Here is a 72,089-nt window from a genome sequence, read left to right on the forward strand (position 1 = left end):
GGTACATACTGAATTTCTGTTTATGAACAACAATACCCGCCCACACAGGACTGATGAGGTGTCGGACACACCAGAAAGTGAAGACGTTGAAAGTATGGAATCGTTTGTGTACTATTCGGATCTAAACCCTATAGAGCACGTCTGGGATGCTCTTGGCAGACGTATTTCCCAACGAACACCCACTTCCCGAACGGTGCGAGAACTAAAAACCATCTTGAGAGAGGAGTGGGAAACTATCCACTCTATGCACTCCTCGACAATTTGGTAGCCATGAAGAACAATGGGTGCCAAATGCGCATTAGTGCCCTAGGAAGAAATATTCGTTACTGAGAGTCCGATATCGACCTCCATGTTGGGAGTCTGACCTGTGTCAAACACGAACGTTATTCATGTCAGTTATCCTGCTGTCCTATTGGTAAAACATCTACGTTTTTCGTTGCAAATATACCACTCCTTCTCTATTACCTATGTTCCTGGCCAACAATGTCCTTGTTCTTTACAAATTGTCAATCACTGTACACTATTCTTGTGAAGAACACTGTTTCCTCGTTATCTATAGACTCTGATCTGCTCAAATCCTTCTCCTCAGTTGATTTCGTACTCGCTCTTTCATTTCCTGTCCTACGAGAATGTGATGCATCAGCTCTGCGTCCAGTCTGGTTCTAACTACTAGTTAAACTCTGTCGCAACCAAACTACAATGACTGTTCTTACTTTGGTTTGCCTTTTCGGGGTTTACATATACCACTGAACCACGTCAAATGGATATAGAAATTAACATAATTACTCCCTTCTTATTGTTGTACAAAACAAGCATAAAGAGAACTAGTTGCTCTGCAGACACCTTATGTACGTATCAAACAAATGCATACTTGAAATTGTGACTGCAGTTGGGATAGACGACTTTGGTGGCTGGGGTGTCAGTTAATTGCTGATCCGTAAGCCAAAATGATAGAATTTTGCTTCAGCTCTTAAAAGTTCATCCTACTGCTGTTCATAAACGTTAGGAACAATTTTTAATCGATTTCGCTGTCAATGAAATAGGGACTCAAATACTTGTTGTAATCACTGGGACTAAATTCTCCGCATAACCGACTTCGTCTAGGTGCTACCCGAGACGCCCAGTTAAGAATACAGCATTTCATCAGGTTACCCTCCATTCAGAGGCTGTCGCATGCAGCGACTGCCCCATAGTGCTCAGAGCCATTTGACTTGTTCGATTTGTGAAGCTCTCTCATTCTTCTGAGACTGTAATCGCCTGTTTGTCGGTACATATACCTCACATCTACCCATTACCGTCCCATTTAGGTAATTCCTTCGTAGAGCCTGTTTCTTTTCTTTTTTTTTGTTTCGTTTTCTTACAGTGTAATTATGACCGTTTTTGCAGTTGTCATTATTGATATGTTTTGCATTGACATATAAACCGCAGGGCACAGTCACGCATTGTGTAACACGGGCTTAGGATCTTTCGGAAGTTTGTTTCTGATGATATCTCTAGCCACATTGCATACTGGACAGCAGCAGCCCTGGAGGTTGTGGGCCCTTTTCTTTGTTCCCCAGGAGACGGCAGCGGCCCCTGCTCTCGTGAAGGTGCGGCGCGGCGCGGCGTGGCGGTGTGTCCCACAGGATCAGCCGCGGAGCAGCCACCAGCCGCTAATTAGCCCGCAGCCCACGCCGTGACCCGCATACGCCAGCTCGCCTGATTCGGTTTCCGTAGCGCTGCTCTTCTCCATCACCCACTTATCACCATCTCTCTCTTTCTTCTTCTCCTGCCCAACTTCCTCCTTCTACCTTCCCAGCACTTTCTTTCCTGTCTGCTCTATCGAGCTACAGCCCAACCACTACAGTAATTCACTTCCGTCTCGTAATGTGAACCCTTCGTGCCAGAGAAGAAAAGCATCTCGACTTGCAGACCAGAATCACTTTCTTACGCAGGGTGTCCCACAAAAAACCGGTATGCCTCACGCTCTAAATTCAAATATCAATGTGAAGTGTTGGCAGGAGAGCCAACACTGTGTTTCTAGAGGAGGCCGAAATGCACGCGTTTAATTACACGCTGACTGGGGTGAGGTCTGGAACAGGACAATATCTTGAGAATTGCAAATAAAGTACGTAGGTGATGTAATACTTAACTTTAATCCACAATTGTAGAACATCTCTCTTGATGATACATGCTTCACATAATAAATATCAATTGAATACGGCGTCTTGCTAGGTCGTAGCAAATGACGTAGCTGAAGGCTATGCTAACTATCGTCTCGGCAAATGAGAGCGTATTTGTCAGTGAACCTTTCCTAGCAAAGTCGGCTGTACAACTGGGGCGAGTGCTAGGACGTCTCTCTAGACCTGCCGTGTGGCGGCGCTCGGTCTGCTGTCACTGACAGTGGCGACACGCGGGTCCGACGTATACTAACGGACCGCGGCCGATTTAAAGGCTACCACCTAGCAAGTGTGGTGTCTGGCGGTGACACCACACAATGAACTAACGAAAAAAGAATAGATAATAGTAACGTTTAGAAACACACAATTACCTGCTAATAAGAGTTGCTCGAAGTGGTGGCTACGAGCATCCAGGCATGGTTGACTTCGTGTGATGAGTTACCAGAACATGCTGTAATTCTGCAGACGTGGTGTCAGCGTGCACTTTGCTTTTTAGTGTGCTCTATATGTAAAACTCCCACGATGTTATGTTCGGGGATCTCTACTGACAAGTCTGTCTTCAGGGAAGACGTTGGTGAAGTGGGCCATACGTCTCTTGGATGTTTCAGCGGTTGCTCCATCTTGTTGCAATACTCCGTACAGCTTCTCTGCATCTGTTATTTGTGCATAGGAAGAGTCAAAGATCTCTAGATGTCATGCACTGTTTAAAGCGTAACTGAATAAAAATGGGGCCAATAGTGCGGATACCGGACTAGCCACACCGAACAACTGCCTTCCCAGAGCTCAAAGGTTCTTCGTGTACAATATGTCGGCTGTCCTGCGATCAGTATCTACAGTTCTGGGATCTTACATAATCTGACAAAAGAAATCAGGCCTCATCTGACATGAAGTAAAGCAAGGTGGCCCAAGTAACTGTAAGCAATTGATGTTAACAGGAAGTTTCGAGAATGAACCCTTTTTTTCCTGATCCTCAAATTTACACTCTTTAACCACGCTCATAGTCCTTTAATTTCGTATCTTTTAGCACACGATGACACTATGTACGAGGTACACCAACATGTTGCGATAACCTCCTTATTGACTTGTGGGGACTTGTCGTAATGTTCGTGCAAACTCTGCGTGTAGCTTCAGTGGCACTCACTGTCGGTCGCCTATTCCTCTGCACATTCTGAACGGATCCTGAGTAGTGCTGGTCGTGGAGGATTTTCCTACCAGAATACTACATTCCCTGATGGCGCTTTACTCTATGGAACACTCCACAACATGAATTAGCTGTTCAAATGCAGACTGCCCCATTTCTGTGACAACGCGACAATACGAGCTTCTCATAACAACTAACGCATGAACACCCAGCTGCACTCAACTTTCCGATAAAGTGCAATGTAACCAACTTTCGACACAGTGTTATCTTTTCACAAACAGCTCGACTAGAGATGAATTGTCTAGTAGTGAGAAATTGAAGACCTTCACTCTGACTAGCACATTCAGAAAACGCTCAGTGGACAAACAAATCGACCTCAACACACTTACTGTTTCCCTACCCACTGAAGTGCACATGGAACCTGTTGAAGAACAGACAACAGTGTAGTGCTTGATCTGCTTGCTTGGGTTCTGGCCGCTTGATCTGCTTGCTTGGGTTCTGGCCGCTGTGCAGATGACACATATGGAGCACCTGCAATTATATGCCTACACCGTGAGCACAATATTACCTCACTAGCAGGAGCAGAAATTCCGCTCAAGTATTCTCCCATAAGGAAGCACTTCAGTGTGAGACTCCATTAAGATCTATATAAGTCTGCAGGCTTTCTTGGCCGTTGTCACTGAAGCTAAAATCTTCTGGGTTATTAGGCCGCGTCATGTTACTTCTAAAATGATCGACGTTTCGACCCCTCTGCTGGGATCTTGCTCAGGTTCTTCTGGTGTCCACTACTGCTAGAACAGGTAAATGGCCACCCCTGCAGAGCACGACAAGTCTTTTCCCAGGTCCTCCCTAACTGATAGCGGCTTCTGAGGAACGAGTGGCCTACTTTGCCTTTCCTGTCACGGGTCAGCCCTAATTATTTATTTATTTATTTTTATTTATTTATGCATTTATTTTACCTGGTAAGATTAGGGCCTTCAGGCCCTCTCTTACACCTAACCAGGCATACTCAGATTCAACAAATTTCAGTTTCTACAGAACATTAAGGACATATAACATGTTATACAGTGTTAATGTTAAAGAAAAAAATAGAGATTATAAAAGTAGTACAATGATAATTATAACAATCAAAAAATAATTATAACAATCAAGAGTAATAATAATAATAATAGTAATGACTATGTATATGAAAGTAAACATATTTTTCTTTTATGAATGTCAGTCCTATTGCTATTTGGGAATTTTCTCGTTATATTCTTGCTGCTTGTGAGTTGTTCTCATCAAGCTGAGACATAAGACGATAGAATGGGGTGAAAGAGATATAGAAGAGGTAGATAGGTTAGAGGAAGAGAAATAGAATGGTAAAATTCGAAGCTATGATGGAGGAGAGAAAGAAAGAGATGAGAGGGGGACAACAATGGTGGCTATACCGTCCCTAATATGTAAGTCTTGAGTTTCCTCTTGAATGTTGAGTGGTTCTGGATAAGACGCAGATCACAGGGGAGCGCGTTCCATAGTCGTATGGCTGAGATGGAGAATGGCACAGGGAAAGATTTTGTGTTACGTAAAGGTACAGCCAGACGTATCCGATCTGGTATTGCGGTTGTGGAATGATGATAGGTGTTTAATGTGAGAAGATAAGTATTGGGGACACCAGTGGCTAAGAAATCGATGAAGTAAGCACATCGTGTGGAGATCGCGTGCCGTATGTGGGCGTATCCAACCTAGCTGGACTGATGTGATTATACAACCGTATATTGCATACGTATCTAACGCAAGCATTCATCACTAGCTCGAGGCATCTCGAATTTTCACTATTTGTGCCGTGTTGAACTACATCACAGTAGTAAAGATTAGGCAAGACTAGTGTTTGGACTAATTTTTGTTTAACGTGGGCTGGAAATATTTCTCTAAATTTTTGAATTGCATATAGGGAGGAGAGCGATTTCCGGCAAGCTGTGACTGTTTGTTCTTCCCAGTTTAGGTGTTCATCCAAGATTATTCCAAGGTCTTTTACTGTTTTTTGGTATGGTAGTTGGGTACCATTGATGAGTATTTGAGGGACTGTTTCGCGAAAGTACCCGCTGATTAACTTTGGATGAGATATAAGTATGACCTGGGATTTCTTGGGGTTTAGTTGCAGACCTAGGTTCTGTGCCCATCGAGAAACAGAGCAAAGATGTGCGTTCATAGTCGCTAATGCGTCAGCAATGTTCTTTGGGCTTGCACTTATGTACAGTTGAATGTCGTCGGGATATAGATGGTAGTTGCAGGAGGCGAGGCTTGCGTGCCTCAGCGATACAAATGCCCGTACCGTAGCTACAACCACAACGGAGGGGTATCTGTTGAGTGGCCAGACAAACGTGTGGTTCCTGAAGAGGGGCAGCAGCCTTCTCAGTAGTTGCAGGGGCAACAGTCTGGATGATTTACTGATCTGGCCTTGTAACACTAACAAAACGGCCTTGCTGTGCTAATACTGCGAACGGCTGAAAGCAATGGGAAACTACAGCCGTAATTTTTCCCGAGGGCATGCAGCGTTACTGTATGGTTAAATGATGATGGCGTCCTCTTGGGTAAAATATTCCGGAGGTAAAATAGTCCCCATTCTGATCTCCGGGCGGGGACTACTCAGGAGGACGTCGTTATCAGGAGAAAGAAAACTGGCGTTCTACGGATCGGCGCGTGGAATGTCAGATCCCTTAATCGGACAGGTAGGTCAGAAAATTTAAAAATGAAATGGATAGGTTAAAGTCAGATATAGTGGTAATTAGTGACGTTCGGTGGCAGGAGGAACAAGACCTCTGGTCAGGTGAATACAAGGTTATAAGTACAAAATCAGATAGGGGTAATGCAAGAGTAGGTTTAATGATGAATAAAAATAGGAGTGCGGGTAAGCTACTATAAACAGCATGGTGAACGCATTACTGTAGACAACATAGACACGAAGCCCACGCCTAGTACAGTAGTACAAATTTATATGCCAACTAGCTCTGCAGATGATGAAGAAATTGATGAAATATATGATGAGATAAAAGAAATTATTCAGGTAGTGAAGGGAGACGAAGATATAATACTCATGGGTGACTGGAATTCGAGAGTAGGAAAAGGAAGAGAAGGAAACATAGTAGGTGAATATGGATTGGGGGTAAGAAATGAAAGAGGAAGCCGCCCGGCAGAATTTTGCACAGAGCATAACTTAATCATAGCTAACACTTGGTTCAAGAACCATAAAAGAAGGCTGCATACATGGAAGAATCCTGGGGATACTAGAAGGTATCAGACAGATTATATAATGGTAAGACAGAGATTCAGGAACCAGGTTTTAAATTGTAAGACATTTCCAGGGACACATGTGGACTCAGCCACAATCTATTGGTTATGAACTGTAGATTAAAACTGACGAAACTGCAAAAAGGTGGGAATTTAAGGAAACGGGACCTGCATAAACTGACTAAACCAGAGGTTGTACAGAGTTTCAGGAAGAGCATAAGGGAACAATTGACAGGAATGGGGGAAAGAAGTACAGTAGAAGAACAATGGGTAGCTCTGAGGGATGAAGTAGTGAAGGCAGCAGAGGTTCAAGTAGGTAAAAAAAGACGAGGGCTAGTAGAAATCCTTGGGTAACAGAAGAAATACTGAATTTGATGGATCAAAGGAGAAAATATACAAATGCAGTAAATGTAGCATTCAAAGAAATACAAACGCCTCAAAAATGAGATCGACAGGAACTGCAAAACGGCTAAGCAGGGTTGGCTAGAGGACAAATGTAAGAATGTAGACGCTTATCTCACTAGGGGTAAGATAGATACTGCCTACAAGAAAATTAAAGAGACCTTTGGAGAAAAGAGAACCACTTGTATGAATATCAAGAGGTCAGATTGAAAGCCAGTTCTAAGCAAAGAAGGGAAAACGGAAAGGTGGAAAGAGTATATAGAGGGTCTTTACAAGCTCGATGTACTTGAGGATAATATTATGGAAATGGAAGAGGATGTAGATGAAGATGAAATGGGAGATACGATACTGCGTGAAGAGTTTGACAGAGCACTGAAAGACGGGGTAAGATAGATACTGCTTACAAGAAAATTAAAGAGACCTTTGGAGAAAAGAGAACCACTTGTATGAATATCAAGAGGTCAGATTGAAAGCCAGTTCTAAGCAAAGAAGGGAAAACGGAAAGGTGGAAAGAGTATATAGAGGGTCTTTACAAGCTCGATGTACTTGAGGATAATATTATGGAAATGGAAGAGGATGTAGATGAAGATGAAATGGGAGATACGATACTGCGTGAAGAGTTTGACAGAGCACTGAAAGACCTGAATCGAAACAAGGCCCCGGGAGTAGACAACATTCCATTAGAACTACTGACGGCCTTGGGAGAGCCAGTCCTGACAAAACTCTACCATATGGTAAGAAAGATGTATGAGACAGGCGAGATACCATCAGACTTCAGGAAGAATATAATAATTCCAATTCCAAAGAAAGAAGGTGTTGACAGATGTGAAAATTACCGAACTATCAGTTTAATAAGCCGTGGCTGCAAAATACTAACACGAATTCTTTACAGACGAATGGAAAAACTGGTAGAAGCCGACCTCTGGGAAGATGAGCTTGGATTCCGTAGAAATATTCGAACACGTGAGGCAATACTGACCTTACGACTTATCTTAGAAGAAAGATTAAGGAAAGGAAAACCTACGTTTCTAGCATTTGTAGACTTAATGAAAGCTTTTGAGTATGTTGACTGGAATACTCTCTTTCAAATTCTGAAGGCGGTAGGGGTAAAATACAGGGAGCGAAAGGCTATTTACAATTTGTACAGAAACCAGATGGCAGTTGTAAGAGTCGAAGGGCATGAAATGGAAGCACTGGTTGGGAAGGGAGTGAGACAAGGTTGTAGCCTATCCTCGATATTATTCAATCTGTACATTGAACAAGAAGTAAAGGAAAGAAAAGAAAAATTCGGAGTAGGTATTAAAATCCATGGAGATGAAATGAAAACTTTGAGGTTCGGCGATGACATTGTAATTCAGTCAGAGACAGCAAAGGACTTAGGAGACCAGTTGAACGCAATGGACAGCGTCTTGAAAGGAGGATATAAGATAAACATCAACAAAAGCAAAACGAGGGTAATGGAATGTTGTCGAATTAAGTCGGGTGATGCTGAGGGAATTAGATTAGGAAATGAGACACTTAAAGGAGTAAGGGAATTTTGCTATTTGGGGAGCGAAATAACTGATGATGGTCGAAGTAGAGAAGATATAAAATGTAGACTGGCAATGGGAAGGAAAGCGTTTCTGAAGAAGAGAAATTTGTTAACATTGAGTATAGATTTATGTGTCAGGAAGCCGTTTCTGAAAGTATTAGTATGGAGTGTAGCCATGTATGGAAGTGAAACATGGACGATAAATAGTTTAGACAAGAAGAGAATAGAAGCTTTCGAAATGTGGTGCTACAGAAGAATGCTGAAGATTAGATGGGTGAATCACACAACTAATGAGGAGATATTGAATAGAATTGGGGAGAAGAGGAGTTTGTGGCACAACTTGACAAGAAGAAGGGACCGGTTGGTAGTACTTGTTCTGAGGCATCAAGGGATCACAAATTTAGCATTGGAGGGCAGCGTGGAGGGTAAAAACCTTAGAGAGAGACCAAGAGATGAATACACTAAGCAGATTCAGAAGGATGTAGGTTGCAGTAAGTACTGGAAGATGAAGAAGCTTGCACAGTATAGGGTGGCATGGAGAGCTCCATCAAACCAGTCTCTGGATTGAAGACCACAAGAACAACAATGTCTATTGTATCTACGAGCACAGTAATGGAGATTTCTGTGAGAAATCCACAAATATCAGGACTGTGTAACTCATCTACATTAAATATTCAACTGCTGTTATTATGCATTAGCAATTGTGTATGTGTCAGGTGTAATATTTCTATCTTGCAGCTCATACTTTTGCGTCCCTACATAAACATGAATTTGTACCGAGTTGGTGATTGCTGAAAGTATTGACCAGGAACTGTTGCAAGTCCACATTCTATCTACTCAGATCACATATCATGTGAAAACACCACCTATGCCACTATCCAGCTATTATGTTAAAGAAGCAGGAGAAACATACTTTTCACCACAATACCGCCAAGAAATGTTATTTCGTAAACCTTAACAAAAAAAGAAGCAGAGTACCACCTCCAACTATCGTTTAGGCGTCTATAGTTTTAATAATTTAACGCGAAAATTGGAACACTGTTGTAGCACGTCTTGCAGCATGTGACTAACCTGTTTCCTGTGTTGAGCTTCGATTTATTACCATAATAATTACCCAACACATATGATAACAACATAAAAACTGAAACTTCCTGGCAGATTAAAACTGTGTGTCCGACCGAGACCAGAACTCGGGACCTTTGTCTTTCGCGGGCAAGTGTTCTACCATCTGAGCTACCGAAGCACGACACACGCCCGGTACTCACAGCTTTACTTCTGCCAGTACCTCGTCTCCTACCTTCCAAACTTTACAGAAGCTCTCCTGCGTGAGTCGTGCTTCGGTAGCTCAGATGGTAGAGCACTTGCCCGCGAAGGGCAAAGGTCCCGAATTCGAGTCTCGGTCGGGCACACAGTTTTAATCTGCTAGGAACTTTCATATCAGCGCACACTCCGCTGCAGAGAGAAAATCTCATTCTGGAAACATCCCCCAGACTGTGGCTAAGCCATGTCTCCGCAATATTCTTTCTTTCAGGAGTGCTAGTTCTGCAAGGTTCGCAGGAGAGCTTCTGTAAAGTTTGGAAGGTGGGAGACGAGGTACTGGCAGAAGCAAAGCTGTGAGTACAGGGCCTGAGTCGTGCTTCGGTAGCTCAGATGGTAGAGCACTTGCCCGCGAAAGGCAAAGGTCCCGAGGTCGAGTCTCGGTCGGGCACACAGTTTTAATATGCCAGGAAGTTTCATATCAGCGCACACTCCACTGCAGAGTGAAAATCTCATTCTGGAAACATAAAAACTGCTTTGGCAGAGTTTAAAATGAATGGGATAACAGCATGAACGGTGATTCGTTGCATACGTTGTTAACTTAAACCTTTACATGGAAATTCTGTAAGAATGTGAAAAATAAGAGGTAGTGGCGTGCATACAGGATGATGTGGAGTGTTTTTCACAATAGCCTTAGGCAGGAGATAAGGGATAAAATGACGTAACTTCTTTGTATTTGTCAAATTACTGGCTGAAAAACTGAAATCGATAATATACAGAAATTTTTCGTTCGAATTCTTTTCACTAATGATGGAATCAATATAGTTTACTGCAGTAAGTGACACGCGTAACATTCTATTTACAAAGCTCATGGACAAGATATTGTATATCCAGACACATAACAACGATTTTTGCGCAGTTTAAAACCTATCGAATAAAAGTTCTTTAACGATACTTCGTTTGCGAAAACTGTTAACTTAAAGCTCTACACGGGAGTTCTGCAAGGATGTGGAAAATAAGAGCCAGTGGCGCACACCCAGACATATGTACAGTACTTTAACAGTGGCTTTATACAAGAGATCCTCTGCGCAACGTGTTAAGTATGGACTGCGCTGCATTCACCAGCCCTCTCGCAAGAACTTACGTACCGTTGCCAGAACGTAGCTGTAAGCACCTTGGCGTGATCGAGTTCTCGATATTGCGCATACGCAGAGCGCTGCCAGTCTGGTTGCTTCGGTACAGCAAAATACCGCCACGTAGTGTTACTTTTCGCACTAGCATGCCAGTGGTGTGGATGCGCAGAATTTCGTGAACTCAATCACGCCGCAGCACTCACAGCTGATTTCTTGCAACAGCAAGCACGTTTTTTCACAGGAGCTGCCGGTTATGGCCCAGTCCTGCCAACAACCCTAAACTGAATTCTATTTATGATGATCTGCATGTATGGGAAGTGGATAGCAGGATGCCTTGAAAAGTAGTCGAAACTAGATAACAGAAAATATAGCACCCTCGTTTCTTATGGATATTACGACACACGGTTTAAAATCAGTTTTTGGCTAATCAATTTCCACTGTGCTACTCTGGCATGCCGACTCTATTCTCTTTTATTTTATTTACTTACACGTCAAGTTCCGTAGGACGAAATTGAGGAGCAAGTCTCCAAGGTCATGGAACTTGTCAGTACATGAAATTACAACATAAGAGTAATAACAGACAAAAATAAAATGTTTATGAACCTGAAAAAAGTCACGTCATACGTTTAAGTAAACACAATCAACAATACAACAAGAATCAGCTTAATGCTTCAAAGAACTCCTTGACAGAATAGAAGGAGTGAAGCATGAGGAAACTCTTCAGTTTCGATTTGAAAGCGTGGAGATTACTGCTAAGATTTTTGAAATCTTGGGGTAGCTTACTGAAAATGGATGCAGCAGTATACTGCACACCTTTCTGCACAAGAGTTAAAAAAATCATAACCAAATGCAGTTTGGCTTTCTGTCGAGTATTAACTGAGTGAAAGCTGCTTATTCTTGGGAACAAGCAAATACTGTTAACAAGAAATGACAATAGGGAATATACATATTGAGAGGCTAGTGTCAAAATACTCAGACTCGTGAACAGGTATCGACAAGAGATTCGTGAACTTAGACCACTTATTGCCCAAACAGCCTGTTTCTGATACAAAAATATCGCTTTAGAATGGGAAGAGTTACCCCAAAATATAATACCATACGACATAAGCGAATGAAGATCAGCAGAGTAGATTAATTTTCGTGTCCAACTATCACTCACTTCAGATACCGTTCGAATGGTAAAAATGGAAGCATTAAGTCTTTGGACAAGATCCTGAACGTGGGCTTTCCACGAATGTTTACTATCTACCTAAACACCTAGAAACTTGAACTGTTCAGTTTCACTGATAATATGCCCATTCTGTGAAATTAAAAGTCCAGGTTTTGTTGAATAGTGCGTCAGAAATTGTAAAAACTGAGTCTTACTGTGATTTAGCGTTAGTTTATTTTCTACAAGCCATGAATTTATGTCATGAACTGCGCTATTTGAAACCGAGCCAATGTTGCACACAATATCCTTTACTACCAAGCTAATGTCATCAGCAAATAGAAACATATTAGAATTATCCCTAATACCAGGTCGCATATCATTTATATAAATAAGGAACAGGAGTGGTCCCAACACTGATCCCTGGGACATCCCCCCCCCCCCCCCCCCCCCCCCAATTTGCCCTTACCTCACTCAGACCCCATATCACAGTCATCTTAACACCTTTTGCTGTCTGTTGCTAAAGTAAGAGGTGAACCAATTGTGAGCTGCTCCCTGTATTCCGTAATGGTCCAAATTCTGGAGCGATATTTGGTGATCAATACAATCAAACGCCTTATTTAAATTAAAAAAAAAAATACGCCTAGCGTTCCGAACCATTTTAAACCCATTCAGCACCTCACAGAGAAAAGAGAATACAGCATTTTCAATTGTTAAACGACTTCTAAAGCCGAACTGTACATTTATAGCGAATCGTGTGATATAAAATGACCAATTATCCTTACATAAACAGCCTTTTCAATAATTTTAGCAAAAATGATGGGATAGAAATAGGTTTATAATTGTCTACATTATCCATTTCTCCTTTTTTATAAAGCGGCTTTACTACTGAGTTCTTCAATCGTTCAGGAAACTGACCAATCTTAAAGGAAAAATTACAAATATGACTAAAACAGGGCTAACATTTTGCAGCACACTACTTTAATATTCTGCTAGGCACTCCATCATATCCATGGGAGTCCTTCAGCGATTTAATTATTGACTCAGTCTCCGCCTTGTCTGTATCACAGAGGAATATTTCAGACATCAGTCTCGGAAAGGCGTTTGCCAAGTGAGTTATATGATTCTTATTTAATTCACCAGCAATGCTCTGAAAATGATTGTTAAATACTGTACATATGTCTGATTTGTCAGTAACAGAAATATTTTTACTACAAACTGACTTTATATCGTTGACTTTGTGCTGCTGACCAGACACTTCCTTCACAACTGACCATATGGTTTTAATTTTATCCTGTTAATTAGCTATTCTGTTTGCGTACCACATACTCTTTGCTTCCTAATAACATTTTTAAGCACCTTACAGTACTGTTTGTAATGTGTTACTGTAGCTTATTTGTTATTACTTCTAACATTTCGATATAATTCCCACTTCGTTCTACATGATTTCTTATCCCTCCACCTCATCCACCCAGGCTGCCTTTTGCTGCTACAGCCTCTTAGTGTTAAAAGTTGTGCATCATGGCCTGAAAGGCCATTCACTCTTTTACTAAGAGAATACCCATCTAGTAAAGTAGAATGTATAAAAATATTGTCTATGGCTGTGTTACTGTTCCCCTGCACCCTTGCTCGAAAATACGCAGTCTGTATTAGATCATATGAATTTAGGAGATCTACCAACATCCATTTTCTTGCACCGTCATATACAAAATTAATATTGAAGTCACCAAATGTAACTAATTTCTGGTCCTTCCTATAAAGTAAATCGAGAATCCTCTCTAGCTTGAGCAGAAATGCTTCAATGACAGAATTAGGGGCCTCATAAACAACAACAATTAGAATGTAGTTTCACTAAATTCAACTGCCCCTGCACAACATTCAAATATCTGTTCAGTACAGTGCCGTGATACGTGTACTGACTCAAATGGAATACTGTTTTTTACCTACATGGCCACTCCCCACTCTGCAAGGAACGCCTTGAAAAACAACCAGCTAATCTGTATCCTGGTAAAGGAAGCCTCCGAATTTTCAACTCATTTATGTGGTACTCCCACATACCGATAAATTCAGAGTCCATATCTATAAGCAGTTCACTGACTTTATCACTAATACTTCTTATATTTTGATGAAATATGCTAATTCCTTCTCTGCTTGAAAACATGATGTCCTTTGAAGATAAGCCCTTAGTTAGATGGACTTCCTTTAAGCAGGTATACCTATTAGCTGACTTCAAACCAAAAAAGGTGCAGCTCTAACACCAACTACCACAGGAATTTTTCCATGTGTGATCCCACCACCAGCCACTACACTGTCACCTGTTAGCTTTGCCTGCCTCCCCATACCTATTGAGGTGCAGACGATGCCTAGTGAAACCCGATCTACTGATAGACTCAACTGGCACCACTGCAATGTGACCCATGCCCTCTGCCTTCAGTGCCTTCTCCACACTCATATTAACATGCCTAACAGCCGCATTAGGATGAGGCCAATGATGACGCTGAAACATTGGCACGAAATGCACATTAGTGCCACCAGTTTGAGTAGTTATTCTTACCAGGTCACCACCTACATCATATTCCCCGTCCCTAACAAGACTATTCCCTGCTCCACCCACTATCACTACCTGATCCTCCTTCGTAAAATTCCTTCTAAGCTGTCAGCCATTTGAGCCAACCCTGCACTAGGTTTCACAGTGCTGGGGGTCTGGTACTCACTCCCCAACACTTCCTGCAACTGCTGGCTCTCTACTGTGTGAACTACCAAGTAGCAGAACCTTCTTCTTACCGTTAGACTTTGCAACTGACCTATGCCTCCTAGCTGCTGAGGACTGTTGCATGTTCCCTACGCCTACAACTACAATACAACTACAAGAGACTCCTCTCAACCCTGACAGTTGGTCAAATCTATTGCATATACACGAAGTATAACTGTCTGAATACCACCTCCACCTAGCTGCCTTCTTGCCAGCTGCCAGTTAACCATTCCCCAGCTCCCTTTACCCTCCTCAGCCTATCTAGTTCTTCCTGTGCGTGTTGCAATTGTAGATGAAGAGCACAGATATTACGCTCCTGCTGTTCTATCACCTTATTTCTACTACAGATTCCGCATTTTGGGGAGAGGATCTCGCTAGAATGCCCACTGGCTGCCCCACTGCTTCCCCCCCCCCCCCCCTCCCCATGAAAATAATTTGAACAGATCACACACACACCACTACTCACAAACCTACGACAGAGCCAACACTTCTCAGTCATGGTAAAATTTTACAGTTACTGAAAAAAAAACTATATGTCTACATTACCAATGTTTAGCTACACCAGTAGCACTACTAATGGAACTAACAATAGCGGTCTAAAAATTCTCATTCTACTAAGAAGGTAACTACTTTTATTAATATGACTGAACCAGAACTAATACCAATATCAACAAAACTTCACAAAATTGTTATCTAAAACGAAAAATTCAAGTGGGCACTGGAATACTCAACGAAGTTAAAACAATGAATGGAAACTTTTCTGAATTATTTCACTAGAAACAGTAAGAAACATCAGCTGAAAACTAAAGCATGAAATTTACTAAACGACTTCAACGCTCAGAAAACTCTAAAAAACACGGCGAGCGAACGTTTCCAAAAGTTTATTATATCGTTATTTCGCCACAAACAGCACGGAACACAGCTGAAAACTATTAAATTTAATAACTGTATAACAATGCACAAATAACTTTGTCACTGCTTAGCTGTATAACCGCTACAGCTGCAACCGCACACCATAAAATATAAACAGACTACTGAGGCGTGAGGCTTGGACAAACAACGCAAGCACACTCACGAATAACAGACCACTCGAGTCAATTACACAGGAAGAAAGACTGAGATTAATGAAAATCCACTAATGAGCTACTTTTATAGCAAATATTAACACAAATAAACTTTAAAATAAGTAATTGAAGACTAAAACTTTATAAGCTACTGACGAGCTATTTCAACAGCAGTCCAGCACAGGATTCCCCAACACACTAGACACTGTTGTCTCTACTGGTTAAAATTATCTTCATCTTACAACACTTGCAGTTCATCAATGTTTATCCACAAGGCTCAGGACAAAGCTAAATGTTGTCCTGCCACCCTTTGTACTTTTAAATATAGTCCTTCACCAATAACGATGACATCCATTTTCATATTATGTCGAAAATAAAGGGGTCGGAAGCTGAAATTGTGCACTGTTGGCCAAGCAGGGGCGAATGTGTATGAGGGCGCTGGTGGTCGGGGCACAAGGTGTAAGTGGCCTTCATAGGACAATGATGCATTGGTGTCAGGATTCCCGCTATGGCCTTCGTGCACGTGGCCAGATGCAATGATAAAAAAAGTGCTGACAGGTGCTGACACTGCGATTCTCGTATGCCCACTGAGCCTCTACTCAAAGTCAGACCTGACTCTCTGGTGTCTTTACCTTTCCTGAAGCCAAAATAATCGCCTTTTTCATTCTTTTCTCTATTATTCTTGCCAGCAGCTTCGATGTGTGAGATGTTAAGCAGATTGTGCGATAGTTTTCGTAACTATATGCTCTTTTGATCTTCAAAATTGTACAGATGATATTTTTTTTTGAAAGTCTGTTGGTGCAGCGTCAATCACATAGATTCTAAGCACCAGTATGAATAGTCGCTTGTCCGTCATTTCCCCCAATGAATTTAGAAATTCTGATGGAATGTTATCTATACCTTCTGCTTTACTTAAACTCAAGTCTTCCAGAGCACTTTTGAATTCTGTCTCTGATACTGGATCACCTATAACTTCCTTATCGAGCCCACATTCTTCTCCTGTCAAGTCCTCCGACATGTCTTCCCCCTCATACAGGCCTTGTCACGAATCTGCTCTCCTCTGCCTTTTTAACAGTGGAATTCCCACTGCATCATTAATTTTACCATACATGCTTTTAATTTCAGCACACGTTGTTATCACTTTTCTATAACCTGTCAGTCCTTCTGATGATCGTTTATTTTTCTATTTCTTCATATGTTTTCTGCAACCATTTCGCCTTGGCTGCCCTGCACTTTTTGCTTATATCATTCCTAAATGATTTATATTGCTACATTTCTACCTTTCACTCAGAATTATTGTACTTCCTCCTTTCTTAGATCAACTGAAGTATTTTTTCTGATACACAAGATTTCTTTGGAGCTACCTTCCTTGTCCCAATATCTGACAGCCCCAAACCCGATTGCTCTTCTAAGAGATGTCTACTACTCTTCAACTGAACTGCGTAGTGTGATATTCCTTTTCGCAGCATCACAACCTTAGTGAACTTCAAACGCGTCTTATCATGCCTCAGTGTTTTCAATATCCCACGTTGTTGCACTTCATCACTACTAAATTGTGATCTGAGACTAAATGAGCACCAGCGTACACGTTACAACCCAATAGCTGATTTCAGAATCTCTGTATGATCATGTAACGCAGCTGGAATCTTCCGATGTCACTCGGTCTTTTCCAAGTAAACCTCCTCCTCTTATGGTTCGTCAACAGAGTACTGGCTGTTAACATCTGACAGTTATTGTAGAACTCAATATGTCTCCTTCCCATCCCTACTATCCAGCCCATATTCTCCCCTAACACTTTCTTCTATTCCTTTCCTTACAACCGCATTACACGCCCTCGTGATTATTATATTTTTTATCTGCCTTTATATACAGAGTTACCCGTAGAGTATCGTCGTATACTTCCTCTAGCTCTATATTATCTGCTAGCGACATCGGCGTCTGCACCTGAACTATCGTTGTCAGTTTTGGTTTGCTGTCAGTTCTGATGAGAACAACCCTATTACTGAACTGTTCATTGTAGCTCATTTCTGGTCTAATTTTCTCTTCATAATGAATCTTACTCCCGTTATACCATTAACTGCTGCTGTTGATATTATCCTACCTTCGTTTGACCATAAGTAGTTGTTTTCTTTCCATCTCACTTCAAAAAGAAAAAAGATTCTCTGAGCACTATGGGACTTAACTTCTGAGGTCATCAGTCTCCTAGGACGTGGAACTACTTAAACCTAACTAACCTAAGGACACCCCACACAGCCATGCCCGAGGCAGGATTCGAACTTCCGACCGTAGCGGTCGCGCGCTTCCAGACTGTAGCACCTAGAACCGCTTGGCTCCCCCGGCCGGCCATTTCACTTCACTGATGCCCACAATAACTAGATTGAGCCTATCTGTTTGCCTCTACAGATTTTCTAGCTTTCCTCCCACGTTTTAACTTCTGACACTCTATGCCCCGCCTCGCAGAATGTTATCGCGTCGTTGGTTATGACATCTTTTACTTATGATCCACCACACACACACCCCTCCCCCCACCTTTGCAGCCCTCTTCCAGAGATCCGAATGAGAGGCTAGTCCGGAATGTTATGCCATTTGAGAGATCATCAATGACAGTCCATATGTCCTGTGGAGGCCCCTTATGTGTCTTTAATGGAGTGGTTTCCATTCTCTTCTTCATCCTCACAGCGTTGATCACTTTTCAAGTTTGTAACGGTCATTCTTCTTCCTCGTGGAGGCATATGGATGTAGTGGGAGCCACCTTTATGTCGACTGGAAGTGAGCAGGAATTGTAATTCTCTGTCAACAAAAAGACGTGGTCCCCAATATCTCAAGACAGGCTGTGCCGCCTGCCTTCCCACGTAGTTGATATGTTTTTTTTTTTTTTTTTTTTTTTTTAAGAAAAACAGTTGGAAGCTTACAGGAGTGTGGCACCAATGTAGCCGTATGGACTAAAGGTGGAACAGCTCGTAATTCTTCCTGACCACAGCGGACACGTCGAACTGTAGTCTCATTAACGTTTTGCAGTTAGTCACAATTTAGCTCGAACCGAACTTACTGATATCCTTCCCGTACGCATTTGATTTCTTTCGCTTGGCGATCCCAAGTATCACGTGTACAACCGCGAAACAACGGCGCCACCCATGTGTTAAGATTCCATGGAATCTCTACCTTTTCGTCTTGATCTGCCCTTCAGTACTCTCTCTCCAGCTTGATCGTAGTTCTGCATACCTAACTATGGTGGTCCATATTGTTTATCATTTCGTAACGTCAGTGAAGGCTGTACTCGGATAAACATTGTAGGTCTCAGGCGTCCTGCCACGGCTCGCGCGGCTCCCCCAGTCGGAGGTTCGAGTCCTCCCTCGGGCATGGGTGTGTGTTGTCCTTAGTGTAAGTTGCTTTAAGTCAGATCAAGTAGTAGTCTGTAAGCCTAGGGACCGATGACCTCAGCAGTTTGGTCCCATAGATCCTTACCGAAAATTTCCAAATAAACATTATATTCTGTTTAACTCTAGTTTCAGAATTTATCAAAATTTTTGCCATTCCTTTTGTTTCTTATTAGAGTTGCGATATCCTCCGTCCTTTCCCACTACCGAACAAATCAGTGACTACCTCAAGTAGGGACGTTGCTGTTACCTTGCACGGTCGAATACTGGATACGCCACCTGGGACTGCAAAAGCTGTAAAAGACACCAGAGTGAGGTAATCATACATTTAAGTAATTCGAGACGTAATTCAAGACCGGAAAGGGAAAGAATGTATAAGGAGAGCGGAAGAAACCATCTTGAGGAATAACAGTAAAACCTAAAAGCTAATATGAGCTGATCGAACGTGGATTTGAACGCTGCTGCTCTGGAATGATACTCAGTAGTCTGTAGTACGTCAAATAATGAGTATACAGTATTTTGCAATGTATTGCAATGCGGTGCCATCCTAATGTTGACAAAAAGGGAAGATGGCGGTGGAAGACGTGGCATTTGAGCGTGGCACATGAATGACGTGGCTTGAGGTCAGAAATTTAAGTGAACGCTATTGACTGAGCTAGGCAGCAGTAAATGTAGTGAAACAAAATTTGTAGGGCGCAAACTGGCTGACACACGAGGTAGCAGATCCCTGCCTTGTGTCGCAGCTTGAAGGTCGGTGATGGCAAGTTAGTCGCGGTGCAGAGACCATCAGGAGCAGATGTGTGCCGGTTGTAAATCCTACTCGTTACATTAATTGTTGACTTTCCTGCACTAAAATTGAGGTCGATATCGGTGGCCTCAGTGATGACTGGAAATGGCTCTCGGTAATTACACTCAGCCTGAGTGTGTATACACTACTCGCCATTAAAATTGCTACACCACGAAGATGACGTGCTACAGACGCGAAATGTAACCGACAGGAAGAAGAGGCTGTGATATGCAAATGATTAGCTATTCAGAGCATTCACACAAGTTTGGCGCCGGTGGCGACACCTACAACGTGCTGACATGAGGAAAGTTTCCAACCGTTTTCTCATACACAAACAGCAGTTGACCGGCGTTGCCTGGTGAAACGTTGTTGTGATGCCTCGTGTAAGGAGGAGAAATGCGTACGATCACGTTTCCGGCTTTGATAAAGGTCGGATTGTAGATTGTCGCGATTGCGGTTTATCGTATCGCGACATTGCTGCTCGCGTTGGTCGAGATCCAATGACTGTTAGCAGAATATGGAATCGGTGGGTTCAGGAGGGTAATACGGAACGCCGTGCTGGATCCCAACGGCCGCGTATCACTAGCAGTCGAGATGACAGGCATCTATTCCGCATGGCTGTAACGGATCGTGCAGCCACGTTTCGCTCCCTGAGTCAACAGATGGGGACGTTTGCAAGACAACAACCATCTGCACGAACAGTTCCATTACGTTTGGAGCAGCATGGATTATCAGCTCAGAGACAGTGGCTGCGGTTACCCTTGACGCTGCATCACAGACAGGAGCGCCTGCGGTGGTGTACTCAACGACGAACCTGGGTGCACGAATCGCAAAACGTCATTTTTTTGGATGAATCCAGGTTCTGTTTACAGCATCATGATGGTCACATCCGTGAGTGGCGACATCGCGGTGAACGCACATTGGAAGCGTGTATTCGTCGTCGTTATACTGGCGTATCACCCGACGTGATGGTATGGGGTGCCACTGGTTACACGTCTCTGTCACCTCTCGTTCGCACTGACGGCACTTTGAACAGTGGACGTTACATTTCATATGCGTTACGACTCGTGGCTCTACCCTTCATTCGATCCCTGCGAAACCCTACATTTCAGCAGGATAATGCACGACCGCATGTTGCAGGTCCTGTACGGGCCTTTCTGGGATACAGAAAATGTTCAACTGCTGCCCTGGCCAGCACATTCTCCAGATCTCTCACCAGTTGAAAACGTCTGGTGAATGGTGGCCGAGCAACTGGCTCGTCACAATACGACGACGTCGTTGTGTAGAGTAGTTCCAGTCCAAGTAGAGGCTGACACTGGCTTTGTCAACACAAGGTGAGTGGTGTGCTGTGTCATGAAGGTGAGGCTTCTTTGCATACGATATGAAGATCACATCTCGCACTAACCAGTTGCAGCTAAGTGATGCCAACCTAGAAAAAAAAATTTCAGATTTTGGTGAGGTTTACCAGGCAGTTAATGGACGGGACACTAGTACCACATCTAAAAAATGAAAACGGTTGAAAAGAGACGTTAATTCTTACAATCTTAATGGAACCCAGTGCTGATTATCGCATTAGTTACAAAAGATATGTCCCGGCGGAAGTTCGAGTCCTCCCTCAGGCATGGGTGTGTGTGTTTGACCTTATGGTAATTTAGGTTAAGTAGTGTGTAAGCTTAGGGACTGAAGACCTTAGCAGTAAGTTCCATAAGATTTCACACTCATTTCAACTTCTGAACATAAGATACCTGCGGAACGTGACCAGAAAATATAATAGTAAGTGGATTAGAAATCGTCAGTTCTTTTCCTGAAAACAACTATTGATTAGAAAATTTCTTAGCCTAGACTATATGCTCACACTTTGCAGATACCTCTCTACATTTTGAACCTTTTTTCTTGAGAATGACTCTCCGGCGGACTGCGGTAAAGATAAAAGGAGCGAGCCAACATGCCTGTTTGTAGTAAGCGTAACAATCCGCCGACGCTGACCTGGTTGCCGGCGAGGCGCGGCTGTTGCGTGACCTCCTGACAAAGGGGGGACCGCCGGGCTGGCTGTCGGTAATAAAGTTGCGCCGCATGCGGCCTGACGTCTGAGCGACGCCATGGCGCCGCCTCGCCGCCCTCTTCCTGTTATTTTCTCCTTTGTTCCAGAGGCGAGCAAAGAAATACGCGATGACGAGAGACTTTTGTTTAGGGACCGGTGTTCCGCGCCACTGCGCTGTGGGGTATGAATGGAGTCAGAAATGGAACAGAAGAAGCCCTGTGTCAATCCAGGAGAAAGTAACCGAAAGACGGGAAAGGTAAAAGCATTGCGACGTTTCCACAAAATTGGTCACGGAAAAACTTGTGTACTGCCTTGAACACAAAATAATTCAAGCAGAAGAAGCTTTCAGCAGTGACGAATTGTTGTCACTGTCAGTAGTCGTATTACTGTGTATCGAATAGTGGCAAATACACTTTGTATGTGTGAGATAATTTGTGAGTTTTCTTCAGATTTGTCTATGCTTGTGTATGACGCAATTTTCAGATATTTAGTAAACTCTTATACATCCTCATCTACATGGTTACTCTGCAATTAAGTCTAAGCGTAAAGTGTTAGATATACGCCGAGACACGGAGATTTTGCATAGGGACCCCAAAGGAAAAAGCTTGACATTCTAGAAAACATTCAAATTTATAGAAACAAAAAAGATACCCTAACTTATTGCTTAATGATCAACTCGAATCTGCAGACCATAATCTCTTGAGTATTTTTGACGAGGTCCTATAGAGCCCTTTTATGAATGTGGGGAGAATGTCCTATTTTAGGGCGATAGGCAGCCCCCCCCCCACCCCAAGTTTTACGTTTTCTTGGTTTTGGTCAGGTGATCGCCGCATATACCACGGAACAGGGTCTTTTACGACTACATAAGTATATAGTCGACATAGGTGGCATAACGTTTCGATATTGGTTTTGTTAGATGACTGTGGTTCATTTACATGAGGCTGCCACATAGTTGTACTTCTTATATTAAGTGGGTCTGTTAAGACCAAAACCCATAGACTCATACGTAATGCGTATTTTATCGGTGTGTTTTTTTAATATAAGACCAGACGGATAAGCATTTGTGTAACCCTGCAGTGCTCTTAAATTTGTATATGACTTTTTGTAGGTTGTGTATATTACCAGACAGATGTGCACTTGTGTAACTCGCCAGTCCCAGAAAATTTTTATTTCTTTTCGGGATGTTTTATATGTAACCAGGCAGATGCGCATTTCATGTGACCGGAAAAATGTGCGCTCATACGCAAGGTGTGTTTTATTGGTAGTTTTTTTTAATGTATGACCATACGGCTATGCACTGTGTAACCCTGTAATGTTCTTAAAATTTGTGTATACTCTCGGTAGATTTTATATATCACCAGACTGATGTGCTGTGTATAGCCCTGCAGATCCCATAAAATATGTATGTATGATCGTATCTTGTTACGTATAGGACCAGACACATGTACATTCTTGTAACTCCGCAGTTCTCATGAAATTTGCATTTGCTTTTCGATATGTCGTATATGTGACCAGGCAGATGTGCAGTTGTGTAGATCTGCAGCTTTCATAAGTTTTGTAGATGTTTACGTGATAGAGTAATCTCTAGAATTATGTACAAGCCCTAATGACATAGTATTACCACATACGCAGAGCCTGTTATGACGCAAGCTGTGACATTCACTGGCGCCTCTTCTGCTAGCGCCATCTCGCGACCCGGCCTGTAGCGTATGAACAGAGGCGCAATTGCGGTAGACTTAGCTTGCGCTTGTATTTGATGGAGACAATATTTATAATGTCATCTCTCTTGGACGCCTATGTGCTACTTACGACAATTTTGTAACGCGTTCGTGTTATAGGCAACTATTAATATCATCATTGTTTGTCTTGATGTTGCAACCTGTATGTGTCCTAAGATTCGATGATGGCGGCTTTAGTTTCACCGAAACCGGTAATCGTGGAATAAAAAGAATTCCTGCCAGTTTATTGTTTTACAATCACACATAAGCGCCCGGCAGCGGGTTCATCGAACCATTTTCATACTACTTCTCTACCATTCCAGCCTCGAATGGCGCGTGGGAAAAAGGAACACCTAAATCTTCCCGTTCGAGCTCTGATTTCTCTTATTTTATTATGGTGGTCATTTCTCCCTACGTAGGTGGATGTCAACAAAATATTTTCGCATTCGGAAGAGAAAGTTGGTGACTGAAATTTCGTAAATAGATCTCGCCGCAAAGAAAACCGCTTTGTTTCAGTGACTGCAACCCCAGCTCGCGTATCATATCAGTGACACTCTCACCCCTATTGCGCGATAACACGAAACGAGTTGCCCTACTTTGCACTTTTTCGATGTCCTCCGTCAATCCTACCTGGAAAGGATCCCACACCGCGCAGCAATATTCCAGCACAGGACGGACAAGTGTAATGTAGGCTGTCTCTTTATTGGGTTTGTCGCATCTTCTAAGTGTTCTGCCAACAAAGCGCAGTCTTTGTTTCGCCTTCAAAAATGGCTCTGAGCACTATGGGACTTAACATTTGTGGTCATCAGTCCCCTAGGACTTGGAACTACTTAAACCTAACTAACCTACGGACATCACACACATCCATGCCCGAGGCAGGATTCGAACCTGCGACCGTACCGGTCACGCGGTTCTAGACTGAAGCGCCTAGAACCGCACGGCCACACCGGCCGGCGTTTCGCCTTCGCCACATTATTATCTATGTTGTCTTTCTAATTCAAGTTCCTCGTAATTGTAATTCCTAGGTATTTAGTCGAGAGTATTTAGTATTTAGTAGAGGGTAACGCAATTTTTCATGTATCAGATGTAACAATGATTCATTTTATACATAGTTTTCTAAACTCACTTTAGCCTAACACGACAATAGTGATGTTACCATTTTAAGAATCACCATCACTGTTCATGTAAGTTATTACTTCTCTCTCGGGTGATCTTGGTGTGTACGAGGCTCTATATACACTGCAAGATAAAACATTAGTACACATTTTTAGGTCTTTAAGTAACTCAAGATATATTTTTGCAACAGTGCTTGTAAGGTACATGAAGTGATTATATTTACAGATCGTTATCACAAGGGGCACCAATACACACTGAAACACCCATTTTGGTAAGTGGTGTAACCTCCATGGGCGACAATGCAGTCCTGATTCTTGCATCCAGTCGATCGTACAGGAGGGGAATACTATCCTAAGATATGTTATCCCACGCCAGTTACACCTGTTCATGCAGTTCTGTAAGAGGTATTGGTTGATGAGTCGTATGAGTCACTTATCTTCCCATCATATCCCACGCTTGCTGTATTGGAAACAACTCTGGAGATTGTGCTGGCCAGGGAAACTGCCACACTTCTTGCACAGCTCGTTGAGTTTCACAGGTAGTTTGTGGGCGAGCATTATCCTCTTGGGACAACATATCACCTTCTTGTTCCAAAAACAACAGAATAACAGGTCTAACAACTTCCTGAACGTACTGAGTTCTGGTCAGCATACCCTCCAGAAAAGAGGGGCCAGTCTATCTTGGACGACAGCGCTTCACAGGGCTTACTGGGTCTGCGACGTACGCGTAAACGACCATCACTTGCGAGGAGGCGGAATCTGCTTTCATCGCTGAAAACATTTACTCGCCATTCCAAGTGATCCTCCGACAGCATCAGTCGGACCAAGCTCGTCGACGCTTGCCTCCAGTCCAATTGCTAATAACTAGTTCACAACAGTTCATGTTGACGCGTCTTGGCTCATGAGCCCTCTTATCTGTGCTTTGGTACCTGTACGATCCTCCAACGTTGGTCTTACAATACGACGATCCTGGCGGGCGTCGGTGCTGTTTCGACGTATATGGGTGTGAGAATGTTCACGCCACCACTCTTAAGTACATCGTTGCACAACTGACACAGCACGTTCAACTTGTATAGAAGTTCTCTGAAAGGCTGGCTGTAGGATGCGTGAGTGCTTCTCCATTGTATGATTCCCTTCTTGTTTCACACGTTTGCAGCACACTGAGCCTTCTATTAAAGGGCAGGTACAGTTGGTCCTCTGGTAGCTATTGACGGAATACGTTGAAAACATTATCAGTACATCTACTATCTCCAAGGTGGCATGTACCTTCATCGGATCACACTCGGCTTCGTCTTTTTTTTCTGGCAGTATATTCTACATCTACATCTACAAGGATACTCTGCAAATCACATTTAAGTGCGTGGCAGAGGGTTCATCGAACCACTTTCACAATTCTCTATTACTCCAATCTCGTATTGCGCGCGGAAAGAATGAACACCTATATCTTCCCGTACGAGCTCTGATTTCCCTTATTTTATCGTGGTGATCGTTCTGCCCTACGTAGGTCGGAGTCAATAAAATATTTTTGCAGTCGGAGGAGAAAGTTGGTGATTGGAATTTCGTGAGGAGATTCAGTCGCAACGAAAGACGCCTTTCTTTTAATGATTTCCACCCGAAATCCCGTATCATTTCTGTGACACTCTCTCTCATATTTTGCAATAATACAAAACGTGCTGCCTATGCTTGAACTTTTTCGATGTACTCCGTCAGTCCTATCTGGTACGGATACCACACCGCGCAGCAGTATTCTAAAAGAGGACGGACAAGCGTAGTGTACGCAGTCTTCTTAGTAGGTCTGTCACATTTTCTAAGTGTCCTGCCAAGCTGTCTAGCGAGAGCTCATTGGAGGGCAGCGTGGAGGTTTTCTTGTGTTGTCGGATGAAAGCTGGTTCTGGCTCGGTGCCAGTGATGGCCGTGTGTTGGTCAGAAGGAGGCCAGTTGAAGGCCTGCAATCAACCTGTCTGCGTGCTGGACACACTGGACCTAACGTCTGGTTATTGGTTGGGGCATGCGCGCCGACAACGTGGGTGCGCCGGGGCTCGAGCTGCACCCACATAATCTTTAGTTTGATAAGAACAAAGTAAAATAAATATTTCTCTCTTGCCTTTATCAAAAAGTAATGAATTATTAAAACACTGAGATGGAAGTTAAAATTTCTGACCTCTAAAACTTATCAATTTGTATCAGATGATTTCGTGCAAAGGGAACCAAGCAAGAAACTCCCCCGTTCCTTGCCTTTCTCTGACCATGTCAAAGTCACTCCCCAGAATAACAGTCGCACTGCACTGTGAATGGAGCCCCGTCTTTTCGGATTGCTTTCATGTTTCCTTTCAAATGACATGCTACAATACTCCCACTCCATTCGTCAACAATTGTTTTAAGATATTTGCTTGCCTATATTGAGAAATAATAAAGAAAATTCCGAGACGCACGGAAGCCGATTTGAGTACATCAATAGTTTTTTTTTTTTTTAACATAACAGCGGTGTAGTTTAAGCTTTTGGTGAAACATATTCACGTAATCTGGATTGTTATTGTTTTGTTTGTTGACACAATGGATGTGAAGGTTGCGAACGCTGCGCCATTGATATTCACTCACAGAAAGTTTGGAAAGTCGGCACCCTCGGTCTGGCGAGCGATTTCGTACGACAGCAGGAGCACTGACATGGTTATCTCACGCACCCGAACTGCAAATATGTACGTCAGTCTGGTGACTCTGTAGTATCTTTGGCACAGATGCTACTACAACGCCGGCGCCAGCACAAGGTTGGCAGCCCGTTGTCTGCCGAGCACAGCGCACTCTAGCGTGCTGTGCAGCTCGACGGAACTGGAGTGTGCCTCGTTCACTTCTTAGCTAGGTTTCAGCCTGGGCAGACGCACTTCCATAATCGGCCCTCAGCCAGTTCTGTTTGCATTGATTCTCTGAGGAGGGCCCATTAGGCTTAGTCCCTGAGAATATGTTGTATTAGCTCATAGCCGGAGCTGCAGTCCTACAAACCACTGAAGATAAGTAATTATCAATGTACTAAGTGTTTCTTGAATAATAACCTTTCTCTCTAACAGTGTGCCGTACCGCATATTATTTCGACCTGGACTCCTTCAGCTCCTATCAACTCGGCATCCTACTTATTTGCATTTAGTAACGAGCTGAAAACATCCACGCTTTTTGTGCCTCTAAACAGTGAGACACAATAGACTCGACCTGTTGAGCTGTCATTCATGAAATTGCACTACATGGAGTGTTTTCCAACAGGATAACGCTCGCTCCCTAACGGCTGTTGTGCCCCGACATCTTCTACAGAGTGTCGACATGTTGCTTTGGCCTGCTTGACGACGAGATCTATGTCCAGACAAGCACATATGGGACATCATCGGACAACTGCAGTGTCATCGACAGCGTTATCTGTCCCTGTACTGAAGGACCAAGTGCAACAGGCATGGAACTCCGTCCCACAAACTGACAACTGGCACCAGCAAAACACAATCAGGTCACTTTTCGATGCTTGCATTCAAAATTCTGGTGGTTACACCTATTACGCTGGTGAGCAAGATGTATGAGACAGGATATAAGATGAACATCAACAAAAGCAAAACGAGGATCATGGAATGTAGTCGAGTTAAGTCGGGTGATGCTGAGGGAATTAGATTAGGAAATGACACGTTTAAAGTAGTAAATGAGTTTTGGTATTTGGGGAGCAAAATAACTGATGATGGTCGAAGTAGAGAGGAAATAAAATGTAGACTGGCAATGGCTAGGAAAGCGTTTCTGAAGAAGAGAAATGTGTTAACATCGAGTATAGATTTAAGTGTCAGGCAGTCGTTTCTGGAAGTATTTGTATGGAGTGTAGCCACGTATGGAAGTGAAACATCGACGATAAATAGTTTGGACAGGAAGAGAATAGAAGCTTTCGAAATGTGGTGTTACAGAAGACTGCTGAAGATTAGATGGGTAGATCACGTAACTAATGAGGAGGTATTAAATAGAATAGGGGAGAAGAGGAGCTTGTGGCACAACTTGACGACAAGAAGGGACCGGTTGGTAGGGCATGTTCTGAGGCTTCAAGGGACAACAAATTTAGCATTGGAGGGAAGCGTGGAGGGTAAAAATCGTATAGGGAGACCAAGAGATGAGTACATTAAGCAGATTCAGAAGGACGTAGGTTGCAGTGAGTATTGGGAGATGGCTCTGAGTACTATGGGACTCAACTGCTGAGGTCATAAGTCCCCTAGAACTTAGAACTACTTAAACCTAACTAACCTAATGACAACACACACATCCGTGCCCGAGGCAGTATTCGAACCTGCGACCGTAGCGGTCGCGCGGTTCCAGACTGTAGCGCCAGAACCGCTCGGCCACCAGCGGCCGGCTACTGGGAGATGAAGAAGCTTGCACAGGATAGAGTAGCATGGAGAGCTGCATCAAACCAGTCTCAGGACTGAAGACCACCACAACAACAATAACAAGACCTGTTAATGTACCAGCGGTTGCACATCTGCAACGGCTTATCTCGTGATTTCAGTAACCTGCGTTCTTGTAATGTTAGTCACTTAAGTATGTCACCTAGACAAACGTACTCCCGAAATTTCGTTACTCTAAACAGATTACTTTTTGATGATGCTATTTTTTTCCGTCAGTGTCTTTTCGAAGAGCCGCGGCCAGGGATGCGCCCACGCTGTTGCAGCGCAGCAGTTGTGTTGGAGGAACGAAAACAGAACTAAAATGGGGGAAAGAATGTAAGAGGGAAGCGAGGAGCGGCCCTTCTGGGAGAGAGAGCTCGTTACGGCGGCGGCGGCGCGGCCCTCTCGACCGGGCAGAGCGGTACAAATTGCGCGGGCCGCAGCTGCCGCGGACGGCCGGAGAGCAGAGCGGTGCGGGGCGATACATCCGGCGAGCGGCCGGCGCTGATTGCACCCGGCTGTGAGGAAGCGGCCCATTGCGTCCCCGGGGCGGGCCGCGCCTGAAAGCGGAATCGTGTCGTGTCCGCGCGGCCGACGGCGGCGGCGAGCAGCAGGCGGGGTCTGCCTACTCGCGCCGGCGCGGCGCCGGGCGGCAGACAGGCCGGCTGGCTGGCTGGCTGGCTGGCTGGCTGGCTGGCTGCCTCGCTCCGACAGCAGGCGCGACTCGTTTCGTAGTAACCGGAATCGTGTACGACCAGGAGTCACTGGCAGGGCGGCCGAGGGCATCGACGGGGAGTCGCCGAAAACCGCGAAAGGCAACAACACCGTCGGACAAACAACAGAGACAACACGACAGAATGACAAGTCTAGACAGTAAACGAGATCGAGAGCCCAGGCGAAGCAGTATCAGGAACCAAGCAAGGCTGAGTACAATAAACCGTACGAGAGCACAGTCGGAACACGAGTGAGGCCCGGGCTTCCTTTATTTTATGTTTTTGATGTTTAATCTCTCTCGCTCTCTCCACTCTGTCGGCGGTATAATATTCTGCTCTTGCCGGCTGAGGTGGCCGAGCGGTTCTCTGCGCTACAGTCTGGAACCGCGCGACCGCTCCCGTCGCAGGTTCGAATCCTGCCTCGGGCATGTCCTTAGGTTAGTTAGGTTTAAGTAGTTCTAAGTTCTAGGGGACTGATGACCTCAGAAGTTAAGTCCCATAGTGCTCAGAGCCATTTGAACCATTCTGCTCTTCAGCCAAATAGACTGAAAAATGTGGAATGAGAAACAAAATGTGTGGCTATTTTTCTATTTTAAATTAAAATCAAAGACAGACAGCAAAGAAACAAAAATATGTCACCTTAAAAGCACATCACAGAAACGTGAAGTTGTGATAAAGTACTGCTCTTTGACTTACAATCTGAAGGAGCTGCACTGTGTGAAAAGTATTGTTCGAGGAGAGAATATGTTCCATAGGCACGAGTCGTGTAGGTAAATAGGTAGGGGCTGTTACATAGGGAAACTATGCAAAGGATATCTAGGAGGTGAGGTGGAGAGGGGGAGTACAGATAGTGGGAAAGACGCAGAGGGAGAAGTAGCGTAGTGTGTGGGGAGTTTTGTGTTATCTCGTTGTCACTGTAGGCTTCTACCGTGGGAGGCAAGCAGGGGATGTTGTTTGGTGGCTGGTATCCTCCTCTATAACACAAACTGCACACATGTATTAACAAGATTCTTTATTCATAAGAACAAGAAGCTACGTATTGACAGGGTTCCTTATGAATAACAACAAGAAGTGACTTAACTCAAGATAGTACAGGTGTTGTGGTACAAGCTGTTACGAAATAGTTCACGTTAGCCTCACTGCTGATGGAGTACAAGTCCCACTATGCCCACTACTCTGAGCTAGAGGCTCAGCTAATCGTGGCAGCAACTCCTACTGGGCTGCGACTGACAACTCTACTCGTTGACTCACTGGATGACTTGGCGCTCCTGTCCACAGTGGTGAGCTAAATCCTGGCAGCCGAGAGGGCAGCCCGTTACGTGCGAGTCTGTCTTTGGTCTCTACCGATCTTCTTGCAGCCTCTTTGCCGCCCGGTGTGCTGGCGACAGCTTACGCCAGCACAGAGTGGGTAGTGATTACAAGACAAAAGGCATAGGGATGGATGGAGAGTAAAGAGGAGAGAGGGGCCTTGGTGTGGAGTCATATAGGTGGGAAGAGTTCAAGCAGGTAGAAGGGATAAACATTGGGGCAAATCTCACAATTTGGGATAGGGCGTTGGTTGAAGTAGCATTGAGATAGGAGATGGACTGAAAGTATGTATAGGGATGGAGGGATGTGTTTGTGAAGATGAGCATGGAGACAAAATAGTGTCAGTGAATATAGGGGTTACTGGAATCTAGTTTGTGGATAATATGGAGATGCATAGGTGTTTAACGTGGGTGAGAAGGGATATGAATTTGATAAGATGTTAGAGGATCGATTTAGGCAAACATAAACGGATGAAGAACGCAAGATGGATTGCTTGGCGTTCGAAGATTTCGAGCGGCTTATAGAACTTTGGTGGGGTAGAGATTCATGCAAGTGGATGGGTTGGGTTGTTTTGGGGGAAGAGACCAAACTGCGAGGTCATCGGTCTCATCGGATTAGGGAAGGACGGGGAAGAAAATCGGCCGTGCCCGTACAAAGGAACCATCCTGCGATTTGCCTGGAGCGATTTAGGGAAATCACGGAAAACCTAAATCAGGATGGCCCGACGCGAGATTGAACCGTCGTCCTCCCGAATGCGAGTCCAGTGCGCTAACCACTGCACCACCTCGCTCGGTAGCATGCAAGTGGAGGTCCATGCAACATTCGCATAGGAGAGGATGGATCGCAACTGCACTTGCACTTTGCAGGCCTGCAAAATAGTTGAAGGGAGTAATCCTCATGTGCGAGGTGTCAGTAACGGGCTTCCTGTTGGATGGTCAGTACGTGAGGTATCCACAATAGCTACGGGTCGAGGATTAGTCCAAGGTGGTAAGGTAGAAGTCATGGAGGAGGAATACTCGGGTGCTGACTGATGAGATACCGGCGGACGCCGATAGACTCGTGTTGCGCGACGCGTGGCCAGCACCTTGTGCTAAGGCGGCCACTGAAGCTCTCGCAAATACACTGAAGTGCCAAAGAAACTGGTACAGGCATGCGTATTCAAATACAGAAATACGAAAAAAGGCACAATACGGCGCTGCGGTCGGCAACGCCTATATAAGACAAGTGTCTGCCGCAATTGTTAGATCAGTTACTGCTGCTACAATTGCGGGTTATCAAGATTCAAATGAGTTTGAACGTTGTGTTATAGTCGCCGCACGAGCAATGGGACACAGTATCTCCTAAGAAGCGATGAAGTTGGGACCGTACGACCACTTCTCGAGTGTACCGTGAATATCAGTAATCCCGTAATACATCATATCTCCGACGCACCGGCCGGCAAAGGATGCTGCACGAACGGGAACAACGACGACTGAAAAGAATCGTGCAACATGACAGAAGTGCACCCCTTCCGCAAATTGCTGCCATTTTCAACGCTGGGCCATCAATAAGTGTCACCGTGTAAACCATCCAACGAAACATCATGTGTATGTGCTTTCGGAGCCGAAGGCCCTCTCGTGTACACTTTACGACTGCACGACACAAAGCTTTACGCCTCGCCTGGCCCGTCAACACCAAAACTGGATTGTTAATGACTGGAAACATGCTGCCAGATCGGACGAGTCTCGTTTCAAATTGTATCGAGCGGATGGCTGTGCACGGGTATTGAGACAACGTCATCAATCCATGGACTCTGCATCTCAGCAAGGGACTGTTCTAGCTGGTGGAGGCTACGTTATGGTGCGAGGCGTGTGCAGTTGGAGTGATGTGGGACCCCTGATGCGTCTAGATATGACTCTGTCAGGTGACCCATACGTAAGCGTCTTGTCTCATCACCTGCATCCGTTCGTGTTCATTGTGCATTCCCACGGATTTGGGCAATTCCAGTAGGACAATGCGACATCCAACACGTCCAGAATTGCTACAGTGGATCCTCCAGGAACAGTCGGCAGAGCACCAGACTGCCCACACATGGCCATTATTCAGGATATGTGAGATGCCTTACAACGTGCTGTTCAGAAGATATCTCCACCCCCTCGTATTCTTAAGGATTTATAAACAGCCCTGCAATTGTCATGGTATCAGTTCCCTCCAGCACTCGAGTGCATGCCACATCGTGTTGCGGCACTTCTGCGTGCTTGCGGGGGCCCTACACGATACTAGGCAGATGTACCAGTTTCTCTAGGTCTTCAGTGTATTAGGAGCGCATACCAGCCGCTGTCGTCTAGGTCCATGCGTTCTGGCGGACCTTCAAACTGGTCGGAGCGGGATAACAGAAGTTCTCTGTCTGAGTGCTGTTTAGATACAATGGGCGATAAGAGCGTGTTTTCAAGCGCGTTTATGTTGGAGTTCACGCAACACGCGCGGCTCAGTCAATCCTGGTCACAGGTGCGCTTTTCTCGTACAGAGTGAAGCCTCGGGAAATCCCATTAGTACTGTGTCTGTTCAAGGTATGGTAACATTTATTGCGCACACTTGTTGTAACTATCAACTATGGGCGGAATTTCATTAAATAAGAGTGCCTTCCTTGCATTACGTGCTGCGATAGTTGTCCATAGGCGTCGATAATCTATTAAAACACGCGCAGTTTTTAATTAAGGATCGATCTTTACCTACAGTTTCGCCACTAATTCTGTATTAATACTGATAATGAATTAAAATTGCGAGAGTTTTTGTACATGACAGTAAAGACAACAGAAAAATGTAGCACTCCACACGGAAAACATCACGAATAAATGGCATATCACACAGAAAACGCACTTGAAAATGGGAAGAATTTCTCAAAGAGCGTCATGCAAAATATAAATAAAAACAAAATATATAGACTATTACCAACCATTTCTAATGGATCAAATCAAACATTACAGCTATCTAGTGACTGAGAATTCGATGAGTTGCCGGCCGGAGTGGCCGAGTGGTTCTAGGCGCTACAGTCAGGAACCGCGCGACCGCTACGGTCGGAGGTTCGAATCCTGCCTCGGGTACGGATGTGTGTGATGTCCTTAGGTTAGTTAGTTCTAAGTAGTTCTAAGCTAGGGCAGTGATGCCCTCAGAAGTTAAGTCTCATGGTGCTCAGAGCCATTTGAACCAATTCGATGAGTTCTCTACATTCAGAGTTTCTTCTCGGTCGATCTACAATCGCTGGCGTTATTAGAGACATAGGCCTATGCACATTCGTGTGGCAGAGGCTAGAAGAGGAATATTTGAAACCAAAGACCACAGAAAAGGGGATGCATAACAGTGACCACTGTTAGAAGACAGCAAACGTCTCTTACCGTATGGGATCCATAGCTGGAAAACACGTAACAATCGTTAAACCGGGGAGATAAGGCAGCGAATACGAGTATTACAATATTGATCCACAGACGTAGGGTATTTGGTCATCACGGAGACTTAAGTGTACCCAAAGCAACTGAAACGGGTAACATAATTTACCATAAAACTCTGAATCTGCCAGGTGCCGCATTACTTCTAAATTATCCTTGTGCACTGAAAAGCCCTTACGTGTTTGTGGTTTTTGAGGCTTTTGTAACAAGTGACAACATAATAAGACCATACCCCACAAAAAACCTGACGAATAAACAGAATGTTTTTCACTACAGGCCATCACAAGAACGGCCTTATGCGCAATGTACATTTGGCATTTTATGTAATACACGAAGAACTTTTCAACATCCTACTGTTTTTAATGTGGACGTGTTGCACGCTTCGCAATTTTGCAAGACATCATGATAGCTAGAACTTTCATGATACACTGACATGCATGTAGCACATTCTTGCTTCGCATTTTATGTGACCACTTAATGCTTAAAACCTTTCTGTAGCTCGATATTTTTAAATGGTTTCCTCCTATTTTCCGCACAGACTGTGTTTCTCTGACGTACAATACTGTGATCCAGTTATAGAGCGTCAGGAATATTGTCAATTCCACGACCTGTTTTTTATCCCAGTAGAATTTTTTTGTCAGTCGTGTAATTTTGTGCCGTAGTTAGGAACATTCTTCCACGTACTGTACTGCATTTATCATATAGAGAAATAACACAAGTTACCTACCTGAGTAGTCGACATCAAGTGATATGCATCTTTTTCTGCGCATTTATAAAGGCATATCTACAGATCAGTCAAAATGATGAGCTTAGATGGTCTACAGTCGTCAAATGCCTGATGGTGCATAAATATCGGCAGACACAGATTGGAAGCCCGGTTATTGACTATGTAGATCTCGCTTTAAATCATAACAGTAGCGAAGAGAAGGTTGTCAGTCTAAAAGATGCCAATGGGCTGACATATTTAGGACTTAAGGCGTCACAACAAAATCTGTAAGGGCTGTGTAGTCTATGGGCCAAGCAAAATCATCGTAGATGCTGTAACAGGAAGTACAGGAAAAGCAACGGTACAGATGCTGAATCTGAAGCACCCTGTATAAGCGAAAACAGTGTATGCTATGCGGAAAGAATTACACACACACACACACACACACACACACACACACACACACACACACACACACAAACTGATAATTACTAATGTTACAGTGCATTACTAATTCTTCTTATATTCCTAGCAAAATAATGTTCCTGATATTCTGACTACACTCATGCTCATAAATTAAGGATAATGCTGATATACGGTGAAACAACGCTCTGGTGGGCGGTTTGCGGGCTTAAATCGCCTCGGGGTATGACCATGTAATGCATTTGACCTGCGGTCGTTGCAAGGTGGCGCTGGCAGCAGTCCACGTAATCACAGGTGCGTTGGTGTATGTCAGAGTACGGTACAGCGAGTAAGTGTGCAGACATTTTCAGATGTGCTAATGGTGACTGAGCGTTGAAAATGGCTCAATGAACACACATTGATGACTTTATCAGGGGCAAAATACTAGGGCGACTGGAGGCTGGTCAAGCACAGCAGGTCGTATCACGGGCCCTCTGTGTGCCACAAAGTGTGATCTCAAGATTATGGCAACAATTCCAGTAGACAGGAAACGTGTACATTTACAGTGGACAACACCACAAGAAGACCGATATCTACCATCAGTGCCTGCAGACGGCCACGGAGTATTGCAGGTAGCCTTGCTCCGGACCTTACCGCAGCCACTGGAACAGTTGTCTCCAGACACACAGTCTACAGACGACTGAACAGACATGGTTTATTCGCCCGGAGACCTGCAAGGTGCATTCTACTGACCCCACAGGAGAGCCCGTAAAGCCTGGTGTCAAGAACACAGTACGTGGTCATTGGGACATTGGTCCCAGGTTACGTTCACGGACGAGTCTAGGTATAGTGTGAACGGTGATTCTCGCCGAGTTTTCATCTGGCGAGAACCAGGAACCAGATGCCAACCCTTTAATGTCCTTGAAAGGGACCTGTATGGAGGTCGTGGTTCGATGGTGTGGGATGGGATTATGTTTGTAGCACGTGCACCACTGCATGTCTTTGACAGAGGAACTGTAACAGGTCAGGTGTACCGTGACATCATTCTGCACAAGCATGTCTGCCTTTTCAGGGATGCAGTGGGTCCAACCTTCCTCCTGATGGATGATAACGCACGGCCCAACGAGCTGCCATCATGGAGGAGTACCTTGAAAAACAAGATATCAGGCGAATGGAGTGGCCTGTCTGTTCTCCAGACCTAAACCCTGTTGTGTCCAGACAAGACAGCCTAGACACAATGCGAGGAAGCCGAAAGGCACGCGCTTAAACTCACGCAGGCTGGCGTGAGGTCTGAAACAGGATACGTAATGAATGCTATAAAGAAAAGTACGTAGCTTCTGGAATACTTAACTTTAATCCACATTTGTAGAACATCGCTCTTGATGATACATTAATAGAATCTCAATATCAGTTGAATACGGCGCCTTGCTAGGTCGTAGCAAATGTAGCTGAAGGCTATGCTAACTATCGTCTCAGCAAATGAGAGCGTATTTGTCAGTGAACCAGTGCTATGAACGTCGGCTGTACAACTGGGGCGAGTGCTAGTACGTCTCTCTAGACTTGCCGTGTGGTGGCGCTCGGTCTGCAATTACTGACAGTGGCGACACGCGGGTCCGGCGTATACTAATGGACGGCGGCCGATTTATAGGCTACCACCTAGCAAGTGTGGTGTCTGGCGGTGACACCACAAACCCCATCGAGCACGTCTGGATGCTCTCGGTCGACGTGTCGCTGCACGTCTTCAAACCCCTCCGACACTTCAGGAACTCCGACAGTAGCTGGTGCAAGAACTGGAGGCTGTACCCCAGCAGCTGATCGACAACTTGATCCAGAGTATGCCAACCCCTTGTGCGACCTGTATACGTGTGCATGGTGATCATATCACATATTGATGTCGGGGTACATGTACAGGAAACAGTGGCGTTTTGTAGCACATGTGTTTCGGAACGGTTTTCTCAAATTATCACCAATACCGTGGACTTCCAGATCTGTGTCGTGCGTGTTCCCTATGTGCCTATGCTATTAGCGCCAGTTTTGTGTAGTGCCACGTTGTGTGGCACCACATTCTGCAGTAATCCTTAATTTATGAGCACGAGTGTATTTATTCCGCATTAATAATCTTCGGTGATGTTTAGAACGCCAGCAGATTATAGCATACAATAGCGTAAAATAATGAGAACGAACGCTTACAAAGAATAGACATAAAAGCACAGTCACTGCGTGTGGCTTTATAAAGGACAGTTAAGCAATGGCTCAAAGTATCGCACTGGGGACAGAGTAAACTCTGTTTGAACGTATTATGTCAGCTAGCTGTATGAACTGTAGATGCCAACACGTGATCACCGGGCTATCAGATACCATAATAAACCACAAGAAAGGACCGACTACCTGCGCTTGAACTCACATAGAAGTTTTGAAACTAATCATGTGGTAAATCGAAGCTAACACCTGAGTGACACATTATGGGTTCACTGAATCATCATATAACAGCTGTTATTTCATAATTTCAGAATTTGTACATAACGTAAAGCCAAAAAATCAATTTCGTTATTAATGTGCGGTTACTTTGCAGTTAACAAGCTGTGTGAGGAAGTCATAAGAGGGTAACAAAGTGAAGCAAAGGTATACGAAACTCAACGAGCACTTAAGGCCGACTGTAGGGAAGGTGAATGGCCGACTTAGGTTTATTGGGAGAATTCTATCAAAGAGTTACTACTCGCATGGAGAACACTCGTGCGACCCGTTCTTAAGTATTTCTGGAGTGTTTGTGACCCCGCCAGGTAGGGTTAATGGAAGCGTCGAAGTTATTGAGAGACGTGCTACTGGATTTGTTACCGATACGTTTGATCAACACGCTAGTGTTACGTAGACACTACATGAACTCAAATGCCAATCCTGGGACGGAGGGTGCGGCTCTCTTTGCAAAACGGCTTAGACAAAATTTAGGGAACCGGTATTTGCAGCTGTCTGCAGAGTGGTTCATTAACGTACATTTCTCGTAATGACCAGGAAGGCAAGAGAAATTAGTTGTCGTAAGAAGCATGCTCACAGCCGTTTTTCACTCAATTCCACATGCGAGTGGAACAGAAAAGAGACTGGCTTGTTGTTTTGCAAGGTACCGTCCGCCATGCACGGAATGCTGAATTGCAGGGTATGAATGTAGATGTGGTGACATGTGAGGAATGTAAATGTAAAATGTACTGTGTTGAATAAAACCAGAGAGTAACCCAAACAACTTCGAAAAATTAACAATTTGCAGCACGTAACAGTTTATATTTTGTGTTCTTTAGAATAACAAACCCACTAATGGGAGAGAGTTATCCCTGAAACTGGGTTGGGGAGAATAAAGAAATTGTTTAGCTCGTCCAAAAATACTCGTCTTTAGTAATAACTGTTATTCATATCGGAAGCCACAGCTTCAGCTATATAAATAGACAGTTAAATATTTCACCTAAGCTGTATTACGATTACAGCCATTTTATTTCATACGATGAGATAGTTTCGGCGCTGTGTAATTAATAAGTGCTTACTCCTCGTAATTTTGCACAGCGACGCTACGTGGTTGCATACAAAGTACTTCTTTCACTTAGCTTGTAATTTAAAACCAAGTTGAAGAGATGATGCGTGTCCAGATGTAGGGCACTCTCTCGTTGCCTGCAAGTAAGGCCTCATCATCGGCAAATAAAACTGTCTTTGGAAATAATTTTATAGTTCAAAAATTTACAACATTACATACAGTTACACAAGTTATTGTGTAAAATTACAAGAAGGAAGCACTTAGAAATCGCACATCACCGAAATCTGCAGAACGTGTGAAAAATATCACTGTGATCATAATACCGCCACTGTGGGAAATGGAATTGTACGAAGGGCGTTTAATAAGTACTGCAACAAAGGATTTTTTAAAAACCAGGTTGGTTTTATTGAAGATTCCAATACATCATATTATTCCCCACTATCTCCGCTACAAAACCGTATTAGTGAGATGCCCTTACCTCATCTTACTGGGAAGGCCTATTTGCCCGCATCGTATCATTCTACAGCTCGACGTCGGAGCCAAGTCTTACTGCCGGTCGCTGCGACCGAGCGATTTTAGGCGCTTCAGTCTGGAGCAGCGCGCCCGTTACGGTCGCAGGTTTGAATCCTGCCTCAGGCATGAATGTGGGTGATGTCCTTAGGTTAGTTAGGTTTAAGTAGTTCTAAGTTGTAGGGGACTGATGACCTCAGATGTTACGTCCCGTAGTGCTCAGAGCCATTTAAACCATTTTGAACCAAGTCTTACCGCATCATCCACTTACTGCTTCCTGTCAAGTTCATCTTTCATTGGGCCAAACAGATGGAAGACAGAAGGTGCGAGATCCATGCTATAGTATAGATGAGGAAGAACAGTCCAATGAAATTCCGTGAGCCCCTATAGAGTGCGCAGACTTACGTAAATGGTTGTATTGTCATGGAGAAGAAGAAGTTCCTCTCCGTTTTTGTGGAGACGAACACCGGTTTCTTCAGTTTCCTAAGGGCAGCACAACGCCCTTCAGACCTGATCGTTGAACCGTAGGACATCAAACAGAATAACGACTTCAGAGTCCCAGAAGACGGTCCCCACGACATTACCAGCTGAGGTGCTGTTCTGAACTTTTTTTCGGAGAAGAGGTGGTGTGACGCCACTTCGAAGCGATGAGCCCAAGTTTCATCGCCTGTGACGGTGTTGGACAAATTATTGTCGCGCTCAGCATCGTAATGCGCAGCCAGCTCTACATCTACATTTACACTCCGCAAGCCACCCAACGGTGTGTGGCGGAGGGCACTTTACGTGCCACTGTCATTACCTCCCTTTCCTGTTCCAGTCACGTGTGGTCCGCGGGAAGAACGACTGTCTGAAAGCCTCCGTGCGCGCTCTAATCTCTCTAATTTTACATTCGTGATCTCCTCGGGAGGTATAAGTAGGGGAAAGCAATATATTCGATACCTCATCCAGAAACGCACCCTCTCGAAACCTGGACAGCAAGCTACACCGCGATGCAGAGTGCCTCTCTTGCAGAGTCTGCCACTTAGTTTTTTAAACATCTCCGTGACGCTATCACGCTTATCAAATAACCCTGTGACGAAATGCGCCGCTCTGCTTTGGACCTTCTCTGCCTCCTTCGTCAACTCAACCTGATACGGATCCCACACTGATAACCAATACTCAAGCACAGGTCGAACGAGTGTTTTGTAAGCTACCTCCTTTGTTGATGGAATGCATTTTCTAAGGACTCGCCCAATGAACCTCAACCTGGCACCCGCCTTACCTACAATTAATTTTATATGATCATTCCACTTCAAATCGTTCCGTACGCATACTCCCAGATATTTTACTGAAGTAACTGCTACCAGTGTTTGTTCCGCTATTATATAATCATCAATAATGGATCCTTCTTTCTATGTATTCGCAAAACATTACATTTGTCTATGTTAAGGATAATTTGCCACTCCCTACACCAAGGCCTATTCGCTGCAGATCTTCCTGCATTTCGCTGCAATTTTCTAATGCTGCAACTTCTCTGTATACTACACCATCATCCGCGAAAAGCCGCATGGAAATTCCGACACTATCTACTAGGCCATTTTCATATATTGTGAAAAGCAGTGGTCCCATAACACTCCCCTGTGGCATGCAAGAGGTTACTTTAACGTCTGCAGACGTCTCTCCATTGAGAACAACATGCTGTGTTCTGTTTGCTAAAAACTCTTCAATCCAGCCTCACAGCTGGTCTGATATTCCGTAGGCTCTGACTTTGTTTATCAGGCGACAGTGCGGAACTGTATCGCCCGCCTTCCGGAAGTCAAGGAAAATGGCATCTACCTGGCAGCCTGTATCTAATATTTTCTGGGTCTCATGAACAAATAAAGCGAGTTGGGTCTCACACGATCGCTGTTTCCGGAATCCATGTTGATTCCTACAGAGTAGATTCTGGGTTTCCAGAAATGACGTGATGTTGTTGTTGTTGTTGTGGTCTTCAGTCCTGAGACTGCTTTGATGCAGCTCTCCATGCTACTCTATCCTGTGCAAGCTTCTTCATCTCCCAGTACCTACTGCAACCTACAACCTTCTGAATCTGCTTAGTGTATTCATCTCTTGGTCTGCCCCTACGATTTTTACCCTCCACGCTGCCCTCCAATACTAAATTGGTGATCCCTTGATGCCTCAGAACATGTCCTACCAACCGATCCCTTCTTCTGGTCAAGTTGTGCCACAAACTTCTCTTCTTCCCAATCCTATTCAATACTTCCTCATTAGTTATGTGATCTACATTGGAACTACTGACGGCCTTGGGAGAGCCAGTCCTGACAAAACTCTACTATCTGGTGAGCAAGATGTATGAAACAGGCAAAATAACCTCAGACTTCAAGAAGAATATAATAGTTCCAATCCCAAAGGAAGCAGGTGTTGACAGATGCGAAAATTACCGAACAATCAGTTTAATAAGCCACAGCTGCAAAATACTAACACGAGTTCAAATGACGTGATACGCGAGCAAAAAACATGTTCTAAAATTCTACAACAGATCGACGTCAGAGATATAGGTCTATAGTTTTGCGCATCTGCTCGACGACCCTTCTTGAAATCTGGGACTACCTGTGCTCTTTTCCAATCATTTGGAACCTTCCAGTCCTCAAGAGGCTTGCGGTACACGGCTGTTAGAAGGGGGGCAAGTTCTTTGGCGTACTCTGTGTAGAATCGAATTGGTACCCCGTCAGGTCCAGTGGACTTTCCTCTGTTGAGTGATGGCAGGTGGTCCTACGTTCCTGAATATGGTCGGCTGTTAAGTGATGAGGAACACTGTTTGAATACTCCAACTGGTGGACAAATCTGTCAGTAATACGAACAGATACGACCAGTTGTACAGCGACGCGTATGACTGTGATTCGTCGATCACCTCCAATGAGAGGGACCACATGTTGTAACATTGCGGGAGTCGCAGTTTTGTGCGGCAGGCCAGCATGTGCGAGATCGGACATGTTCGCGCCACCTTGTTTCAATGATGGCAGATGCCTAGCTCAATGATTCGCCTAAGAATATCTTGCAATGCTCTGGTTTTAGGCCGAAAGGAACTCAGTCACAGGTCTCTTCTTGGAATGCACCTAAATTCTCCCATAACATTCCTACATCATTTGATAGGGATGACAGAACGGTATTTCTTTTATAATGCCAGGGTTGATTTGCTTCTCTATGTCTTTTAGAAGTACAGAAGGCATTCACTAGTAGTGTAAGACGTGTATATTTCTATTGTCTATTGTTGAACCACAATTTATGAAAGATGTTTATATTTTATTAATAGGATTAAGTAGGAATAATTAATATTTGTCATGTTGGAAATAATTGTGGTAGCAGGGAATGTCTGCATCAAAGTATTGTTGGCAGGAGAGACCGCACATTGATGTAATTTTATAAAGGGCGGGAGGGACCGCGTGTGGATACATTTTAAGAAAAGATCGGGAAAGACCGCGCATTGGTACGTTCTGTAAAGGTAGCAGGGATTGTCTGCACCAGAAAGCATTGTTGGCGGGAGAGACCGCACTTTAGCGTTCGTAGGAAGTCAGTAGTAAGCGAGATGTGAAGCGGGTCGGTAGCAGGTCTGAAGCGAGAGGTTGAGAGGAGCGGTATGTCTGCCAGCCACCAGCTATGATTTACAACAAATTATAAACGGATGTACAGAGACATCAGCTAACTATTATCATAAGAAGAACTAATATTATTGAATTATTATTTTTTTTATTTTTTATTTTTTTTGAGAAACTCAAGACTACTGAAGGTATGTTTGCGCAATGCTAGTTGTAAGATTATTGTAAAAAGTAAGTCCCATTTGAACGTTTGTAAAATCATTTCATTCAGAATATAATTAACATTTGCCAGCAATATTGCATTTCTAATTATAATCCGTCCCAAAAACCATCAACGTAAAACTTTGCAAAATTTTACTGTCGTCAAGAAAAAGTTTAACTATGAATTACGTAACTTCAGTCAAATTAATTAAAGAAGAACGTCAGCTTTGGTAATAAATACAGCCACTTATTATGAAAGCCCACCAGCAGCTAATAGAGTATAGTAAAACAGAGTAAGTATATTCATGTCGCAGTTCGATGTAGCAGCAGATGGCGATCCAGTAACAGTAAAAAAGGTAAGGAACAGTTTTGGGTTATTGCAGATAACGACTGAGGGCCACGACGACGATATATTCTATGTTTCGTCGAAATAATCAGAAAATCACTTTTAATAAGCAGCAATTAAATTTGTATTCGAAGATTGAGAAAGAGAATAAATTTCAAAGGCAAGATTTCATTTGTTATTATTAAGCAAGAGATAGAAATCCTAAGGGAAGGTTTCATAGGTAATTGCAGAAGGGAAGGTTGCATAACAAAAAAGATATAGAGGAGACGGGAAGGTTTCAGTAGTCAAAAAGACATTAAACTCGCAATATCGATATTCCTTCCTCTGTTGCTTCCTAGGTATTCATTGTTCACTCTCAGTTAGTACCTCAACAAAACTAGGTTGTTAGTATCACTTTGCGTATTACAGACCTCCCGCTCCCTACGGTTGCCACTGTTTATTCGCAGGAAACGTACGTGACTCTTTATGACTGCCTGCCTGATGTGTATGAGCACAGCATAGCTCAGTGAATCCCGCCGGCCTGGAGACGCGAGCCGGCGACGCGAATGGAGCGCGCCTCCTGCGAGACAGATAAATCCCGCGCCCGAGTGAGATGTATGGCCCACTACTGCGCGGAAGCGAGAAGAAATGGAAAAGCGGCCGGAGGAGCGGCGGGAGCAGGTGGCGGCGCGAGGCGGGGACTGGAGCTGGAAATATGGCCGCCGGCCGGCCGCCATGTGTCTTCCGGCAGCGCGCCCTGCCGTTTGTCCTCATAGCTCGCTTATTTACGCCGCGCCTCCGTCTCCGACCCTAGATTCGCCTCTGTCGAACGTAGGGGCTCGGGGCGTGACTGCGCTACACACGCCAACCGTATTTATCTGTGGTTCGTGCAAGAATATCTCTCACGAGGATGGCGAATCAAGATATAGCCTACTACTGTTTGTGAACACTGCAGCAGCAAGAAGGAAGTATTTAATAACAATGACCTTTGTTTCACAAATTAAGCACATAGCAGTACACATATTATTAGAATTACTAAACTGTACATGCACTATGACAGTTCTGCCTAGCCCCACCAAGTTCTGCACTCAGAGCCTCTAGAGTCTAGACATTGTGGCATTGAATCAAAGAAGGCCTGGATATGCAGTTGGAGAGCACAGCGCTTCGTGGTTCTTAGGCTCATCCACAATACATCCACAGTCGCTGCAGCAGGTCCAAAATGAGGAAGTTGCCAGCTGACCACATCCCAGACATATTCGATAAGGTTCATGTCAGGCAGACGTGCACGCCAGGGAAGCAGCGCTATCCGTCGCTCATCGAACGACTGCACACAGCTCGTCGCATGTGGTTGGCATTGTCCTTTGTCCTACTGCAATATGACATCTGGAGTTGCCTGCAGGAGGTGCAGTTCTTCGGGCTCCAAAATCTCAGCAGCGTAACGATCGCTGTTAAGATTGTCCTCAGTATATCACGAGTTGTAGCCAATGGGAGCCCGAACCATCAATCTAACACGTACGATGTCATCATTGTAGTAAAAGCTGTAGTGGTCTCGTCCGAAAACAATAACCCATTGAGGGCGCTCAAATGCTCGTTACAATTTGAGACGTTTGTGGCTCCTGGTCAGTACAAGGTGAGACAGTGCCATGTGCACCCCCAGTCCAGCACTGAGCCTTCGGAATGTTGATGCAGACTTGTCCATAGCCACTGCAACGCTCCAGCATCGAACCAACACTGTCGACGAAGAAGTTTTCTTGGTAACGGCCATGCGGACAAGATAGTAGTGGTCAGACACTGTAGTCAGATCCTGTGGTCCAATGTGGTACACATCCTCTCGTATCGACTCTACAAATATGCATCACTATCATATTAGCGCACCTGTGCGAGCAGCAGTGTAATGGTACGACGAAACCGTTTCCCGGAGGCCTATTATTTTATCACGTTCGAATTTACTAACATATTGATATTTCACCATCTGACGTCGACAAGGCATACCTATAATAGCTTGCATGGTGTCTCTTCGTTCGACGTCTGTCGACGGTGCAGAGAACACTAATCTTTCTTCTTTTTAATTTCGTTTGGCTGCTCTGACCCGACTGGGCGTGGCGTACCACTGACACGTCCGTTCACATTGAAGAGTGTGCTGCTGGGCCTCTGGGATATCTCTCTCCAATCACTTGCTATGGTTCCACTGTTCTACTCTTCCTCTGGTTTTAGCTGGATTCAGAGCATTCCATCAGCGCGTTGCGATTTTCACAAACACCGGTCTGAGCCCGCTTAGGATCGTAGACGTAAGTATTCTAGGTAGACTCACTAGGCTGAATTTTTCTGTTGACAACTGATATGAAATAACTATAAGAGAAAAGAGGACTTGAGCCAACTACAGGTGTTGAAATACAAGTAAATAAAGTTTTAACATTTGTGCCAGAGCTGGACTCGAAACCGGATGCTCTGCTTCTCTACAATGGTTGTCTTAACTGTCTCGACCATTCTGACACGGTTCCCAGTCAACCCAAATTCTCAACAAGTCACGTGCAAGTAGTGCCCCACACTCACTAGCCCGACTGCTCATAGCATTTGCTAAGACCTGCAGAGGTATCCGCACTGAAAGTACCTACAGCTGTCCTTGCTCATATATACACTCCTGGAAATTGAAATAAGAACACCGTGAATTCATTGTCCCAGGAAGGGGAAACTTTATTGACACATTCCTGGGGTCAGATACATCACATGATCACACTGACAGAACCACAGGCACATAGACACAGGCAACAGAGCATGCACAATGTCGGCACTAGTACAGTGTATATCCACCTTTCGCAGCAATGCAGGCTGCTATTCTCCCATGGAGACGATCGTAGAGATGCTGGATGTAGTCCTGTGGAACGGCTTGCCATGCCATTTCCACCTGGCGCCTCAGTTGGACCAGCGTTCGTGCTGGACGTGCAGACCGCGTGAGACGACGCTTCATCCAGTCCCAAACATGCTCAATGGGGGACAGATCCGGAGATCTTGCTGGCCAGGGTAGTTGACGTACACCTTCTAGAGCACGTTGGGTGGCACGGGATACATGCGGACGTGCATTGTCCTGTTGGAACAGCAAGTCCCCTTGCCGGTCTAGGAATGGTAGAACGATGGGTTCGATGACGGTTTGAATGTACCGTGCACTATTCAGTGTCCCCTCGACGATCACCAGTGGTGTACGGCCAGTGTAGGAGATCGCTCCCCACACCATGATGCCGGGTGTTGGCCCTGTGTGCCTCGGTCGTATGCAGTCCTGATTGTGGCGCTCACCTGCACAGCGCCAAACACGCATACGACCATCATTGGCACCAAGGCAGAAGCGACTCTCATCGCTGAAGACGACACGTCTCCATTCGTCCCTCCATTCACGCCTGTCGCGACACCACTGGAGGCAGGCTGCACGATGTTGGGGCGTGAGCGGAAGACGGCCTAACGGTGTGCGGGACCGTAGCCCAGCTTCGTGGAGACGGTTGCGAATGGTCCTCGCCGATACCCCAGGAGCAACAGTGTCCCTAATTTGCTGGGAAGTGGCGGTGCGGTCCCCTACGGCACTGCGTAGGATCCTACGGTCTTGGCGTGCATCCGTGCGTCGCTGCGGTCCGGTCCCAGGTCGACGGGCACGTGCACCTTCCGCCGACCACTGGCGACAACATCGATGTACTGTGGAGACCTCACGCCCCACGTGTTGAGCAATTCGGCGGTACGTCCACCCGGCCTCCCGCATGCTCACTATACGCCCTCGCTCAAAGTCCGTCAACTGCACATACGGTTCACGTCCACGCTGTCGCGGCATGCTACCAGTGTTAAAGACTGCGATGGAGCTCCGTATGCCACGGCAAACTGGCTGACACTGACGGCGGCGGTGCACAAATTCTGCGCAGCTAGCGCCATTCGACGGCCAACACCGCGGTTCCTGGTGTGTCCGCTGCGCCGTGCGTGTGATCATTGCTTGTACAGCCCTCTCGCAGTGTCCGGAGCAAGTATGGTGGGTCTGACACACCGGTGTCAATGTGTTCTTTTTTCCATTTCCAGGAGTGTATATACTGACGAAAAAAAAATCGCAACACCTACAAGGAGTTGTGTGACATAAATGAAGGTTGTTAGGCGCGTTTCAACAGCTGAAAGATGATCTCTGTTCAAATATCCCGCCAGTCATCTAAGAGTGGCACTAGCAGCGCTGCTCTGAGAGTACAAAGTCATGTTTGGCTTAATTACGGCTGTAACGTTCGTGAGCGTCAGTTACAATTGAGATTGGACGTGATCGGAAATAAAAAAAAAGACCAAACACTTTTCTTAATTTGTAGGATATTGCACACGGACTAATAGCAAAGACTTTTTAAAATTTGACGAGATAATTAAATAGCTGATGTATCAAGCAAAGGTAATAGTTTTGTCATGTGTTACTGGTCACTTTTTTACAACAACTAATGAATAAATTACAATAAAAAATTAACTCATATTCTCTTTGCGGTCATGCCCGAGCGGCAATTCAACCAAATTTCGGAAATGTATCTTTATTAGTGTGCCCTCAAAAATAGCAATTTTTTATTTTAATTTATTCATTTGTTATTGTAAAACAAGTGACGTAAAACGCACGACTTAATTACATCTTTGTTTAAAAAGTTCGTCATTATATAAACTTGTCACGTTTCAAAAACCTGTGCAATATCCTATTGATGAAGAAAATTTTTTTGTCTTCCGATTTCAGATAAGATTTGCGAACTGCAGGTCTTTCGTCACGGAGATAAATCAATCTGGACAGTGCAACTTCAACTTCTCGGATGGGAGCCTTAATGATGACTGAATTTGTTTAAAAAATCACAAAATGCTGTCCAAGAATCACTGAATAGTGAACAAAAAGATTTACATTGATTGCTTCCTTATTTGTTCCAAATAGATGGTAACAATCGATTGTTTTATAGGCTGTACTGAGGAGAATGCATCCTTGAAATGTACACTGATGCGAAAGAGACCGAAGATGTCCTGGTGACCACCACAATGTTCCGATAACTTTGTATACTCCTACTTCCAGAAACACAACAGCTACCACAGCAAAATCACAGCAGTACACAAGAGGGAAACCAAGGATAGCACCTGGCACAAAAACCAGTGACGGGCGGTAGTGGTTTATGTGTATAGAAACAGAGTGTTGGTTATAGGCACCGGCGCCTGCCAATGTGTCTATACACAAGATGATTCCGTGATGACGTTATAAAATTTCAGGGATGATGGAGAAGGATAAATGTATCAATTTGAGCTAAGCGACCCTAGTGCGGACACGAACGTGTCGAAAGTTATGGGTGAAAATCTCTCTGATACCTGTGAGATTGGAAGACATGTACCAGTACTGTTGTTGCTAAGATTGTAGGGTAGGCAGAAACTTCCTAAGATGATAGTATGTCCAGCCGGATTGGCCGAGCGGTTCTAGGCGCTACAGTCTGGAATCGCGCGACCGCTATGGTCGCAGGTTCGAATCCTGCCTCGGGCATGGATACGTGTGATGTCCTTAGGTTAGTTAAGTTTAAGTCGTTCTAAGTTCTAGGGGACTGACGACCTCAGCAGTTAAATTCCATAGTGCTCAGAGCCATTTGAATCATTTTTTTGTAACTTGATGAAGAAATATATGAATTCTTTGGGTTGTACATCCCCAGAGCAAGCTAGTTATAACAGGCCGTGAGAAAAGCATGGTTCTTTGACATTAATACCAAAATATGGTCACGTTTCTCTTTGTGGCATATTTATAGTGGTACCAATTGCGAATATTACTGGAAATGTCAGTATTTAGGACAGAAACGGCAGTTTGCCAGATATGAGCGGAGTCATCAGAATAAATGCTGTTTTTCTTTTATCATTTCCTTGTATTATTTCTGCTCCAGTTATACTGTCTGATAACTGTTCACGAAAAATTCTCGTTTTGAATTTTTAAATTTATATCGTTACCTACTTCATTTCATACTGCTAAAGTGCCACTTTCAAATAACCTACCTGAGGAATTTTGAACAACGTCCTGAAAAACTTTATCTGTAAAGTCATTTAGGCTCTTGAAAATATTACAGTAATCATTTGTAAGTTGAATTTGGCTAGTTACATAATCAACTGGATGAGTGCCATCACTAACTTGTAAGAGATTCTAGGCAAAATTTTTCGCTTCTTCATCACTGGAAAGTTGTCCTTAACTCTACTTGCCTCACTCAAAACTACAGAAATGATTTCTACAAACATGCATTGATTTCAGCTGCTGGAGTTGATCCTAAAATAACGGGAAATATTTGACGAAATAATCCAGATTGTGCAAGTAATGCACTTCTCTTTAATTCCGGATTACCTCGGAGATACTGAGCACTCTTGAGTATTTTGGAAGATTCTGTAACTTTTGGAACATTATACAATGAAGAGCCAAAGGAGCTGGTACAGGTGCCTAATATCGTGTAGGACCCCGCGGGCACACAGAAGTGCCGCACTACGACGTGGTATGGACTCCACTAATGTTTGAAGTAGTGCTGGAGGGAACTGACACCATCAATGCTGCAAGGCTATCCATAAATCCGAATGAGTACGGAAGGGCGGGGGGTAGATCTCTTCTGAACAGCACGGTACAAGGCATCCCAGATAGGCTGAATAATGTTCATGTCAGGGGAACCGGTGGCCAGTGCAAGTGTTTAAACTCATGAGATTGTTCCTGGAGCCTCTCTGTAGCAATTATGGACATGTGGGGTGTCACATTATCCTGCTGGAGTTGCACAAGTCCGTCGCAATGGACAATGTACATTGTGGATGCAAGTGATTAGACAGGCTGCATACGTACGTGTCACCTGCCAGAGTCGTATCTAGACTTATCTGGTGTCTCATATCCCCACCAAATGCATTCGTCCCCCACCATTACAGAGCCTCCTCCAGCTTGAACAGTCCCCTGGAGACATGCAGGGTGAATGGATTCATGAGGTTGTCTCCATACCGGCTGGACACAATTTGAAACGAGACTCATCCTGTGGTATCGACAGCTACGATGCCACAACGTAGGTGTGCTCTCGTAGGTTGGCACTACGAAAACGGACGAACAACGCCGACCACAGCGCCCTCTAGCCGACGCTGTGCAGCTCTACGAGCGCCGCTCCAGATTCTGACCATTTGATTCCGAGCAGACGACTGACCAACACTGTTTCATTTTCATAGTTGGCGAGCCACTACAGATTTGCCTTTGTAACTTCTAGTATCTGTTAGCTTTAATACATGAACGGCTTCGCACCTACGAGCTCATCTGACGCAAAGTTAATTAACATTATCATTTGCATATGTTCATACACCAGGAAAAGAGCTTTAACCTATACGCAGTACCGAATTACTTCACCTTTTGCTGCTCCTTCTCGCGTCGTTCACTCTAGGCCTATTTTGCAGAAACAGTTCACAGGAGCAGATCCACACGGCGTGTATCCAGGCGGGATGCAAAACAGTCCGATCAGGCAACACGTTCCCAGTCATCAACAGTCCAATGTCGCTGTTGACGGGCCCAGGCGAGTCGTAAAACTTTGAGTCGGGCAGTCACCAAGGGTGACGAGTGGGCCTACGGTTCCGAGAGCCCATATCGATGATGTTTCGTTGAATGGTTCGCACACTGACACTTGTTGGTGGCCCAGCATTGAAATCTGAGGTAATGTGCGGAGGGGTGGCACTTCTGTCACGTTGAGCGGTTATCTTTAGTCGTCGTTTGTCCCGTTCTTGCAGGATCTTTTTCCGGCCGTAGCTATGTCGGAGATTTGATGTTTTGGCGGATTCCTGATATTCACGGTACGTTCGCGAAATGGTCGTACGGGAAAATCCCCAATTCATAGCTACCTCGGAGATGCTGTGTCCTATCGCTCGCGCCCCTAATATAAAACCATGTTCAAACTCATTTAAATCTTGATAATCTTCAATTGTACCAGCAGGGGACATCTAACAACTGTGCCAGACACTTGCCTTCTACAGGCGTTACCGACCGCAGCGCCTTATTCTACCTGTTTACATATTTGTGTATGTGAATACGAATTCCTGTAGCCGTTTCTTTGGAGCTTCTGCGTACACCACTCTTCAACATTCTAGAAAATTCTAGAAGGAACGTTCTGTCCAGTCTCAGTCACTTCGGCGCTTGATCCCAAAGTGCTTTACCGTCTTACCATAAGAAGTCCATGGGTGGGAGGCCATCATTTGACATCCATGTCTTCGAACCTAATTCCTGTAGTTCCAAACCAAATCTGCTTAGGAATGGGGACTGATGGAGTACCGTTCCGTATACCCTCATAGGACAGTGGGAGGTTTGGCGGAGTAATAGTGGCACGTACGGACAAACCACCCCTACATTTATTAAGTCACGAAGAAGTGTCCTCCTTAGACACCCACATCTTCATAACTAACTCCTACAGTTCCAAAACAAAACCTTCTCATGGATTGGATTTCTTATGGCGTGTTACGACACCATATACCCCTCCGCCACGCACTGTAGGGTGACCTGCGGGGTACGTAATCCCAATAGGGCTGAGAAATTCGCTTGTGAAATTTTGGCGTCACGCACGCACAGTCACATCACATTTGCTTTTAGTTGACTTAATCCTTTCCACGTCATGTAACATTAATATTCTAAATCCAACTATTATTTCCGTAAACCACAGCGTGTGCTACTATTACAACTTTTCTTAGAGGAAGCGTTTGCCGTCACTTTCTGTTCACGTCTATTGTTTTAATACATCCTTATTCGTTTAGTTATCTGTACAACTAACAACTATCATTACTTGTGAACTCATGGTTTCTGTTTCTCAAATCCTCGGACGGGTTCCTTAACGTACACTGATGCATACATACAGTAGAAGTTCCTCGCCCTCATTGGAAATCGGTACGTATCTTTTGTTTGAGAAGGTTACGTTTCATTTGCCCGGGAACTGCTACTATCTCCCTTCTTTTGACAATGCTATGTAAATTTGTTCCTCACTATGCCAATATATTACTTTACTATTGTACATATTTTCACCAATTTTGCCTAACTTATTCTTCGTCAGTTTTATTAGGGGAGACAGCGTCGTTGGCCCTGATTTGGTTTTCGATTTTTCTTTGTGTTGTGCAATATTTGTGTATATTCTGGTGGATCAGAGGGATAGATTAACTTTTTGACAGTTAAATAGTGTTTGGCCTTTGTATTAAAAACTTGTTTAGGTAACCCCAAAGCCACTTTTCCTAATATTATATCGTCATTTTATGCGTGCTCCCAGTTATGCCAAACAAGAAAACAAATTCAGTATTATTATTGTATGTGTCGTATTAATTGCGAACAACTGTGTATTAATTACGAGATGATACACAGTGGAACCACATTAATATGGCCGCTTGTTAAAAGCCTAAATAACCACCTTTTGCAGCACGGACGTGCGTGGTTGTGGCCGAGCGGTTCTAGGCGCTTCTGTCTGGAACCGCGCGACCGTTAAGATCGCAGGTTCGAATCCTGCCTCGGGCATGGATGTGTGTGATGTCATTAGGTTAGTTAGGTTTAAGTAGTTCCATGTTCTAGGGGACTGATGATCTCAGATGTTAAGTCCCATAGTGCTCAGAGCGATTTGAATCAGCACGGACGTGCAGGAAGAGAGTGAATTAGGCTCTGGAAGTTCCGACAAGCCATGCCGACTCCATTAGTAGCCGGCTGCGTTAGGTTTCTCGGTTGAGGATCCATCGCCCGATCGAAGTGGTCCCACAGATTCTAGACTGGTTTTAAATCCGGGGAGTTTGGTGGCCAGGGCAGTACGATATGCTCTCCCTGCTGCTCTACGAACTACGCACGTAGATTGTGAGCCGTGTGACACGTCGCGTTGTCCTGGTGATAGATGCCTTCGTGCAGAAAACCGGTACTGGCGTGCAAATTCCGTCCTCCGTTGCTGGTGAACAGCAGTCGGCTTGCGTGCATCAAACAGGCACTTTCTGCAGAGGCCCATACGACACATCGTTCGCTGAGTGAACATTGGGGACACACTGTAGGTAGGCCCTTGATTCATGTTGTCAGTCAGTTGCTCAGTAGTTGCACGTCTATTCGACCAAACACATCTCTGCAGCCGTCGTTCATACCTGTCATCTATGGCCTGTGGTGCACCACAGTTGCTACGGTGCTAGTTTTGGATAGCATCATTTTCCCACGGGTGGTATACGTTAACCACGGCAGCACGCGATGAGTTTACAAACTTATCCGCTTCAGAAATGCTTCAACCTATGGCTCAAAAGTCAATGATTATGCCCTCTTGGACGTCAGATCATTCGCTCCGTTCCCGCATTACCACAACGATTGCTCTGTTTTCCGCGTCTCCCCAATAGGCATTACATACCCTCCACTGCTAGTGCTGCCACCTGTCACCTGTGAGTGGTTATTTCGCGTTGACGTAGAACATAGGCGGTGGTCACGTTAACGTGAGTGGACCGAAAATATACAACAAACGAGTAATACAGTAAACCTGACAGAATAGAAACCAGCTTTCATGTAGAATGTATCTTTGATAATCATAGTTGCGCCGACATTGTTTTGGAATTGTCTTCGCTTCCCTTTCTGGATGTCGACTAGAGTAGACGTAAGCGTGATATAATCTGTTGTTATTTGAAACTGTGTGACCCAAATCTGCTTTTATTTCAGTCTTCAGCATTCTTACGTTGCTTTCCTGAGAAACGGAATATGAAAATGAAGTATTCGGCCGATTTAACTGAGATGGAGAAGGTTCGTTTGATGAGGCAACTATTTGGTGTCTCCAGCGCTCTATTGTTCAATATTGTATTATTGAAATAGAACCCACATTTTCTGGCGAAATCCAATAACCTTTTTCTGCAAAGTATTTTTACTTGTTTGTGGTAGTAGTAGATAATTTACGCGGTGAAGCGTCATCAAACATGTTGCCGACCAACATCGAACTTTTGGACTGTGGCTTTACCTGGAATGGATAAATTAAACAAGAATGAACAAATTAAAAGAAATTATTAAATGTAAAAGTCTCACGTTTAAACGATCCAACAATTCAGTTAAACAAAGAAATTCACTCCGATAGAAATTCTATGTCTCCTTTCGTTCAACTTTTCAAATTTCATAACTATGTTAAAAGCTAACCGAAGCACGAAAGGAATGCTTGAAAATTTGCGACCATGGCAACCGAACCGGGCTGCTGGGTTGGTTGGTGTACCCCAGGGGGTGAGTTGCTTTACCCTCATATAAACAGCGAAACTTCAGCATGACACAAAAATGTTCGAGAGAAATATTTTATTTTATCAAAACATGGACTTACTTCCGTATCACGAATAAATTCTTCAAGAAATGTATTCCTCGTGAAGAAAAAATATATGAACAAAAACAAAAGCTCCTTAAATATATAAATGACAGTATGAAATGAAATGTGTGGACAAATAATGAATTATTCAAGTAAAATAAAGACTTTATTATTGTAGTTACCCATGGCTATTCAAATAGAATTAGGTCAATTTGTAAATCAACCATGAATGTACGAGGAGCGTTCAATAAGTAACGTAACTCTCTTCTTTTGTTTACAAATTTCGGTTGAAAAAATGCTGAATTCGTTGTGGGACATCGTGGAATATTCCCGCTTCACCTGCTATAGTTTCATTAACTTTCGATGTGTGGCCTTCAAAAAGGCATCTCCAACGGGGCTGCGTTACAACCAGAGAGCCGTCATTGCGTTTCTTTAGGCGGAAAACCAGAGAATCGCAGATATTCACAGGCGTTTACACAATGTCTTCGGAGAGCTGGCAGTGAAGGGAAATGGAGTGAATTGCTGGGCGAGGGCCGGCCGCTGTGACCGAGCGGTTCTAGGCGCTTCAGTCCGGAACCGCGCTGCTGCTACGGTCGCAGGTTCGAATCCTCCCTCGGGTATGGATGTGTGTGGTGTCCTTAGGTTAGTTAGGCTTAAGTAGTTCTAAGTCTAGGGGTCTCATGACCCAAGATGTTAAGTCCCATAGTGCATAGAGACATTTGAACATTTGCTGGGCGAGGCGACCGTCATCAGAGCAGCAAAGTCGCTCAAGCCCATCCGATCTCCCTCTTGCCAACCAGCCTACTTTACACCGCTGTAGCTCCTGCAACGTAGGAACGTGCGCGCACTCTCATTCGAGGCGATCGACAGATCGTAATCAAACCCTTTGCTGCACAACTGGACGTCTCTGTTGGTGGTGCTGACAGTCTCATCCACCAATTGGAGTTGTCAAACGCGTGTACCTGCTGGGTTTCTCGTCGCCTAACAGAAGACCATGAAGAGCAACGAAGGACCACCTGTGCGGAACTGATTACGCGTTACGAGGCTGATCTTCACAATTTTTTGTCGAACATCGTCACAGGCGATGAAATACAGGATCGTCACTTCGAACTGGAAACAGAACGGCAGTGCATGCAGTGATGCCACACCACCTCTCCTCCGAAAGTTCAAAGCCACACCATCAGCCGATAAAGTCATGTCGACAGTATTCTGGGACACTGAGGGAGTTATTCTGTTTGATATCCTGTCTCACGGGGCAACGATCACCTTCGAAGTCTATTGTGCTGCCCTCAGGAAATTGAAGAAACGACTTCAGCGTGTCCGTTGCCACGAAAATGCAAATGAATTTCTCCTTCTGCATGACGACGTAACACCTCCCATAAGTCTGCACACCCGAGAGGAGTTCACAAAACTTCATTGGATAGTTCTCCCTCATCCACATTACAGCCTGGATCTCACACATTCCGGCTTCCATTTGTTTGGCCCAATGAAGGATGTGCTCCGCGAGAAGCAATACGTGGTTGATGGGGAGGTTATTGATACAGAGAGACGCTAGTTCCAACGTCGACCGGTAGAGTGTTACACTGCAGGCACACAGGCCCTCTCAGTAAGGTGGCGTAGCGCCGTCGCATTTAACGAAGATTCATCTACATCTACATTTATACTCCGCAAGCCACCCAACGGTGTGTGGCGGAGGGCACTTTACGTGCCACTGTCATTACCTCCCTTTCCTGTTCCAGTCGCGTATGGTTCGCGGGAAGAACGACTGTCTGAAAGCCTCCGTGCGCGCTCGAATCTCTCTAATTTTACATTCGTGATCTCCTCGGGAGGCATAAGTAGGGGGAAGCAATATATCCGATACCTCATCCAGAAACGCACCCTCTCGAAACCTGGCGAGCAAGCTACACCGCGATGCAGAGCGCCTCTCTTGCAGAGTCTGCCACTTGAGTTTGCTAAACCTCTCCGTAACGCTATCACTGTTACCAAATAATCCTGTGACGAAACGCGCCGCTCTTCTTTGGATCTCCTCTATCTCCTCCGTCAACTCGATCTGGTACTGATGAGCAATACTCAAGTATAGGTCGAACGAGTGTTTTGTAAGCCACCTACTTTGTTGATGGACTACATTTTCTAAGGACTCTCCCAATGAATCTCAACCTGGTACCCGCCTTACCAACAATTAATTTTATATGATCATTCCACTTCAAATCGTTCCGTACGCATACTCCCAGATGTTTTACAGAAGTAACTGCTACCAGAGTTTGTTCCGCTACCATATAATCATACAATAAAGGATCCTTCTTTCTATGGATTCGCAATACATTACATTTGTCTATGTTAAGGGTCAGTTGCCACTCCCTGCACCAACTGCCTATCCGCTGCAGATCTTCCTGCATTTAGCTACAATTTTCTAATGCTGCAACTTCTCTGTATCCTACAGCATCATCCGCGAAAAGCCGCATGGAACTTCCGACACTATCTACTAGGTCATTTATATATATTGTGAAATGCAATGGTCCCATAACACTCCCCCGTGGCACGCCAGAGGTTACTTTAACGTCTGTAAACGTCTGTCCATTGATAACAACATGCTGTGTTCGGTTTGCTAAAAACTCTTCAATCCAGCCACACAGTTGGTCAGATATTCCGTAGGCTCTTACTTCGTTTATGAGGCGACAGTGTGGAACTGTATCGAACGCCTTCCGGAAGTCAAGGAAAATAGCATCTACCTGGGAGCCTGTATCTAATATTTGGGTCTCACACGATCGCTGTTTCCGGAATCCATGTTGATTCCTACAGAGTAGGTTCTCGGTTTCCAAAAACGACATGATATGCGAGCAAAAAACGTGTTCTAAAATTCTACAACAGATCGACGTCAGAGATATAGGTCTATAGTTTTGCGCATCTACTCGGCGACCCTTCCTGAAGACTGGGACTACCTGTGCTCTTTTCCAATCATTTGGAACCTTCCGTTCCTCTAGAGACTTGCGGTACACGGCTGTTAAAAGGGGGGGCAAGTTCTTTCGCGTACTCTGTGTAGAATCGAATTGGTATCCCGTCAGGTCCAGTGGACTTTCCTCTGTTGAGCGATTTCAGTTGCTTTTCTATTCCTTGGACACTTATTTCGATGTCAGCCATTTTTTCGTTTGTGCGAGGATTTACAGAAGGAACTGCAGTGCGGTCTTCCTCTGTGAAACAGCTTTGGAAAAAGGTGTTTAGTATTTCAGCTTTACGCGTGTCATCCTCTGTTTCAATGCCATCATCATCCCGGAGTGCCTGGATATGCTGTTTCGAGCCACTTACTGATTTATCGTAAGACCAGAACTTCCTAGGATTTTCTGTCAAGTCGGTACATAGAATTTTACTTTCGAAGTCACTGAACACTTCACGCATAGCCCTCCTTACGCTAACTTTGACATCGTTTAGCTTCTGTTTTTCTGAGAGGTTTTGGCTGCGTTTAAACTTGGAGTGAAGCTCTCTTTGCTTTCGCTGTATTTCCTAACTTTGTTGTTGTTGAACCATGTTGTAAAATAGGGTTTTGTAGCCAATAGAGAGGGGAATAACGTGGTGTATTGGAATCCTGAATGAAGCCAGCATGCTTTTAGGAAAAACTATGTTGCCTTACGTATTGAATGCCCATTGTGAGAGTTGGGCACCTGTTTATTTGAAAAGGTGAGTTTAATTTTTTGATGTACCAAATGATATCATCCTCGTCTGGCCCAATCTACTTTTTCCCATTATTGATTATTGTGGACACACGAATTTCGTTGCCAACGATTTCGACGATTTTCTCAGGCTGCGGGTTAGTATGGTTCTTCACAAAAACAAATTCATTTACATGCTGTTGAATGTGATAGGAAGGCCATGCGAATCAGGAGGATTCGTTATTCGTCTTGTTCGGTGTGACCCTCTGACATCCTTTTGGCGTTCTCCAGGCTTTGCGGGAACCGTTAAAATGAGAGTCTTAACCACAGTCTTTGCAACAGACTGAGAGTGAACGCTTTTCGTCACGGGAACATTCTTCAGCCTGTAAACTATCGTTAAGGGAAGTCAAGACAACCATCACTCTTGGCACAGTTAATGTGTGACACGCTGTCATCAAAACCTGTTGAAAAAATTGCAGATCGTCTTCTTCTAGGAACTTTTTTCTCTTTTCGATTTGTCAACCTTTGCCGTTTCACTTACTGTAAACCTGCCTGGCTTTTTCTTCATATTGTCTCTATCCTGTAACGATTCTCTCTTTGGCGAAGCTGTTTCTCAAAACAGCAGTAAACCTTATATTTCCACCACTGTTGAATTGCTGTCGTGGCCCGGCTTTGGGGAAAGGGAGACTTTGCATGCGCTGATGTGCCAGGAAGATAACGGGGCGTTGTTAAGTCTAGAAGGTCGTTTGTGATTAGAGTGGGTACATTGAGATCCATTAGCCCTTATTCATCCGTAATTTGTGAAGCGTCTGGAGAAAGGCGTTCTTTGACGGAAGAGGGAAAAATGTGTGGAATTCTCAAATATACATTGGTTGAACGGACAGATTCCACCTACTTGAAATCTAGATGTAATGTTGGACGGATTCATAGCTTTTTGAAAGCTCTTTTCGCAGTTGCTGGAGTGTCGCAGACAGTTAAAGTTTTGCCTGGATGGCAAATCATCCGAGTGTTACAAGCCGTGTTGGCATATTTTTGAAAGCATTATAATACGGTTTTATCTAACTGTTACCGTTTATGGCTGCAAAGTGAGGCAGATAATAGGAGAGTAACCTCATTCGCTATGAACAAATGCGAGTCATGGTTATCGATGATAAGCAGTACAGCTCGTGCTCGTGAAAATCTGATAAAGTGCACAAAACTGCGTTCAACTTTCCAACGTGACTTACCGTTGGAGTCCTCTTGTTCAGATCTTCCTTGAACTCGGCCCTTGGAAAAATAAAAAATTAAGGAAAGCACTTCCTCTGGCCGAGGCGCAAATGGCCAAATTAACAACGGTACCTCTTTCAGCAGTGGTGACTTATCCAATTTGCTTAAGCTGTTTCCGTGCTGACACCGTATCTGACTTTAGAAGGGTTGAAATCCCAGTCTAGTCCACATTGTGTACGTCCTGTGTCGCCACAAGAGAGTAAAGGTATCAGGAATAGGCACGTATGGGATGACGAAAACCCACATGCACTTTTGAGTGGATCCTATTAAAACTCGTTCACCGTGAATCTGTGGCGCCACCAATAATTGGACTTTACACAGCTGCGATAAACTGAACGGAGTCGTGTATGAAACGTTCCTTTCACATATTCTCTCACAGTTCCCAGAAGATGTGCTGTTGAGCATTCGTCAACGTATGTCGTTTCTCCATGACATAACGCCAGCACACTTTGTATTCGTGTTTAGGAATGACTTTGATGTACGTTCTGGAAGAGTCTAGTCCAAAAGAGAATAATGGATACTCACATCGATCTGATTGCTAGGACAGTTGCAGCCTGGAAGTACTACGCCAAACTCGAGGAAACTTAAAATGTCTAAACCAGTCGAAGCAGCGTCCCTATACACTCTGACAAGATCGTGGTGGTAGACATTGTGAAACAATCTGTAAAGTGAATGGACATGATGTCTGCATGATGTAAATAGTGGCAACCGACCCTGAGCAGTGGTACAGTGGTTATTCTGATAAAACAGACTAAGTACACTGTGGCAAAAGAGGATGAGTTTCATCTGAGAGTCTTGCGTTACTTTGAGTTTTGTGTTGTACTTTTTGGTGTTTGCCAAATGTAGGATATTTCACTGTTGTAAAGATGTTGTGTCAGTAACAAGGTAACAAGAGTATCATAACGAATAAATCAAAATTATATTTTTATTCTGTAATCAGCCACCTGATCTCACAAGTCCTTTATACAAAAATAGTAAAAAAAAGAAAAAGATCTCTGAACAGCGTCTGAAATTTTGTCGGTGCAGTTCAGGGTCACTCTGTGAATGACACTGACGTGATGCTCTTGTATCCACATATGCTGATAAAAAAATATCCGTTTTGAGGAATCATTCGCAACCACTCTCTGGACGTAAGATTAGGAAGTTGCACAAGTCACACCAATGCAGAAGAAGGAAAATAGAAGTAATCCGTTCGCACATATCACTAACAGATTTTTAGTATGATGTGACACTTGTATATTGTTCCAAAAATATGAAATACCTCGAAGAAAACTATGTATTGACACAAAAGCAGCTTGAATTCAGAAAACACAATGCTCTCATTTCGCACGAAATACAGGTCTCAAGATGATACCATATTTCCAGATTTCCTCAATACTTATGGCATCGTTCACCACAAGCGGATTCTGATTTGATAGCAGGCATACGGCGTATCGATTCAGTTGTGTGAGTGAATTCTTTATTTCCTGCCAGAAAGGCCACAGTTCATAGAAAGTGATGGGAAATGAAAGTAAATTTATACCGGCGGTCCGCAAGAAAACTTTATAGTCCCTCTGCTGGCTTAATCTATTTAAAAGATTTTTTTTGGGGGGGGGGGGGCAATCTGAAAAGCCTTATTAGACTGTAGGCAGATGATACTGTTATTTACTTACTAGTGAAGTCATTAGAAGATCACAGAGCGAGGTGGCGCAGTAGTTAGCACACTGGACTCGCATTCGGAAGGACGACGGTTCAATCCCGCGTGCGGCCATCCTGATTTAGGTTTTCCGTGATTTCCCTAAATCGCTCCAGGCAAATGCCGGGATGGTTCCTTTGAAAGGGCACGGCCGACTTCCTTCCCCATCCTTCCCTAACCCTATGAGACCGATAACCTCGCTGTTTGGTCTCTTCCCCCAAACAACCAACCAACCAACCATTAGAAGATCATAAATAATTACAAACTGATTGGACATGATGTCTGCGAAGTGTGAATAGAAGCAACAGAGGTTCTCGATATGAGCACTAAAAAGCTTCGGTTACATGATATATGACACAGATTTTAAGGTTCGTCGGCTACTATAATATCAAGGAGAAACAATTACGAAAAGCTTAAATTCTGACGAACGTCAAGTGTAGCAGCCATCTTGAAGACATGCTGTGTTGCACCACTCACGGGAACAGGTTGAACTAAGTTTGAAAACAAGCGGAAAAGGTGTATCTACAGACTGTAAAACTTTCACACATGCAGAATGAGAAATGCATTTTTACAAAAATAGTGTGCATTTCATTTGGAGTGACCCTCGTATATGATTAATAAATTTTGTTTTATTACGGAACGACTACCGGTATGAGGTACAAATTTTACGAATTTATTACTTCAAGGAAGCATTTTGTATTTTGTAGATATATTTATCTGGAGAAGATTGGAATACATTAAAAATATCACTACACATGCATGTGTCTCGACATGGCGGTTACAAACTACTGTTCCGCTGTATCGCTGAGAGGTAGGAGATCATTAAGTGATACGAATGACGAAGGTCATCGAAATGGTCAAAGGAGGGTGGCTGATTTTACAGTATCGCGATATAGAGGAGAGAGTGTCACAAATATGATACGCAAGTTCGGATGGTAAAAATCAATGCAAAGGCGTTTTTCATCTTCACATGAAATTTCAATCACGAATTTTCAGCTCCGCATGCTAAAATATGTAATCGATCCACATCGACATAGGAAGAAATGACCGCCGTGGTAAAACAGGTAAGCCGTAGTTCGCACAATAATATTTGGGTGTTCACTTGTCCCACGTGCTATTCGAGGTTGGAAGAGTAGAGAAACTGTCCCGTTATCGACGCCACCCTCAGCGCCGCCGCTTGGATTTCCAGCCGCGGTGGGCGACTGGACAGCACGGCGGGCGCCACTGCTGCACGAGTTCGGCCCGTCCGCACCTGAACGAGGGCGCTGCGCTGGCCAGCGGCGGAACTCGGCGGGAACTCGAAGAGGGCTCCTTGTCTTGAGTTTTGACCACCGAGTGCAGAAGAGGTGTTCATCAGGGTACACAGCAGTGGTGTTGTGGCGGAATCTTCACCGTGCTGTTGCTCAGTATTAGTGTACAACTGGCCGGAGTAGAGGATACGTTGTGTGTTATAATGAGGTGTGGAATAGGAAGTGTCGAGTTTGTGGGATGTCTGCATTTACATGTTGCATAGGTAATTGAATAAACACTCTAAACCTACGCCCTTCCTCTCAACTACATCCGTCTGATGGCCTCCTTCCTCTCCTGACGCCCCTCCTATGTTACCATCCATAATGCCAATTCCCACACTTTCTGCCCCTCTGCAGGTGTGCCCCAGGGCTCTGTCCTCTCCCCTCTCCTCCACCTCCTGTACATGGCAGATATGCCCCAACTCTGCCTACTCCAGTACACTTCTTGCAGTATGCCGATGACACTGCATTCCTTGCCCTCGCTCCTACCCTCCAACGGTCCCAAAGCCTTTTACAGAATCACCTTGACCATTTTGCTGCATGGTGTAACCAGTGGCTCCTGAAAATCAAACCTTCCAAGACCCAGGCAATCATCTTAGGTCGTACCACTCGCTCCTTTTGGCTCCTGGATTTCACCCTTACCGTCTGCGCCCATCCTGTCCGCCTGTCCGCCACCCTCACCTACCTTGGCCTCACCATTGACCGTTACCTCACCCGGATCCCTCATCTCCGCTCCATCCAATCCAAAATCCACAACAGCCTCTGACTCCACAAACTCCTCCCTGGCTGGACATGGGGTTGCATCTGTCTACCATCCTCCACACCTACAAATCCTTAATCTGTCCCATCCTCTCTTATGCCAGTTCCACGTGGATATCCGCTCCCCCCCAATTTCTATAAGTCCCTCCAGATTCTTGAGCGTTATGCACTCCTCCTCACCTTCCGTATACACCTCCTGTCCCCCACACGGATCCTCTATGACCTCATTCCTTTCCCCATCTGCTCCTATAACTGCATACTCTACACTTCCCGCCACCTTGATCCCCCTAACCCCCTGGTTGCTCCTCTCATCTTCCGTCCCCGCCCCCTGCCACACCTTCACTGTTGTGTCTCCCCTACCCTCCATCTGTTCACCCTTCATCTCCTTTCCCAAGGTCGCTTCCTTCAACTCCGCCTCCCAGAAGATGCCCTCTCTCCTCCATTTATCCCTCCTATCAACTCTGATCCTCACCCCCCTCCTTTCCTCTGTCCTTTCCCTGGGCTCCCTCTCCCCCCCTTCCATCCTGTTTTCTCCCAACCTAACTATTTCCTACCTCTCCCTTTCCCCACTCCCTATCGCATCTGCACAGCACCCTTCCCCCTTATCGGCTCCTTTCACCCACTCCCCCCCCCTTTGTTTTTCCTCTCCTTCCCCCCTTTTTATTTTCCCATCGTCTGTCCAGGTTCCCCCCACCTGCCCTCAGCTGTGGTATCTCATATTTGCCAACTTTTTAGTGCAGTGTTCAAGTGAATGTTCAGTGTTGTTCGTCTTTCCAAAGTGTTGCAAACAGAAATCATGCTGTCGCTGGGTGTGAATTTTATGTCTCTTGCGAACAGTAATCAGACTGCCCCGTGTTTTTTAATTGTCTGTCTATTATTTTTACCTGTCTGCTTCATATGTATTTTAATAGCATCATCATTCCTTTGTTCTATGTTTTAAGTTCCACGATTTTTCCACCATGTTACCATTTAAGTCTCCGATTTTATCGCCTGTTTTTATTATTTATCATCTTCCTCTTTTTAAAACAAATTCTGTAGGCTGAAGAGCGGCATACTAAGCTGCTGCCACCTCCCCCCCTTCGGGGTGGGGGGGATCGAAACTCTATAAAGAAAAAAAAACTGATAAACAACTAGTCTGACAGCATTTGATTGAGTGCTTGTTTTGTCCGCTTATACTTTAGGCTAGGGGTCAGTCTGGGACCGTGGTGTTCATGGATGTTTAACGTTGTTATTTTCTTATTATTGGCTTAGTTTTGTTTCAGGAATTGTATTCATACATGTTAAATTGTGTGTTCACCGAATGCTGACTGTGGGCCTGGAAGTGCTTGTAATTATACGGCTTGACACCATACGCTAAGTTCTTGACAAATATTTATTGGCTAGTTGCCTGCAAAAAATGGTTGGTGGCTTAATGCCGTTTCTCTATTTTCCTCTCAGATAATATACATCTGATTACTTGTTCTTCGTTTATCGGCGACAGTCTGTTGCTTACTTGACTATGCTAAATACAATATGAATTAGTCTGGTGTCAGTAGTCGTACCCGTTACCTGGATTACGTGGCTTGTTAGTAAGTCAGTAAGAGGAAGGAAATAGTGTGTTTGTTGGGCGACAAGATACGAGAGTTGCTACTTTTACCAAATGTGAAAGAAATGTTGTCTGTTTGAAATATTTCTGCTGTAATGTCAATTATTTAAGTTTTTTGGGGAAAGTTTCTGACGAGCACACAATTAACAAAGTTTGGTAGAGAAAGAACAAACGCATTTGGCCCTTCCCTTACTGGCAACAAGTCACAGGAATTCAGGTATCGGGCACGACTAGTGACACCAAACTAATTCAAATCGTACATAGTAGAGTCAAGAAAGCGAGGAGTCTGACCGTGATGTTACATACCCTCTGCCAAACACATTAGAGGAATCAGTTGCAGAGTAGTCACGTAGATGTAAATGGTAAAACAAAAGAAATGTGAATCTAGCCCTCAGAGTAAAGTTAAATGAACTAAAAACATGTGCAGTGGCAATCTGTGTTATTACGAATTCTTATTCCCGGAGACAGCAGCGTATACAGTGTCTGCGTGGAGCTGGTTTCGCATGTAGTGAGAGGGGGGCGGTGCGAAGCTCCCCCTGTGGCCAGCCGGCAGCCAGCGGGCCGGCGAGCAAAACATGTGTGTGGGGGAGGGGGGGGAGGCAGTGGCTGGCGGTCTCTTCTGTCCGTACAGATGGCTGCCCGCTCGTCTCCCGTGGGAAATACTCGCGTATTAGAGTTGCCCCGCTCCACCGGGGAACCCGAAAACGAATCAGAAATAAAAGCACGGCGAACACGCGAGCAAAAGCAAAGCGAAGCAGCGGCAGGAAATCCCCTTAGGTTTGTAACTCTGTTTTGATCTTGAGTCATATCGGTCGCCGAGAAATGCGTAGCGTCCGCGAACGGAACATTTCAATGTCGGGGTTAGCTGAACGAGCTCACGTTGCATGTTTCACTCGCATACAGACGTTAGGAGTAGGGTTGTAGGATAGTGTACACGTAATTTTATAAGATATTTTTTGACATACGTTCTTTGACTTCAGCTTGTAGCTTCTTTGATCAACTCTTGTGTGTTAGCACACTGGATCTTGTTGTGCCCCAGCAAAGGTGATGTGCACTTACTGCTCTTACGGGTTTTCAAGTTTCCAACGATGTTTTCTGCCTCGTTATATCTGTATTACGGCTTTAAGTATCAATTTTCTCTGGTTTTCAATTCAGCAATGGCGTATACTTTCCAGGTAAAATAGCATGTATGCCATGTGAAGTTGTACGACAGATACGAGTACTATTCATAAGTGCACCAACAATTCACATGAAAATGTACTGGGGTTTGAGATTCACAGTTTTCACCTTGTTTTAGTTTCTGAGCTAGCACTGTAAAGATAGTCGAAGGACGGAGCAGTAGTGAGTAAATGTATTGTAAGACAGCGCAGTGTGTATCATGCATGCCTCCAGGTTTATGGATGCTGTGGATAGTTCGCTGGGAAAACTTTTTGACGTTAGATGATTAGGAGACAGGAGAGCTGATGGAAACCTCCTGAGTAATCGATCTTACACTCTTTTTCGAAATAGTGTAGTTTTTATTCAGCAATACATTTGCACTGTGAGTTTGTTTTTAACTGCTTGAAATAAGAGACTGGTAGTTAGTTCTAATTACAAGAGAGTCGCAGGTGTAAGACTGTTCTGTAATAACTTCAGAACGACTAGTTTCAGCCGAATAGGGCATCATCAGGTGATCTGAAAATATAGGGAGACGGCGATATTACAATAAATCCGGATTGGTCCTGTTCTGGGCTAGTACAAAAACGAAATAAACTTCTGAAACCGATCGAATAAGATAATACAGATAAACGCATTGAAACTCACATTAAAAGAGGAGAAAACGCCTGCTAAAAAGCATCCGTCAAGAAGGCATGATACCGCATTAAGACTTACTAAAAGCAGCCTATATGGAAAAATATTAAAAATTAATGAAATAAAATCACCGGGCACAGGCATTAGTACAGACTGAAGGAGAAACCGAAAATGCATCCTACCTCATGGAGGCGACGACAGCCATAGCAGCGCAGAACAGGACCTCGCGCGCAAACAGTAAACAGCTGCATACTACACCGACCCCAGAGGCCCGTTCGTATTCACATAGTGCATACTAATGAATGATAGGAGCTCATGCAAAATATTGGGCTGGTAGTATTGACAGTCGCCATGGGGCGCAACCGTCGCGTTTACAGTGTGATAACGACGTAAAGCTCAAATAGTAACAGTAAAATGAAGAAATAAGTAAAACATAATTGATCATATAGGAATATAAACAATGCATGACACGCCAGATCTAAAGCTATGCACAGAGAGGTAGAAAACCCCTATACTCAAAATCATTTCATCATTAATAGAGTACATAGAGCAATAAAATAAAGGTTAGGCTACAAGCCTATGGCTAAAATGTAACAATGCTGAAAAGATAAAATACAACTTCATACACATGATAAGCGACCGACGTTCTAGCAACAAAAAGCTAAAAACTAATTAAATGGTTTAAAAATGGGAAACATGCAATCGTGATAAACCTGACTCTTTCTTGATAACTGATCTTCGTGTTAAGTATCCTTCTTACCGTGCATATGTTTAACAATTTCGATCTTTTCAAGCAGATTGAACCTCTTACCTTTGGGAACGTGGTGCAAAACCCTTAAGTTTCTGAACATAGGTGGCTGGTGGACATTGCATTTAAGATGCTCAGCGAAGGCCGCACTTTGTTTAACCTTTCCTTTAGTAAATTCTACTGAATCGTTATTTTAAAAGCCCTTCCCCTCTGGCCAATCTAAGATGTAGAACAAAACATGTTCTACATCTAGATCTACACTCCGTAAACCACTATGAAGGGCACGGCAGACGTTTATTCCCATTGTACAACTATTTACAGCTTTTTACTGCTCCATTTATTATAGAACGCAGAAACAATGCCCCTTCACTCTCAGTAATTGCTCTACTTCTGTTTTCACATTCTCGTGGGAGCGATACGTAGGTGGCTGTGGTATATTCCTAGATTCCTCACTTGAAGCTGCTTTGCATGATAGCTGCGACTATCTTCAAGTGTGAAGCGAACTGAGGTTTCTCTGTATCTAATTTACGTTATCTCACTGGTCAAAATACTTGTGACCATGCGTGATTCCCTGCTTATAAGCTCACCATCAACTGACCTATCCGGTACAGGTTCCTTTGCCTTAGTAACGTTCTAGGATGGAACGCACATGTATGTTGTAAGCACTCTCCTTCACAGACTGATTGCATTTTACTGCTGTCCTTCCAATGAACTGAAGTGATCCACATGATTTACCGACCCCAAGTCCTATGTGACCGTCACACATCTCATTGTTATAAATTATTACACGTAGGTATTCGTATTTAGATGATTGCAGTTCTGAGACAGTATTCTGATATTGTAATCAGACAGTGCTACATTTTTGCACTGTTTAAGAACACAGTTTAACATTTCTGAATATTTAAATCAACGGGTATATACCTGCATCAATTTGAAATCGTATCAAGAATTTACTGAATATGTATGGTGTTTCTTTCAAACCGTACTATAGTACGACTGCTGTTCAAATATCTAAAGATGTACCAGCGATTCGTGCATAATTAATAAATTACATCAATTTAAAACGTTTATTTTGTAGTATAACAACTGTCAGTTAATGTTTATGACCCTGAAAAAGGTTTTAGTTCTGTGTGATCTAATCTGACTACAAAAGGAAATGCTAGCGAAAGAATCTTTAAAATGCAATATCTATTCTCCAGTCCTGAATGCCATGGACTTTTGGTTAAAGTGCACCTCTCCGCCTCCCACGTTCTTCTCGAACATCTTCACTATGCAGTGTGTTTATAAAGAAAGGTTTTTCTCTTTTAGTTGTGCTATTCGAGACCCTACGAATGACGAATAAACTTTTTTCATTTCATCTAATTTTTTCTTGTCGTTGATCACCTTTAGAAATTGTCTTATTATTAATGATCCGCTCATGACACCAGGCATACGTGTGAACGACTCCGTCTGTGTGAAGTCTGTCTGCAAATTGACCCTGTAGACTGTCATGCTCATATCTGAATAAACTTCCAGCTATTTCACTGTTGCAAAGACGCTCCATTAAAATATTTCCTGTTCATATACTTTTGCACCTGCTAGCCATTTCTCCTGTGGCTGGGCAGGAGGTCCCATTTCTGTATTACTGTTGTGATGATTATCGTTTACTGCTGAAGCCAGTTATTGTAATAACTGCTGTCTCTATGAAAACTGTTGCCATGCGTCGTTCAGTGGTTATTAAATCTGTTTCAACTGTTGTTTAAATCCCTGTAATATCGATAACGGTGCTGTAAATTTAGTTGTCACTATTCAAAACGTTTTTCTGATTGAAAGTGTTTGTCTTCGTCATAATACTTATTGGAACTTCGACTGTAATTGCCCAGATCATCTAACATAGAAATAAACTCTTACATTTTTCCTTTTCTGTCTGTGATAGCAGTTGCATGTTTTTGGTGTGGCAACTTTTGAATCCAAACGGATCACATCCTCGAGTTACATCGGCAGAGAAAAAATGCACATTATTTTCTTAAAAATAGTTTTATATGTACCATCATCAGAATAATTACTTGCGTTGAATATCTCAGCCTTCTCGTTAGACTATCGAATTTGTGTACAGAATCATTCTAAAGACTCAAGTCGAAATTCCGTAGACACTCTTTGGAGCTCCGAATATTCAGTCAGATAACTGAAGTTAAAATCAATCTTCCTGTGACTGCAGGATTTCTCAGCGTATCCCAACGATAAAATGTTATCGGGTGATCAGCCGAGTTGTGACGTCGTCTTATCTCAACGTTTCAATTACTTTCGTATTCATAATCTTCGCCAGAAGATGATGGGCACGAAACTCATTGAAAGGTTGCCACAATATGACACCACCACTTGACTGATCACACGAGAAGATTTTATCGTCTGTCTTCCATCCACTTCGATACAAGTACACTGGTTAACTGATTCATCCACATCATCGGATAAACTCTTCCATCACTGGTGTATCTTTAAAATCGTTGATGTTTTCAAAATTGTACTTGTCACATATTCGGTCATTGTAGTTGTGCATTGACAGTTTATGCTATTCAGCTGTAGTTTTGATAAAACTGCTTTCTCCGTCAATAGCATCCACGTGAGGACGTCGACTCAGTGCCACATCAATGATACCAGAAACCGTTTCCACTACATAATTCGATCGCGAATCTTCTAACCTATTTTCCATTTGTTGTAATTTCATTTCTAGGTTCCTAAGATGTTCTGGCACTTCTGACTTTCGAGAGTAACACAAAAGCTCCAGGTTCCATATGCCCATGTACCAACCGGTATTCTCGACACTTTTCGCCAATTATCTGGTCCTGCTTTCAACTTTCAAAGTGTTCACTGACATTAGGTAACTTGCTGCTGTACACTACATTCAGTGAGTTTAACACGTTCTTCTAATGAAGACGTCTTTTTCCGTATGTTTCGTAAACTGTGCTACCAGATTCGGAGTTTGACTATATATTTGACTCAAACTTTGACTCTGATGAGCTAAGTTGTAATGGAATGCTGAATTTTACGTTGCAGTTCAGTGTTGTGTAAGTCATGACTGTTAGCGAGTTCTCCATGTTTCTGCGTAGCGCCTATTAAGCCTTCTACTGACTTTTAGATCTTTCTCTTCGAGCAATTGGTTCGTGCAGTCTCTCTTCTGCCGCCAATAACTTTTTTCGCAGCTTATCATTGTTTATCACTATTTTTTCACTTTTTCGTCCTGTTATTTCATTAATTATAAAACATGTGTGATGACACAGGTATTCACGTGGCTTTCAGCTATCTAAGTGGAACTGCTTTGCTTCACGGCAGCAGCAGACGGGTTTTTAGCGGCGGAGCCTCTTACGGCCACTGTGTTCGTTCACATGTGCAGTCAAGTGAAAGTTCTCATTGGCGGTCTGTCTGACAGTGGACTGTGACGCTATGTCGCCTGCCTCAGCACTAGCTTGCACCAGCACGGCATATTTGTCTTCCCACTACCAGACTGTGATCTCATTCCAGATACGTAAGTTTCGCTCGTGTCTGAGTAACATGGTAATCAATATCTTCTGCTGAGTCTACTGACAAATATGATCATTGTTGTCTTTTTCGATGAGACTGTGTTTCATCAATTCAAGCATCGATAGGTTCCGAGATCTTACAGTTGCGCAGTCGAGAGCGCCTCGTAACTTGATCCACAAGCTGTGTAAGTCAACTGTTGATACTTTCAAAGATAGATACCCTTCGACCCTGTCGAAATTGACTCAAACTGTGCATTATGTAATGGCTGCATGCAATGTGCCCAAGTAAAATTTCCAGTAAAAGTTGTTTGAAAGTTAAATAAAGAACGGGACACTTCAATTTCAATACTGTTACGCTGTCAAACAACACAGTACTGATAACGTGGCCAGAACATATGTCTGGTTTGCATATGGAGGCGCTTCACAAACGTCGTTAATGTTTTTAGTAGATACTACAGTATTACAGACATCAGCCGCAACACTGTTCATAAGTTTGCATGCGTAATATGAGCAGAAAAAATGCAGCTGTGACTTGACCTGGAATGTATACTCCGACTACAGTTCTCAGATGTGAAGTTGT

The sequence above is a fragment of the Schistocerca americana genome, chromosome 4 (assembly GCF_021461395.2).
Source record: "Schistocerca americana isolate TAMUIC-IGC-003095 chromosome 4, iqSchAmer2.1, whole genome shotgun sequence".
NCBI lineage: Eukaryota > Metazoa > Arthropoda > Insecta > Orthoptera > Acrididae > Schistocerca > Schistocerca americana.